Source organism: Salvelinus namaycush, chromosome 35 (assembly GCF_016432855.1).
Source record: "Salvelinus namaycush isolate Seneca chromosome 35, SaNama_1.0, whole genome shotgun sequence".
NCBI lineage: Eukaryota > Metazoa > Chordata > Actinopteri > Salmoniformes > Salmonidae > Salvelinus > Salvelinus namaycush.
Window position 1 is genome coordinate 25,339,752 of NC_052341.1, and position 72,089 is coordinate 25,411,840.

A 72,089-nucleotide genomic window follows, 5' to 3' on the forward strand; every position below is an offset into this window, starting at 1 on the left:
AACGTCATCTTTTACTTTTGAGGGTAACAATGGAAGTTTGAAATCTCTTTTCCATGGGACGTAGTGTGTTCCGCAACAAATTTGCCAGCTTTTCCTTCTTTGGCGAGACGTCTTAGTGTTTTCGAATTTCACCCAGAGTTTGGTATATTCCTTACAAAGCTTGCAGACAGGAGACTGAAAGGACAAAAAATCTCGGGCTCCCTCAAAACTCTTGGAAAATCTGTACCTCTTCACCCCACGGCTTCTCTACAACTTGCTGTAGAATAATTAGTTACCGGATCTGTCCCGTCCCAGCCTGTGGAGTCAAACGGCCGATTAATTTATGAACAGATTGTTTATCACACAAATAACTACAAAATCTCAGAAAAAAGGGATATTACCTATGTCGTGTTCAAAAATGGATGTTGTGCACAACTGCTGTTCTGTTTCTTTGTTAGACTGAATTGCATTTGTCAAACAAACTGCGTATGTCAACCTATTCCCATTGTTGTGGTTCAACCATATGTCATTCAAGCTGACAGTTTGTTCATCAATCGCAATCTAGGCATCTCATCAAAAGAAATGTGTGTGAAAGTTGAGAGGTCGAGACAAAAAAAAGCTTTTTCTTTGGAAGATATCAAGTGTAAATGTATTTATGGATGGCTGGCTTGTCCCTCTGCCAAACACTTATGAGAGAGATTAGTTTTGGTGTTTTTTAGAGAGCTGGTTGATGTTATTGAGCTGATTCATAATGAGAGCTGATTCTCATTTGCAATGGGGAACTGGCGAAGAAAAGCATCAACATACTTTAATTCAGGTCCGTCCAGTGTGAGGATATGTTAGGGACGTGCAGCTTCCAGTTAAAACGCATGCATTTAGTTTCACTGGAATTGAGCAATAGTTGGAGATCACAGAATGTGTGTTGTATGTCATTGAATCTGTGTGATTCTAATAGTATCACTCGTTGATAACTTATCAGGGACATACATCAGTGATGCAAGGGCCATCATTTGTATATTATATTGTACATGTGGTTACTTTAGTGATCCCTTCGCGCGCCAATCCCGTTAACGGGATTGATTTGACAACACCCAGTGAAATAGCAGCGTGCCAAATTCAAAAACAGAAATACTCATAATAATAATTCATAAATCATACAAGTGTTATACATCGGTTTAAAGATGAACTTCTTGTTAATCCAGCCACAGTGTCAGATTTCAAAAAGGCTTTACGGCGAAAGCAAACCATGCTATTATCTGAGGACAGCACCCCATCAAACAAACACATGAAAATCATATTTCAACCCGCCAGGCGCGACACAAAAGTCAGAAATAACGATATAATTCATGCCTTACCTTTGAAGATCTTCTTCTGTTGGCACTCCAATATTTCCATTAAACATCACAAATGGTCCTTTGGTTCAATAAATTCCGTCGTTATATCTCCAATGTCCATTTATTTGGCTCGTTTGATCCAGAAAACACACCGGTTCCAACTCGCACAACATGACTACAAAGTATCTAATAAGTTACCTGTAAACTTGATCCAAACATTTCAAACAACTTTCCTAATACGACTTTAGGTATTTTTAAACGTAAATAATCTATAAAATTTAAGACGGAATAAACTGTGTTCAATACCGGATGAAAACAAAGTGGAGCGAGCTTTCAGGTCACACGCCCCAACCACAACCGTACACTTGGCTATCCACCCAGATAGGAAATGGCTTCTCAAAGGAAAAACAACAAACCAATTTCTAAAGACTGTTGACATCTAGTGGAAGAGATAGGAACTGCAAGCAAGTGCCTTAGAAATCTAGATCCACATAGAAACCTAATTGAAAAGAGAGTGACCTCTAAAAAAGAAATTCTGGATGGTTTGTCCTCGGGGTTTCGCCTGCCAAATAAGTTCTGTTATACTCACAGACATAATTTTAATAGTTTTAGAAACTTTAGTGTTTTCTATCCAATTATCCTTTCTATCCAATTATATGCATATCCTAGCTTCTGGGCCTGAGTAGCAGGCAGTTTACTTTGGGCACACTTCATCCGGATGTGAAAATACTGCCCCCTAGCTTTAAGAAGTTTTAAATATATTTTTTTTTAAATAAAAATACATTAACCTGTCTAGCCCCCCCCCCCCCCCCCCCCCCCCCCACATTCCACTGAAAAGGCAGCGTGCGAAATTCAAAATATATGTTTTAGAAATATTTAACTTTCACACATTAACAAGTCCAATACAGCAAATGAAAGATAAACATCTTGTGAATCCAGCCAACATGTCCGATCTTTTAAATGTTTTACAGCGAAAACACCACGTATATTTATGTTAGCTCACCACCAAATACAAAAAAGCACAGACATTTCTTTCACAGCACAGGTAGCTTGCACAAAACCCCCAAATAGAGATAGAATTAGTCACTAACCAAGAAACAACTTCATCAGATGACAGCCTTATAACATGTTATACAATAAATCTATGTTTTGTTAAAAAATTTGCATATTTCAGGTATAAATCATAGTTTTACATTGCAGCTACAATCACAAATAGCACCGAAGCAGCTAGAACAATTACAGAGACCAACGTGAAATACCTAAATACTCATCATAAAACATTTATGAAAAATACATGGTGTACAGCAAATGAAAGAAACATCTTGTGAATCCAGCCAATATTTCAGATTTTTTAAGTGTTTTACAGGGAAAACACAATATAGCATTATATTAGCTTACCACAATAGCCAAACACACAACCGCATTCATTCACAGCAAAGGTAGCTATAGCGAAAAAAACAGCAAAATATATACATTTATTCACTAACCTTGACAAACTTCATCAGATGACAGTCCTATAACATCATATTACAAAATACAGATATGTTTTGTTCGAAAATGTGCATATTTAGCGGTACAAATTGTGGTTTTACAATGTGAATACGTAGCCAAACTGCACAAAATTATCCGGATATATTTCTGACACTCACCTAATCTAATCAAAGAACTCATCATAAACTTTACTAAAAAATACATGTTGTACAGCAAATGAAAGATACACTAGTTCTTAACCTCTAACACCTCCCAAACCCGGATCCGGGAGCACCCCCATCAGTAGAAAAGCTACTAGCATAGCCTAGCATAGCGTCACAAGTAAATACTAGCATCTAAATATCATTAAATCACAAGTCCAAGACACCAGATGAAAGATACACATCTTGTGAATCCAGCCATCATTTCTGATTTTTAAAATGTTTTACAGGGAAGACACTATGTAAATCTATTAGCTAACCACGTTAGCAAAAGACACCACTTTTTTTACTCCACCAGTTTTTTACTCCATCAGTAGCTATCACAAATTCGACCAAATAAAGATATAAATAGCCACTAACCAAGAAACAACTTCATCAGATGACAGTCTGATAACATATTTATTGTATAGCATATGTTTTGTTAGAAAAATTTGCATATTTCAGGTATAAATCATAGTTTACCATTGCAGCCACCATCACAACTCTCACCAAAGCGACTAGAATAACTACAGAGAGCAACGTGTATTACCTAATTACTCATCATAAAACATTTCTTAAAAATACACAGCGTACAGCAATTGAAAGACACAGATCTTGTGAATCCAGACAATATTTCAGATTTTCTAAGTGTTTTACAGCGAAAACACAATATAGCGTTATATTAGCATACCACAATAGCAAACATCACAACCGCATTGATTCAAGCCAAACATAGCGATTACATATAAACCACCAAAAGATATAAATTTTTTCACTAACCTTCTCAGAATTCTTCAGATGACAGTCCTATAACATCATATTACACAATGCATATAGAGTTTGTTCGAAAATGTGCATATTTAGCGGCACAAATCGTGGTTATACAATGAGAAAAGTAGCAAAGCTGCCCAGAAAATGTCAGGAGAAATCTTTGAAGAGGCACCTATTCTAATCAGTAACTATTCCAAAACTTGACTAAAAAATACAGGTTGGACAGCAATTGAAAGACAAATTAGTTCTTAATGCAATCGCTGGGTTACATTTTTAAAATTAACGTTACTTCAAGCATACAGCGTGCGCTAAAGCGAGACCGCACCATAATTCATGGCAGAATTATTATCTGACATTTGTCAACATTTGTCAACATAAGTACGAATTAACAGCATAAAGACTGCTTACTATTAGCTGAGCTTCCATCAGAATCTTGGGCAAGGTGTCCTTTCTCCAGAATCATCCTCCAGAATCGTCTTTGGGTTGAAAGATGTCCTCTTGTCCGGTCGAAATAGCCGCTAATGTTAGCCGCCAACTGGAGAGGTGTCCAACTCGTGAAAGCGCATGACAAAGAAATCCCAGAAAATCGCAATAAACTGCTATAAACTGCTAAGTCGGTTTAAATTAACTACCTTATGATGTCTTTAACACCTATAACGAATAAAAACATGACCGGAGATATAGAACTACTAAAACAAAAGCGTTTGCAGGACGCCATTGTGATGTCTTCATGCGTCAGGCGCACCGTTGAAAAGGACGGTACTTCCGTTCCACGGTCTTATAAAGGGCCCCAGATTGCGCAATCCACTCCATTCAAATTCTCCCCGCTTACTGACATCTAGAGGAAGACGTATGCAGTGCATGTAGCCCGATGGCTTACATGGGGACTTATAAACTGACCTCAGAACAGGGACCTCGATTTCTGAAATCTCACTCCCTGACAGGAAATGTGCTGCAGAATGAGTTCTGTTTCACTCAGAGAAATAATTCAAACGGTTTTAGAAACTAGAGAGTGTTTTCTATCCAATAGTAATAATAATATGCATATTGTACGAGCAAGAATTGAGTACGAGGCAGTTTAATTTGGGAACTCATTTTAACCTGTCTAGGATGAGTGTGCCGCTAGCGGCACTCCCCCCCCACCCCCACTGAAAAACCAGTGCCGCGAAATTCAAAAAAAATATATTTTTTAAAATATTTAACTTTCACACATTAAAGTCCAATACAGCTAATGAAAGACACAGATCTTGTGAATCCAGTCAACATGTCCGATTTTTAAAATGTTTTACAGGGAAGACACAATATGTAAAGATGTACATCTATTACCTAAAAACACATTAGCATAATCCACCATCTTTTATTTGTCCACCAACACCAGTAGCTATCACCAATTCGGCTAAACTAAGATATTTATAGCCCCTAACCAAGAAAAAAACTCATTAGATGACAGTCTGATAACATATTTATGGTATGGGATAGGTTTTGTTAGAAAAAAGTGCATATTTCAGGTAGATGGCATAGGTTACAATTGCACCCACCGTCACAAATGGAATAGAAAAACTACTTAGAGCAACGTGTTTACCTACTTACTAATCATCAAACATTTCGTAAAAATACACAGCATACACGAATCGAAAGACACAGATCCTGTGAATACAGACAATATTTCAGATTTTCTAAGTGTCTTACAGCGAAAACACAATAAATCGTTATATTAGCATAGCACATAGCACATAGCAGCCCAGCATTGATTCTAGCCAAAGTGAGTGATAAAAGTCAACATCGCCAAAATATATTAATTTTTTCACTAACCTTCTCAGAATTCTTCAGATGACACTCCTGTAACATCATATTACACAATCCATATAGAGTTTGATCGAAAATGTTTATATTTAGCCACCAAAATCATGGTTAGACAATGTGAAATGTAGCTCAGCTGGTCAGAAAATGTCCTTGCGCCACTTAGACAGTGATCTACTCTTATACATAAATACTCATAAACGTGACTAAAAAATATAGGGTGGACAGGGATTGATAGACAATTTAATTCTTAATACAATTGCGGAATTACATTTTTTAATTTATCCTTACTTTTCAATACAGTTTGCGCCAAGCGAAGCTACGTCAAAAAACATGGCGTCCTAAGCCACTAAAATTTTTCGACAGAAACACGATTTATCATAATAAAAATGTCCTACTTTGAGCTGTTCTTCCATCAGTATCTTGGGCAAAGGATCCTTTCTTGGGAGTAATCGTCTTTTGGTGGAAAGCTGTCCTCTTGCCATGTGGAAATGCCAACTGCGTTCGGGATGAACTGGAAGCGTGCCCAGCTATTCACAGCGTTAAAGAAATAAATGTCCCAAAATCGCACTAAACGGATATAAATTGCTATAAAACGCTTTAAATTAACTACCTTATGATGTTTTTAACTCCTATAACGAGTAAAAACATGACCGGAAAAATATAACAGGCTAAACTAACGCTTGGAAAAATAGCAGGTCGATGTCCTCCACGCGCATGACGCAGCTGCAAAGGAGCTCCTACCTACAGGGTTTTTTTATTTATAGGGCCTGTGAACGCGCAATCGACCCCATTCAAATCGTCATCACGTAAAGGCATCCAGGGGAAGACGTAAGCAGTGTCCGTATAGTCATAGCAATAACAGTGCCCTTTTAACTGACTCCAGAACAGTGGCCAAAATTTCTGAAATCTGACTCCATGTCAGGGAAATTGCTGTAGAATGGGCTCTGTTCCACTTAGAGACAAAATTTCAACTCCTATAGAAACTATAGACTGTTTTCTATCCAATAATAATAATAATATGCATATTGTACGATCAAGGATTTTGTGGGAAGCCGTTTCAAAAATTACACGATTAGCATAAATAGTCACAACAGCGCCCCCATCCTCAACAGGTTAACAAAGTCGAAATGGCGCCCCCATAGGCTCAAGAAGTTAATGCAATCGCCGTGTTAGAAGTCTAAAAATAACTTTAGTACGACATACAGCTTACGTTATAGCGAGACAGCGCCTGCAATGAGGGCGGAAAATAGTACTAAACATTTTCCACAGAAATCCGAAATAACATCATAAATGGTTCCTACTTTTGCTGAGCTTCCATCAGAATCTTGTACAGGGGGTCCTTTGTCCAGAACAATCGTTGTTTGGTTTTAGAATGTCCTTTTCTCCTGTCGAATTAGCAACCAAAGCTAGCCAAGTGGCACGAAGCTGTCCATCTTCACCAAACGCAGAGAACGGAAACCGCCAAAACTCCCGATAAACTTTCAATAATCTGATAAAACTATATTGAAAAAACAGACTTTACGATGATATTATCACATTTATCAAATAAAATCAAAGCCGGAGATATTAGCCGTCTATAACGAAAGCTTTTCAGAACGCAATCCAGGGTTCCTTTCCGCGCCTTGCTGAACAAAGGAAATAGTGGTCACGTCATTCCAAGAACTCTTGTTCGACCTCAGATCAAGCTAGACACCCCATTCCACCTCTCACTGCCTCTTGACATCTAGTGGAAGGCGTATGAAGTGCATGTATATCCATAGATTTCAAGCAAATGAATAGGAAGGCCCTGGATCAGAGCCTCGATTTCAGATTTTTCACTTCCTGACAGGAAGTTTGCTGCAAAATGAGTTCTGTTTTACTCACAGATATAATTCAAACGGTTTTAGAAACTTGAGTGTTTTCTATCCAATAGTAATACTAATATGCATATTGTACGAGCAAGAATTGAGTACGAGGGAGTTTAATTTGGGAACGATTTTTTACAAAGTGAAAACAGCGCCCCCCTATCCCAAAGAAGTTTTAACATTAATATTATTGGTCTGTTTTTACTAAGATGCAACATGTTTTTAACCTTTTCTCAATATAAGGGGTGCTGTTTCAACTTTGGAAAATATCATCTCCAAATTAAACTGCCTCATACTCAATTCTTGCTCGTACAATATGCATATTATTATTACTATTGGATAGAAAACAATCTCTAGTTTCTAAAACCGTTTGAATTATGTCTGTGGGTGAACCAGAACTCTTTCTGCAGCGAAATCCATGACAGGAACTGCGAAGGTCTGAAAACGAGGCTCTGTTCTCAGATCAGTTTAAAGCTCTGTATGTATCCTATGGGTCGACATGAACTGCACCCGCCTTCCCCTGGATGTCAGTAACCAATGAGAAGTGGAATGGAGTTTCTACGTAGTTCTCAGAGCTTATAAAAGGCCAAGGAACGAGGGGAGCTCTCTTTTCGACGTTCGTCACTGCGCAAAGCAGGACCTCAGGATGGCATTTTGAAACGCTCAGTTATCGACCTTAGATATATCCGTCTGTAATTTAATTCGATATAGGTGTTAGAAACATCATAACGAAGTTATTTTAAACCGAGTTATATCAGTTTATGCGAGTATATTGCTATTTTCGGAATTTCCTTAGTATTGCGTTTTGAGGATTTGGGCATGTTGTGGCCACATAGCTATTGTTAGCGGCTAATTCCGAAGTTGAAGACGACGTTTTACAACCAAGCAACGATTATTTTGGACAAAGGACCACTTGCCCAAGATTCTGATGGAAGCTCGTCCAAAAGTAAGAGCTATTTATGATGTTATTCCGTATTTATGTGGAAAAATGTAAACGGATTTGTCCGCCATTATTGCGGCACTAGTCTGGCTGTAACGCACACTGTATGTCTAGTAACGTTATTTTTAAAAATCTAACTCAGCGGTTGCATTAATAACTAATGCATCTTTCATTTGATGTCCAACCTGTATTTTTTAGTCAAGTTTACGATTATTTATTGATTAGATTAGGTGCCTTTCCAAGATGGCGCCGGCCAGAATGCATGACCTGTTGCCACTGATCACATTGTATAACCACGATTTGTGCTGCTAAATATGCACATTTTCGAACAAAACCTGTATGCATTGTGTAATATGATGTTACAGGACTGTCATCTGAAGAATTCTGAGAAGGTTAGTGAAAAATTAATTTATTTTGGTGGTGAATACGTTATCGCTATGTTTGGCTGGAATCAATGCTGTTGTCTGGTTTGCTATTGTGGTAAGCTAATATAACGATATATTGTGTTTTCGCTGTAAAACACTTAGAAAATCTGAAATATTGTCTGGATTCACAAGATCTGTGTCTTTCAATTGCTGTACGCTGTGTATTTTTAAGAAATGTTTTATGATGAGTAATTAGGTAATACACGTTGCTCTCTGTAGTTATTCTAGTCGCTTTGGGGAGATTTGTGATGGTGGCTGCAATGGTAAACTATGATTTATACCTGAAATATGCACATTTTTCTAACAAAACAAATGCTATACAATAAATATGTTATCAGACTGTCATCTGATGAAGTTTTTTCTTGGTTAGTGGCTATTTATATCTTTATTTGGTCGAATTGGTGATAGCTACTGATGGAGTGAAAAAATGGTGGAGTAAGAAAAATTGTGTCTTTTGCTAACGTAGTTAGCTAATAGATTTACATATTGTGTCTTCCCTGTAAAACATTTTAAAAATCAGAAATGGTGACTGGATTCACAAGAAGTGTATCTTTCATCTGGTGTCTTGGACTTGTGATTTAATGATATTTAGATGCTAGTATTTACTTGTGACGCTATGCTAGGCTATGCTAGTCAGCTTTTTTACTGGTGGGGGTGCTCCCGGATCCGGGTTTGGGAGGAACTAGAAGTTAATGGATTTAATGTATTGAAAGTATCCATTCCAAAAATGCACACTACTTCAAAAGTAACCTGGCTATACCCATGTTGGCATACAAAATAAATATTGGTTGGCTTTCTTTTTTTTCTTGGATAATTTTCATCACCTCAATTAGAATACTATTACAAACCCGACAGGAATAGCCTATAGGAATGCTGTAGGGGGTGCGTACTGGCGGCAGAGAAGTCAGGCGCAGGAGAGCAAAAAACTGATTTACAACGGCGCAATTTAATAAACAAAACCACCGTAAACAGAACAATAACTCAATGGGAAAACAAAACCTGTTACACACCAGTATAACGTGCACAAGCACTACAAATAAACAATTCCGGACAAGGATATGGGGGGGAACAGAGGGTTAAATACACAAAATGTAATGATGGAATAAAAACCAGGTGTGTGGGAAGACAAGACAAAACAAATGGAAAATGAAAGGTGGATCAGCGATGGCTAGAAGAACGGTGACGTCGACCGCTGAACGCTGCCCGAACAAGGAGAGGGACCGACTTTGGCGGAAGTCGTGACAAATAACTTCAGGGGAATACTATAGAAAATAATACAGGAACTCTATTTAAATTCATAAGAATACTATAGAGATGCTGCATAATATTTATACTATTGAAATCTTATTGGATATTATTATAGGTAAAAAAAATACATACTATAGTGACTCCTATAATCATTCTATAGTATTATCATAGCATACTATAAGCTAGCTATAGGGTTTTATAAAAAACATACAGTTTCTTATAGGAATTTTATAGGAATGCTATAGAGCTTTTTCGTAAGGGCAGTTCTGGGGAAGGGTCCCAAAACATTTCTGCAGCATTGAAGGTCCCCAAGAACACATTGGCCTCCATCATTCTTATATGGAAGAAGTTTGGATCCACTAACTCTTCCTAGAGTTGGCCGTCCGGCCAAATTGAGCAATCAGGGGAGATGGGCCTTGGTCAGGGGAGAAGGGCCTTGGTCAGGGAATCTTTCTCTGCTGCACAATACAGGTGTGCCAAGCTTGTAGCGTCATACCCAAGAAGACTCAAGGCTGTAATCGCTGCCAAAGGTGCTACAACAAAGTACTGAGTAAAGGGTCTGAATACTTATGTAAATGTGATATTTCCATTTTTGCTTTGTCATTATGGGGAATTGTGTGTAGATTGATAAGGAAAAAAATACAATTTAATCCATTTTAGAATAACTCTGAATACTTTCTGAGCGCTATGTATATCCAATGGAATGTTATGCCACACAGGCCTCCTAGGGAGAGAATGCTATGCCCCACAGCAGGCCTATAGAGGAAGCCATTTGGATGGAGAGAATCGATGGATATGGAAAACCATGTACAGTTCAAGTCGGAAGTTTACATACACTTAGGTTGGAGTCATTAAAACTCGTTTTTCAACCACTCCACAAATTTCTTGTTAACAAACTATAGTTTTGGCAAGTCAGTTAGGACATATTCTTTGTGCATGACACAAGTTATTTTTCCAACAATTGTTTACAGACAGATTATTTCACTTATAATTCACTGTATCACAATTCCAGTGGGTCAGCAGTTGACTGTGCCTTTAAACAGCTTGGAAAATTCCAGAAAATGATGTCATGGCTTTAGAAGCTTCTGAGAGGCTAATTGACATCATTTGAGTCAATTGGAGGTGTACCTGTAGATGTATTTCAGGGCCTAACTTCAAACTCAGTGCTTCTTTGCTTGACATCATGAGAAAATCAAAAGAAAATCAGCAAAGACCTAAAAAAAAATGTTTTTTAATTTTTTTAACCAAATTGTAAACCTCCAAAAGTCTGATTCATCCTTGGGAGCAATTTCCAAATGCCTGATGGAGCCACGTTATCTGTACAAACAATAGTATCCAAGTATAAACACCATGGGACCACGCAGCCGTCATACTGGTCAAGAAGGAGACGCGTTCTGTCTCCTAGAGATGAACATACTTTGGTGCGAAAAGTGCAAATCAATCCCAGAACAACAGCAAAGGACCTTGTGAAGATGCTGGAGGAAACAGGTACAAACGTATCTATATCCACAGTAAAACAATTCCTATATCGACATAACCTGAAAGGCCGCTCAGCAAGGAAGAAGCAACTGCTCCAAAACTGCCATAAAAAAGCCAGACTACAGTTTGCAACTGGCCATAATGGCCATCGTTATGTTTGGAGGAAAAAGGAGGAGGCTTGCAAGCCGAAGAATACCATCCCAACCGTGAAGCACGGGGGTGGCAGCATCATGTTGTGGGAGTGCTTTGCTGCAGGAGGTTCTGGTGCACTTCACAAAATAAATGCCATCATGAGGATGGAAAATTGTGGAAATATTGAAGCAACATCTCAAGACATCAGTCAGGAAGTTAAAGCTTGGTCGCAATTGGGTCTTCCAAATGGACAATGACCCCAAGCATACTTCCAAAGTGGAGCAAAATGGCTTAAGGACAACAAAGTGAAGGTATTGGAGTGGCCATCACAAAGCCATGACCTCAATCATATAGAACATTTTTGGGCAGAACTGAAAAGCGTATGTGAGCAAGGAGGCCAACAAACCTGACTTTGTTAAATAAAAGCTGAAAAAAAATATTCTCTCTACTATTATTCTGACATTCCACATTCTTAAAATAAAGTGGTGATCCTAACTGACCTAAGACAGGGAATTTTTACTAGGATTAAATGTAAGGAATTGTGAAAAACTGAGTTCAAATGTATTTCGCTAAGGTGTATGTATACTTGTAAGAAAATATAACATTGTGTGCAGTATTGCAGAGCCAAAAAATATTATTTCATCATCTAGATATCATTTCAAAAGGAAGGGATCACTGCCAATACCTCACTTTCCAAAATATCTGAAAGCCAAAACGTGTTAACTTTTTTAGTTACTTCTATTATTCTCCAAGAGTTGCTGAATTTCCTCTCTACATCATCCAGATATCAAGACAATCAAAGCTTGGCCCATAGAGGTGTATTCGTCAGGTGAATAGACTTTTGAGAGCAGCATGTGTGTGGAAGTTTTCCAGTTCATAATCCTTTCTTTCATCACCACACAGGCGGTGAGTAAACGGACAGAACACGTTTCCACCATATTGCTTTTTCTGCTACCACCTGCAGTTAAAATAATCTGTGCTTGTTAATTATTATAGCGAATACATTATTGAAGTGTATTTGGCCAGACAGAGGCATGGTGAGTCACTCTTTTAGCTTTCACCCCATCTTACAGAGTAGCTCTCTGCTTTAAGTTTCTCTCGTTCTCTCCTCTCTCTCTCTCTCTCTCTCTCTCTGTTAAAACGACTGCATAGGGCAGACAGTAGATTTGGGTAATACACTTCTTCTTCAGATCAAAAGAGAAGCAAAACAACTTCTGAACAGCTTTTTTGGATGAGAGAGAGAGGGGGGGTGAAATTGTCTACGTGAGAGAGAGTACATTTTTCAAATTAAACTTAGAGGTTGTGGTGGTACACAGCCTTGTGGATCAACATATATTCCATCTATATATTCATATCAATAACATCCTCTGTCTCCCTCACTTTCACCTCCTCTTCTCCCCCTAGTCTCCCCCTTTCCTCCAGCAAATGGAGATCCACATAAACAGCTTTGGCTGTATCCAAGCCTGTTATACGATCCTCAATTTTCAGTTGATGTTACTCCATGCTTCCGACGCATTCAAGTGACTACAGAATGGCACCGTGAAGTGTAAAATTGCTTTGGGTACGAAGCAAAGACTGGAGAAAATAGGGCACAGTGTTTGCGTGTGGTCCAATATGTTTTATTCAACCATGTGGCTGTGTGCTTTTGAAATGTGACAGGTTGTGTTTACAAATCTTTGTCAATTTGTTAAGCTTGACGGCAGCATGTCAACATGTTTTTTGGCCTTACTGAATGCACTACTTTTATGGGCTGTGGTTTTGATAGGAATTTGAAGTGACTGATTCGCAAAAAAAACTGCTCCTGACAAAATAAGATGCATATATCTTATGGATGAAGCTTTGGCAGGATAAAGATATTTTTTTCTGTTCGGTTTTTCATTCATTCTCATTAGCTGTAGCATTAGTTTTCTTTTTCTGATGAGTCACGTTAGCACAAGGAAAATCAACGATTAGGACACACTTAGAAACGATTGAAACGTTCATCGAATGTTCCTTAAAGGAATAACAGTCATGCGTAATTTCATGGTTACGGAATTACGCTGAGACTCAGATTGAGGCTAATCGTGTCTCACAGACGCTGTGGTATCATACCTGGAAAAGGAATTTGATGAAGTACCTTCTATAAACTACACACACACCTATGCAATACTGGAGTGTCTCTACCTTAGAACAGTGACTGACTATGAAGGAAGTCAAGCCCCAGACCTGTTGATACATTGCTGTAATAGTAGCACACTGTCAGTTTTTTTTTTAAAGCCTAAATTCTGCATTCTTACCACAAATATGAATAAATCAGCATGAGGTGGCAAAATGGATTGAGCTTAAAAACGAGTTATTTACTTATTCATGGGACTTAAAATTAGGCAGTAAAAATAGCAAAACAAATGATTAATCATGCTAATACGATCGTTGGATCCTGTGGAGTAATCAATAGCACATACAGTATTTCTGTCAGGGAATAATACTGCAGGGCCAAAATAGCTCTCAAGATACCTCATTCCCTCACTTTCTAGCCTAGGACCGCCATAAGACAGAGGAAAGAGGGAGGAGAGAGGGCGGTATTCTGATTTTTGCTAATAAGTGGCTGGTTAAAATGAATTGGCTTCTCCGATGGTTGCAACCAGAGGTTGTTGAGGCGACATCCCGTTCGAATAATATATAGCCCAAACCCAAGTGTGTGTAGGTGCGTGTATGTGTGGGTGCTTGCGTGCCTGTCTGAGTGTGTGTCGTGTGGTTGAACGGAGACTGTTTATCAACATTCTCTGTTTTCATGGCACCCAGCAACTTCATGCTTGACGTGGTGTGAGCTATTGGGCAAAATGTGCTTTTGATTTATTCTGGACATGATTGAATTAGCGAGTGTATGAATTTTCTGTTATGTGCTCCTTTTGTGTCCCTTGGCTAAAATAAAATATACTCTGTATATTGAGATCCCTGAGAATGTACTTTAGCTACTGTTGGTGGAGAATCATGATAGAATGCCTCATAGCAGAGAGAGGCTGGTAAACAGAGTGAATAATAATAGATAGAGGATGTTGGAGAACAGAGATATGGTGTGCCTGGTGAGCTCGCTACAGTACTGTACTGCCCTTAGAATATTTGCACCTGTTTGGCTAATGAATTGGTACTCGGGGATCTGCTGGAACAAACTATTTGCTTTAATACAAGTTCAAACTGTTATACCCTACACTGTTTCGTAATATGAATGTGCCTCCTGTAGTTTCTTCAAATAATTAATTCAAATCAATCCAAATACTGCTGAGAAGTATGTAAAACCACAGTCTTAACCACTTTTAGGCATCACTTAGGAATTTTAAGGTCAAATACCAGTCCAACATCAACCACTATCCTCACTGCTATTCCTATCCCTAGACCTTAGGTTGAAAAATAACAAAGGTGTAAACCTCATGTGGTTAGGTACAGCTGTTACTATATTGCCAATAGTTTACAATCTGCCTTATCATCTCAGCCCTACCAGAAGTGTGAAAAGATATGAGGTATGTGTTGATGAGTTGATTTCACACTTGGCAACATGGAGAACTGAATGAAGTGTGGCACAGTGGGTATCCATCCCTCCCTCCAGACTACAGGACTAAAATAGGACAGTGCCAAAGGATTACACTTATCCCTGTCTCTGTTTCTGGCAGACAGATATCTCATCCTCCCCTAAGCTAAGCATGCTACTGCTTTAAACCAGAATAGATAAGACAGTATACGTTTCCTCTGACAGCACCATGAGAAGTCTCACAAATAGGAGTCCCTTCTATCTTTGTCCACTGCATGTTTAAATGATTAATTAAGTAGGTACAGTTGAAGTCGGAAGTATACATTCACGTAGGTTGGAGTCAATTAAACTCCTTTTTCAACCACTCCACAAATTTCTTGTTAACAAACTATAGTTTTGGCAAGTCAGTTAGGACATCTACTTGGATCATGACACAAGTAATTTTTCCAACAAATGTTTACAGACAGATTAGTTCACTGTCTCACAATTCCAGTGGGTCAGCAGTTTACATACACTAAATTGACTATGCCTTTAAACAGCTTGGAAAATTCCAGAAAATGATGTCATGGCTTTAGAAGCTTCTGATAGGCTAATTTAAATCATTTGAGTCAACCAGCCAAGACCAAATTGTAAACCCCCAAAAGTCTTGTTCATCCTTGGGAGCAATTTCCAAACGCCTGATGGAACCACGTTTATCTGTAGAAACAATAGTACGCAAATATAAACACCATGGAACCACGCAGCCATCATACCGCTCAGGAAGGAGACGGGTTCTGTCTCCTAGAGATGAACGTACTTTGGTGCGAAAAGTGAGTGTATGTAATGTGAGTGTATGTATTGGAGTGGCCATCACAAAGCCCTGACCTCAACTCCTATTGAAAATTTGTGGGCAGAACTGAAAAAGCGTGTGCGAACAAGGAGGCCTAACAACCTGACTCAGTTACACCAGCTCTGTCAGGAGAAATGTGCCAAAATTCACCCAACTTATTGTTGGAAGTTTGTCGAAGGCTACCTGAAACGTTTGACCCAAGTTAAACAATTTAAAGGCAATGCTACCAAATACTAATTGAGTGTATGTAAACTTCTGACCCACTGGCAATGTGATGAAAGAATTAAAAGCTTAACCTGTTTGGCGTGCAAGCCCGACGTCGGTACACTTATGACAACAGCCAGCTCAAAGTGCAGGGCGCGAAATTCAAAAGATATTTTTTTAAAATATTTAACTTTCACACATTAACAAGTCCAAGACACCAGATGAAAGGTACACATCTTGTGAATCAAGCCAACATGTCCAGGGAAGTTTTACAGGGAACATGTTTTACAGGGAAGACACAATATGTAAATCTATTAGCTAACCACGTTAGCAAAAGACACCACTTTTCTTACTCCATCAGTTTTTTACTCCATCAGTAGCTATCACAAATTCGACCAAATAAAGATATAAATAGCCACTAACCAAGAAACAACTTCATCAGATGACAGTCTGATAACATATTTATTGTATAGCATATGTTTTGTTCGAAAAATTAGCATATTTCAGGTATAAATCATAGTTTACATTTCAGCTACAATCAGAAATTGCACCGAAAGCAGCCATAATATTTACAGACACCAACGTCAAATACCTAATTACTCATCATAAAACATTTCTGAAAAATACATAGTGTACAGCAATTGAAAGACAGGCATCTTGTGATTCCAGACAATATTTCCGATTTATTAAATGTTTTACAGCGAAAACAAAATGTAGCGTTATTTTAGCATAGCCACAATAGCCAGAAACACTTGGGCACCCACGACCAGTTCACATGCACGACAGATATTAGAAATAGCATCATAAAATGTTTCTTACTTTTGGTGATCTTCCGTCAGAATGTTGGACAAGGTGTCCTTTGTCCAGAACAGTCGTTGTTTGGATCTGGAACGGCAAATTTCCCTCTTCATTTAGCATGGGCACTTGCCAAGTGCTACAGATCTCTCCAACGTCAACAAAGTCAGAGAACGGAAAACGGCAAAACTCCCGAAAAAATTTCAATAATCTGATTAAACTATATTGAAAAAACATACGTTACGATGATATGGTCACATGTATCAAATAAAATCTAAGACGGAGATGTTAGTCGTCCATAACGAGAACAAAACAGAAGGCAAATCCATGTCCTCTTTCGCGCGCTCCAGAAACAGGAAATGGACGGTCACGTCAAACAAAGAGCTTTAATTCCACCTCAGACCAAGATAAACACGAATTTTTTTCTCTCACCGCCTCTTGACAACCAGGGGAAGGTGTATGAAGTGTATGTAGACTCTTACGTATCACGCCCATGTATAGGCATGAAGTTGAACAGAGCATCGATTTCTGACATTCCACTTCCTGGTCAGGAAGTGTGCTGCAGAATGACTTCTGTTTCACTCAGAGAAATAATTCAGAGAGTGTTTTCTATCCAATAGTAATAATAATATGCATATTGTACGAGCAAGAATTGAGTACGAGGCCGTTTGAAATGGGCACGATTTAACTGGCTACTCAATACTGCCCCTTGCAGCCATAAGAAGTTTTTAAACATTCTCTCTTGTATTATTCTGACATTTCACATTCTCAAAATAAAGTGGTGATCCTAACTACCCTAAAACAGGGAATTCTTACTCGGATTAAATTGTCAGGAATTGTGAAAAACTGAGTTTAAATGTATTTGGCTAAAGTGTATGTAAACTTCCAACTTCAACTGTAGGTCTACAGTGCTGCACTGCATGGGGTATTTTGAGAGTCGGAGTGTATTGAAAACAACTTTGTTTGAAAAGGTAACAGGAGTCTAGTAACCTCTATTCAATAGAAAGCTTGTCAACATTCAAAAGGGCTCTGTTCAAGCATTCAGGCTTACTTCACCTTCTTTAACTGTACATTTACTACAAACTCGCTAACAAGGCGCTTGGTAGTTGTTTGTTGAAACACAACACACCCTTGTCGAACAGGAGTCTAATCTGTTTATCTCAACATTACCTGCCTGGTGTTCCATGTCAAGTTCTGTAAGGCAAATATCATCCTTCTCCTTCAAAGCTCCCTCCATGTACTGTATATACACACACACACACACACACACACACACACACACACACACACACACACACACACACACACACACACACACACACACACACACACACACACAGTACATAACAGGCGAGCATTGAAAACACACCCGTTTGATTTGTCATCCCGTCTCAATGCGTATTGATTGGAGCTGGGTGGTTTTACACCACACAAATAGAAAGGCAGAGATTGATTTTGTGCCTTGGGCTTGACAGAGCTGCCTTGCATTAGAGACAGCTGAGCCGAGTGGAGTGGAGAGAAGGAGAGAGGAGGCTGGGGCTGGGGCTGGTTGGACTGGAGGAAAAAACGTAATAGAAAGAAGGAGATAACATCGGAAATATTCAATATGATTAAAAGGGGAAGCATTGTGTGTGAATCAGATAAAGGAAAATACCAGTGTAGAGTTTATACTTGGAGGGCCGCTCATTACAAAGTTTGGCCTCTTCCTGACTACTTGTACCAGATACACACTTAAAACAAATGGTTCTATATAGTGCCAAATAAGGATTATTTTTCTTGTAACCATAGCGAAACCTTTTGGTGCTATATGGAACCTTTTTTTGAAGGTTCTATAAAGAACCATGCTCTTAGTTCTAAAGTTCTAAATGGAACCTGCATGGTGTATAAACCCATCTATCCAAATCAAAGGGACAGCGGTGGAGAAGATGGAAAGTTAAGTTCCTCGAAGTACACATCACAGACAAACTGAAATAGTCCACTCACACACAGTGTGGTGAAGAAGGTACAACAGCGCCTCTTCAAAATCAGGAGGCTGAAAAAATGTGGCTTGTCACCCAAAACCCTGACAAACTTTTACAGATGCACAATCGAGAGCATCCTGTCAGGCTGTATCACAGCCTGGTACGGCAACTGCACCGCCCTCAACCCCAAGGCTCTCAAGAGGGTAGTGCAGTCTGCACAACGGGGGCAAACTACCTGCCCTCCATGACACCTACAGCACTCGATGTCACAGGAAGGCCAAAAAGATATTCGAGGACATCAACCACCCGAGCCACTGTCTGTTCACACCGCTATCATCCAGAAGGTGAGGTCAGTACAGGTGCATCAAAGCTGGGACCGAGAGACTGAAAAACAGCTTCTGTCTCAAAGCCATCAGACTGCTAAACAGCAATTACTAACTCAGAGAGGCTGCTGCCTACATTGAGACCCAATCACTGGCCACTTTAACTTCACTAGGGTAGGGGCAGCATTCGGAATTTTGGATGTGAATATGCATAAAAATAGTAGATTTGGATAGAAAACAATCTGAAGTTTCTACAACTCTTTGAATGATGTCTGTGAGTATAACAGAACTCATATGGGCAGGCAAAAACCTGAGAAAAAATCCAACCAGGAAGTGGGAAATCTGAGGTTTGTAGGTTTTCAAGTCATTGCCTATCGAATATACAGTGTCTATGGGGTCATATTGCACTTCTTAAGGCTTCCACTAGATGTCAACAGTCTTTAGAACCTTGTTTGATGCTTCTACTGTGAAGGAGGGGGGAATGGGAGCTGAATGAGTCAGAGGTCTGCCAGAGTGGCATGAGCTGACCACGCGCGTTCACGTGAGAGATAGATTGCGCTCCATTGCATTTCTACAGACAAAGGAATTCTCCGGTTGGAACAATATTGAAGATTTATGTTAAAAACATCCTAAAGATTGATTCTATACTTCGTTTGACATGTTTCTACGAACTGTAATATGACTTTTCATCTGAACTTTTGCCTGGACCTGCCCTCGCGTCGTGAGTTTGGATTGTGAACTAAACGTGCAAACAAAAAGGAGGTATTTGGACATAAATGATGGACTTTATCGAACAAATCAAACATTTATTGTGGAACTGGGATTCCTGGGAGTGCATTCTGATGAAGATCATCAAAGGAAAGTGAATATTTATAATGCTATTTCTGGTTTCTATTGACTCCACAACATGGCGGATATCTGTATGGCTTGGTTTTGTGTCTGAGCGCTGTACTCAGATTATTGCAAGGTGTGCTTTTTCAGTAAAGTTTTTGGGAAATCTGACACAGCTGTTGCATTAAGGAGAAGGGGATCTAAAATTCAATGCATAACAGCTGTATCTTTTAGCAATGTTTATTATGAGTATTTCTGTAAATTGATGTGCCTCTGCAAAATCACCGGATGTTTGGAACTACTGAACATAACGCGCGAATGTAAACTGAGATTTGTGGATATAAATATGAACTTTATCGAACAAAACATACATGTATTGTTTAACATGAAGTCCTATGAGTGTCATCTGATGAAGATCATCAAAGGTTAGTGATTAATTCTATCTCTATTTCTGCTTTTTGTGACTCCTCTCTTTGGCTGGAAAAATGGCTGTGTTTTTCTGTGTCTTGGCTCTGACCTAACATAATCATATGGTATGCTTTCGTCGTAAAGCCTTTTTGAAATCGGACACTGTGGCTGGATTTACAACAAGTGTATCTTTAAAATGGTGTAAAATACTTGTATGTTTGAGGAATTTTAATTGTTATATTACTTGTTAGATATTACCGCACTGTCAGAACTAGAAACACAAGCATTTCACTACACTCACATTAACATCTGCTAACCATGTGTATGTGACAAATAAAATTTGATTTGATTTGAAATCAAATCAATTCAAAGTTTATTTGTCAAGTGCGCCGAATACAACAGCTGTAGACCTTACAGTGAAATTGTCACGCCCTGACCGTAGATTGCTTTGTATGTTTCTATTTTTAGTTTGGTCAGGGTGTGATGTGGGTGGGTATTCTATGTCTGGGTATTCTATGTTGTAGGTCTAGGTTTTCTCTTTCTGTGTGTTTGGCCTGGTGTGGTTCCCAATCAGAGGCAGCTGTCTATCGTCTCTGATTGGGAGCCACATTTAGGTAGCCTGTTTTCCCACTTTTGTTTGTGGGTGGTTGTTTCCTGTTTAGTGTTTTGTTTCACCTTTCAGGACTGTTCGTTTGTCGTTTTTGTTGTTTGTCAAGTGTTTTTGTATTTTATAAAAAAAATATGACCACTTACCACACTGCACCTTGGTCCTCCTCTCCTTCTTCAGATGACAATCGTTACAGAAATGCTTACTTACAGGCTCTAACCAATAGTGCAAAAAAAGGTATTAGGTGAACAATAGGTAAGTAAAGAAATAAAACAACAGTAAAAAGACAGGCTATATACAGTAGCGAGGCCATAAAAGTAGCGAGGCTACATACAGACACCGGTTAGTCAGGCTGATTGAGGTAGTATGTACATGTAGATATGTTTAAAGTGACTATGCATATATGATGAATAGAGAGTAGCAGTAGCGTAAAAGAGGTGTTGGAGGGTGGTGGGTGGGACACAATGTAGATAGCCCGGTTAGCCAATGTGCGGGAGCAGTGGTTGGTCGGCCCAATTGAGGTAGTTTGTACATGAGTGTATAGTTATAGTGACTATGCATATATGATAAACAGAGAGTAGCAGCAGCGTAAAAAGAGGGGTTGGGGGTGGGGTTCTACCTTCTACTCGGCTGCTACTTTCTGTTATCATCAATGCATAGTCACTTTAATAACTCTACCTACATGTACATATTACCTCAATTACCTTGACTAACCGGTACCCCCGCACATTGACTCTGTAAAAACCATCAACTGCTATAATGAAACTGGCTGTCATGAGGACCGCCACAGGAAAGGAAGACCCAGAGATTGCAGCCCAAATAAATGCTTCACAGAGTTCAAGTACCAGACACATCTCAACCTGAACTGTTCAGAGGAGACTGTGTGAATCAGGCCGTCATGGTCAAATTGCTGCTGAAAAAAAACACTACTAAAGGACAGCAATAAGAAGAAGAGACTTGCTTGGGCCAAGAAACACAAGCAGTGGACATTAGACCGGTGGAAATCTGTCCCTTTGTCTGATGAGTCCAAAAAGATTTTAGGTTCTAACCGCCGTGTCTTTGTAAGACGCAGAGTAGGTGAACGGATGATCTATGCATGTGTGATTCCCACCGTGAAGAATGGAGGAAGAGGTGTGATGGTGTGGGGGTGCTTTACTGGCGACAATGTCACTGATTTATTTACAATTCAAGGCACACTTAACCAGCATGGCTACCGCAGCATTCTGCAGCTATACGCCATCCCATCTGGTTTGCACTTAGTGTTACTATCATTTGATTTTCAACAGAACAATGACCCAAAATACACCTCCAGGCTGTGATGACCTGGCCTCCACAATCACCCGACCTCAACCCAATTGAGATGGTTTGGGATGAGTTGGACCGCAGAGTGAAGGAAAAGCAGCCAACAAGTGCTCAGCATATGTGGGAACTCTTTCAAGACTGTTGGAAAAGCATTCCCCATGAAGCTGGTTAAGAGAATGCCAAGAGTGTGCAAAGCTGCCATCAAGGCAAAGGGTGGCTACATTGAAGAATCTAAAATATATTTTGGATTGTTTAACACTTTTTTGGTTACACATGATACCTTGTGTGTTATGTCATAGTGTTGATGCCTTCTGTATTATTCTACAATGTAGAACATAGTAATAATAAAGAAAAACCCTTGAATTAAAACGTTTTAAACTTTTGACTGGTTCTGTATAAAATATAATAGCATAAAACAAGACATTAGATCAACTGGAATGACACTCTGACTCAAGGTTGCAGAAAAAGAGCTGTGAGCAAACCACGCCCTAAAATATTATATTAAGCCGCTGCCTCTACATTTTAATCATCACTAAAAGAGAACCATTATTCCCTTGCCAAAAACCCTTGAGGAGCCGTCATTTTTTAGTGTAGATTTTATATCGTCTCTCTACTATGTTTTATTATAGATGCTCTGTTCTACCTAGAGCTCAAGTCTCCAGTAGCAATCTGAGTGGTTTTCAGAATGTTTCTCAGATATGGAGTGCAAATAATGTAATTTGGTTTTGACTCAACAAATATGGCAGCATCTAAAACGACTTAGTCATATTTCATAAGGTGGATGCTTACATTTGTTCTTTTTCACACATGTACAAGTGTGTATTCTGTGTGAATTGGAAATTCGTTTTTTGCATTTCCCACTCCCGTTGAGACACGGGCCAGGGATCAGCCATTATTGACAGTGACCCTTGCGTAATTACGGTTAAGTGCCCTGCTCAAGGGCACGTCAACAGATTTTTCACCAGGTCGGCTCTGGGATTCGAACCAGTAACCCAACACCCCAAAATGCTAGGCTACCAGCCACCCCGTACAATGCCGAGTAAAAGTCTAAACATTAATTGCACAGTCATTACATCTAAAAAGAGATTCCATTGGACTTTTTCCGGTACAGATCTACACAACCTACTCCACATTTTCAGAGAGAAAGAAAATTATAGAACATTTCCCCCTCAAGTGTTTTTAATAAAAAACATGTCCTGTAGTCAAATGACCAAATCACCCTCTAGTGGCCTCATGGGTGGAATGTTATTCCTAACATTATTTCATAATAATAGACATTCATTTTAAATTAACGATAAAAATCTGGTGTTCTATGTCAAACGGTTTTGTTATATTTCAGTCTTCTGTGATGTACACTGGAAGTTGGATGTTTACATATACTTAGGTTGGACTCATTTTCAACCACTCCACAAATTCTTGTTAACAAACTATAGTTTTGGCAAGTTGGTTAGGGCATCTACTTTCTGCATGACACAAGTAATTTTTCCAACAATTGTTTACAGACAGATTATTTCACTTATGTATTACAATTCCAGTGGGTCGGAAGTTTACATAAACTAAGTTGACTGTGCCTTTAAACAGCATGGAAAATTCCAGAAAATGATGTCATGGCTTTAGAAGCTTCTGACGGGCTATTGACATAATTTGAGTCAATTGGAGGTGTACCTGTGGATGTATTTCAAGGCCTGCCTTCAAACTCAGTGCCTCTTTGCTTGAAAAAATGGGAAAATCAAAAGAAATCAGCCAAGACCTCAGGAAAAAAATTGTAGACCTCCACAAGTCTGGTTCATCCTTGGGAGCAATTTCCAAATGCCTGAAGGTACCACGTTCATCTGTACAAACAATAGTACGCAAGTATAAACACCATGGGACCACGCAGCCATCATACCGCTCAGGAAAGAGACACGTTCTGTCTCCTAGAGATGAACGTACTTTGGTGTGAAAAGTGCAAATCCATCGCAGAACAACAGCAAAGACCTTTGTGAAGATGCTGGAGGAAACAGGTACAAAAGTATCTATATCCACAGTAAAACAAGTCCTATATCGACATAACCTGAAAGGCCGCTCAGCAAGGAAGAAGCCACTGCTCCAAAACTGCCATAAAAAAGCCAGACTACGGTTTGCAACTGCACATGGGGACAAAGATTGTACTTTTTGGAGAAATGTCCTCTGGTCTGATGAAACAAAAATAGAACTGTTTGGCCATAATGACCATCATTATGTTTGGAGGGAAAAGGGGGAGGCTTGCAAGCCGAAGAACACAATCCCAACCGCGAAGCACGGGGGTGGCAGCATCATGTTGTGGGGGTGCTTTGCTGCAGAAGGGACTGCTGCACTTCACAAAATAGATGGCATCGTGAGGAACGAAAATTGTGTGGATATATTGAAGCAACATCAAGACATCAGTCAGGAAGTTAAAGCTTGGTCGCAAATGGGTCTTCCAAATGGACAATGACCCCAAGCATGCTTCCAAAGTTGTAGCAAAATGGCTTAAGGACAACAAAGTCAAGGTATTGGAGTGGCCATCACAAAGTCCTGACCTCAATCCTATAGAAAATTTGTGGGCAGAACTGAAAAAGTGTGTGTGAGCAAGGAGGCCTACAAACCTGACTCAGTTACACCAGCTCTGTCAGGAGGAATGGGCCAAAATTCACCCAATTTATTGTGGGAAGGTTGTGGAAGGCTTCCTGGAGCATTTGACCCAAGTTAAACAATTTAAAGGCAATGCTACCAAATACTAATTGAGTGTATGTGAACTTCAGACCCACTGGGAATGTGATGAAAGAAATAAAAGCTGAAAGAAATAATTCTCTCTACTATTCTACTCTCTTATTCTCACATTTCACATTCTTAAAATAAGGTGATAATCTTAACTGGCCTAAAACAGGGAATTTTTAGTCTGATTAAATGTCAGGAATTGTGAAACTGAGTTTCAATGTATTTCACTAAGGTGTATGTAAACTTCTGACTTCAAATGTATATGCTTGTATTTGTATTTGATATTTATTATGGATCCTCATTCTTCCTGGGGTCTGGCAAAATTAAGGAAGTTATACAATTCTATAAACATTACAATACATTCATAACATTCATACCTGAGGCCTAGGACCATGCGTCAGGACTACCGGGCATGATGACTCCTTGCTGTCCCCAGTCCACCTGGCCTTGCTGCTGTTCCAGTTTCAACTGTTCTGCCTGCGGTTATGGAACCCTGACCTGTCCACTGGACGTGCTACCTGTCCCAGACGTGCTGTTTTCAACTCTTAATGATCGGCTATGAAAAGCCAACTGACATTTATTCCTGATTATTATTTGACCATGCTGGTCATTTATGAACATTTTGAACATCTTGGCCATGTTCTGTTATAATCTCAACCCGCCACAGCCAGAAGAGGACTGGCCACCCCTCATAGCCTGGTTCCTCTCTAGGTTTCTTCCTAGGTTTTGGCCTTTCTAGGGAGTTTTTCCTAGCCGCCGTGCTTCTACAACTGCATTGCTTGCTGTTTGGGGTTTTAGGCTGGGTTTCTGTACAGCACTTCGAGATATTAGCTGATGTACGAAGGGCTATATAAAATAAACTTGATTTGATTTGATAACAAATTTCACAACACACTAAGTGTGTGTCCTGCACTTCTCCACTACCACACATCTACAACACAAAATCTGTGCCTATGTTTGTTGCTTCACAGTCCCAGCTATTCCACAAGGTGTATGTTTTTTACATTTGATTGTACTGCTTGCGTCAGTTACCTGATGTGGAATAGAGTTCCATGTGGTCATGGCTCTATGTAGTACTGTTCGCCTCCAATAGTCTGTTCTGGACTGTGAAGAGACCTCTGGTGGCATGTTTTGTGGGGTATGCATGGGTGTCTGATCTGTATGCTAGTAATTTAAACAGACAGCTCGGTGCTTTCAACATGTCAGTACCTCTCACAAATACAAGTAGTGATGAAGTCAATCTATCCTCCACTTTGAGCCAGGAGAGATTGACATGCATATTATTAATGTTGGCTCTCTGTGTACATCCAAGGGCCAGCCGTGCTGCCTTGTTCTGAACCAATTGCAAAAGTCCCTCTGTGTCACCTGACCACATGACTTAACAGTAGTCCAGGTGCGACAAAACTAGGGCCTGTAGGACCTGCCTTGATAATAGTCCTATTAAGAAGGTAGAGTGGCGCTTTATTATGGACAGACTTCTCCCCATCTTAGCTACTGTTGTATCAATATGTTTTGACCATGACAGTTTACAATCCAGGGTTACTCCAAGTAGTTCAGTCATTTCAACTTGCTCAATTTCTCAATAATTTATTACAAGATTTCATTTAGGTTTTAGTGAATGATTTGTCCCAAATACAATGCTTTTAGTTTTTTTTAATTTTTTAGGACTAAGCTATTCCTTGCCACCCATTCTGAAACTAACTGCAGCTCTTTAAGTCATTTCAGTCGCTGTAGTAGCTGACATGTATAGTGTTGAGTCATCCGCACACATAGACACACTGGCATTACACAAAGCCAGTGACCACAATCTTTTTATCATCAATTTCTCTCAGCCAATCAATCATTTGTGTAAGTGCTGTGCTTGTTGAATGTCCTTCAATATAAATGTGCTGAAAGTCTATTGTCAATTTGTTTACTGTAAAATAGCCTTGTATCTGGTCAAACACATTTTTCCCCAAAACTTGACTAAGGAATGGTAAAAGGCTGATTGGTCGGCTATTTGAGCCAGTAAAGGGGGCTTTACAATTCTTCGGTAGCGGAATGACTTTTGATTCCATCCAGGCCTGAGTGAAGACACTTTCTAGTAATATAGGCTTAAATTTAAGATATGGCAAATAGGAGTGGCAATATCGTCCACTATTATCTTCAGTAATTTTCTATCCAAGTTGTCAGACTCCGGTGGCTTGCCATTGTTGATAGACAACACTTTTTTCACCTCTTCCATGCTCACTTTACGGAAGTCAAAATACTATTCTTGTCTTTATTCTTGTCATAATTTGGTCATATATACTTGGATGTGTAGTCATGCCTACGTTTGCTAATCTTGCCCGTGAAATAATCATTAAAGTGGGTTTCGTGATAAATGAGCCATCTGATTCAACGAATGATGGAGATGAGTTTGCAATTCTTACCAAAATATTATTGAAGTTACTCCAAAGCTTTTTACTATCATTCTTTTTGTCATTTATATTTGTTTCATAGTATAGTTTAGTCACATGATTTCTCAATTTGCAGTATGTTTGCCAATCGGTTGTGCAGCCAGACTTTTGCCTCCCTCATACAATTTTTAAATTCCTCATCAATCCACAGGGATTTAACAGTTTTGACAATTTTTAATGGGTGCATGCTTATTAGTAACTGGGATAAGCAATTTCATGTGTCAAGTGCAACGTCTGTTTGCTCCTCATTACACACCACGGACCGACAAATATTCTTTACATCAAAAACATAGAAATCACTACAAAACTTATGGTATGACCTGTTATACACTATATTAGGCCCAACCATTAAAACTTTGGTTTTCCTAGATATGGCTACTAAACTCATCAAAAAAAGATACGACCCTTTTTCAGGACCCTGTCTTTCAAAGATAATTTGTAAAAATCCAAATAACTTCACAGATCTTCAATGTAAAGGAATTTACCACTGTTTCCCATGCTTGTTCAATGAACCATAAACAAGTAATGAACATGGACCTGTGGAACGGTCGTTAAGACACTAACAGCTTACAGACAGTAGGCAATAAAAGGTCACAGTTATGAAAAATTATGACACTAAAGAGGCCTTTCTACTGACTCTGAAAAACACCAAAAGAAAGATGCCCAGGGTCCCTGCTCATCTGCGTGAACATGCCTTAGGCATGCTGCACGGAGGCATGAGGACTGCAGATGTTGCCAGGGCAATACATTGCAATGTCCGTACTATGAGAAGCCTAAGACAGCACTACAGGGAGACAGGACGGACAGCTGATTGTCCTCGCAGTGGCAGACCATATGTAACAACACCTGCACAGGATCGGTACATCCAAACATCACACCTGCGGTACAGGTACAGGATGGCAACAACAACTGCCCGAGTTACACCAGGAATGCACAATCCCTCCATCAGTGCTCAGACTGTCCACAATAGGCTGAGAGAGGCTGGCCTGAGGGCTTGTATGCCTGTTGTAAGGCAGGTCCTCACCAGACCACACCGGCAACAACGTCGCCTATGGGCACAAAGCCACTGTCGCTGGACCAGACAGGACTGGCAAAAAGTGCTCTACACTGACGAGTCGCGGTTTTGTCTCACCAGGGGTGATGGTCGGATTCGAAATTTATCATCGAAGGAATGAGCATTACACCGAGGCCTGTACTCTGGAGCGGGATCGATTTGGAGGTGGAGGGTCCGTGCGGTGTGTCACAGCATCATCGGACTGAGCTTGTTGTCATTGCAGTCAATCTCAACGCTTGTTTCATTGCTTTAGTGGGAAGCTTAGCAGAAGTAGATATTGATGTTATTTATGTTAGTGCAGGGTGAGCTGCACGCAGTGGACTTCCTACTAGAGCCCATCGCCTCAGTGCTAAAAGCATGAATCTGGTTCATAGGCACGATTACTGCATAAAATAGCTGTAGGATCAGCAGGGCAGTTAGAGGGACATAAATTAGGTTACTTATATTGTGTCTACCAATGCCCCTGGTATAATGTACATTTGCTAAAGCATTATGATGACTCAGCGACACAAATGGTAGGAATTAACTGAGCTGGGCTTAGGTCATTGATAAGTCATTGTCTCAACGCAGCCTTATAATGCTGTGAAAGGATCCAGGAACCCGAATGAGTGGATCCCATCCTCCTTATAAAACCTTTTGGAAACAAAACACGTATCAACATTTTCAACAATTTTCAATTGAGCTGTATTAATCAGGTAACCAGTTTTGAGGAGAAAGAATCCTGCTAAAGCGTTCAATGCCACGATTGTAACGATATGCGCTGAGAGTCGGGAAGCAAGTTCAGGGAGTGAGTGTTTTTATAAATAAACACAACATAATACGAAACACGAACAACGCACAGACATGAAACTGAAACAGAAACAATGACTCCTGGGGAAGGAACCAAAGGGAGTGACATATATAAGGAAGGTAATCAGGGAGGTGATGGAGTCCAGGTGAGTCTGATGACGTGCAGGTGCGCGTAACGATGGTGACAGGTGTGCGCCATAACGAGCAGCCTGGTGACCTAGAGGCCGAAGAGGGAGCACACGTGACAACGATTCATAGAGGGCACAGGGCCAGATATTATGTTATTTTTTATTAGTGTCTAGCAGAGAGTCAATTAGCTCTTTGAAATCCAGTATCAACTGTTCAGAGCTGCCGTTCATAATAAAACCCACATGGATTACGATAGGACATGGACATCAATTCATAGTACAGTCGGGAGCAGCTTAGTAATGTAATTTACTCAAGCTCTGGGATACGACATTGTTTTTGCACAAGGAACATTCACATTTCTTACCATGGAGCTGCCTGAAATCACAGCTGGCGAGAAGGACAAGGAAATCCGCCCACTCCCAGGCTTCACAGGATTCGAATAACCTTTTAAGGACAGGAGAGAGGCAGGATAACTTTAGCCTGTAGCTCCCTGCACCTGGTGCAGTCCTCCGACAGATAGAGAAGCCCCGCTTGATCCAGAGCAGCAACCGAAGGTTGCGACTACAAAATCATAGGGGAAGGAGTAGGAGTAAGCACAGCGGCCTTAGACACAGATGCCCCCAGCGACGAAGGTGCAGGAAGATCAGGCTCCAGGGTGGCGAAACTATTCGTTGTTTGTATCCGCTCCGGGCCTCTCGTTGGGAGTATAAACTGCTTTGCGGGATGCCGCTGTTTTTGGCTTCCACGGCTCGGGACATGCGACCATCGTTGAATGCTATGCTCCTCTTGCTGTGCTCCTTCAACTACACTATCAGATGGGGGAGGAGAGGCAGGAGACAGCTCCCCTGGCGAACAAACTCCGGGCAACAACGGCCAGTCGGATAACGACAAACGACAAGGCGGAGATGCAAGCCAACAAGCGAGAATGCCTTCCAGCCACCGTTGTAGAAAAGGTAAACATTCCACCCCAGTTTCCTGCATGATCAAGGAAGCCACCTCAAGCCTATAATCCTTGGAAAGCAAACAATTGCCGCATTGGAACTCTGAGTGATCCAGTTTGTCCCGAAACAAAGTGTAATACAGCTCCTACAGCGCTGGAACCGTTCATTTACTTCTCCAGACAAAGAGGGCTCCATTGGAAAACTCATCTTGGACTAACTTCGTTAGCTTGATGGCTAGCAGCTTAGCTAGGTTAGCGGCTCTTTCAAGCAGATTTTAACTTGTCAGTTAAGCAGGATTCCGGGACAAGAAATAGTTGTTAAAAGCCAACCGTGTCCGGAATCCATGCAAAAACCAGTTCTGTATTTAGAGTTAGCAAAAGCTGGTTATGTTTTAGTTAAAAATAACAAACCGAGTGTTTCCAGCATACAGTGTTCAGCTGCACACTGATGATGGCTTGTGTGACTTGTGCATTGTGTCTGCAGCTAAAGCACCCAGTGGGTTTTAGAGACTTGGTTTGAGCTTCTTCTAGTTGTCCATTAATTTTTACTCTGTTAGTTCAGAACCTATCACTACCAAGTAATAACACTCTGGGATGTGAAGTCATGCACAATCAATATATCTTCATTTAAAAAACAAATATTAATTTGGGAGATTTTCTATAATTTTTCTTTAACTTTCAAATCGGTAGGGAAGAAAATCGAATGTAATCCCTTTTTATATAAAATTTTAAACAGCTACATGTGCAAAGGGTGTGTAGACTTTCACTAGCGAATGTCTAATTTATAATGGACCTATATATTTTCAAATATCTGCCCTTTTTCTGTGCCACAAATTGATTTTGATAAACAAAAAAAAGCTTTGCCACCCTCCTTTGAATACCAAAATCAGGATATGGCCCTCAAGCCCAAAAGTTTGCCCATCCCTGTTCTAGTCATTGAATCAGAGTTTTTGATAAGATAGTCATTAGTTATTGCTGACTGATTTAACCCACTTGGCACAACTGCCTTGTTCTGGTTCATGCTGAAGGGAGCTTTTAGCGAGTGTGAAAGGAGGTGATTGTATTCTTCATTGAGTTAAAACCATAAGTCTAAGATAGTGTCTGCTTATCGTTCAAATCACTCTTAATTGTTTTGTGCTCCCTCATGTGTTAGCTACAGTGCAATCTATACTGTATGTCAATTTATATTATTTTGTCATTTTCTATCCCCATTCACTCCAGAATAAAATAGTTTGATCAATCCCTTGAATCCTTTGTGTATGTCTTTCCAGGCGGTCTTACAAACCAAAGATATGGTCAAGTCATTGAAAAGAGAGGGCCATAATATTACATAATCATAACATGATACAATTTGCTTACATCCACATGACTTATGATATAACATTTATCTTCCTCACACTCTCCCTATCTCCTTCTCTCTAGTTGACTAGTCTTGATCAGTCAAACTACACATGGAGTTCTCCCTCATGGGAGGGATACAGATATACATGTGCTTGACATTTTTTCAGCTATCGATTACGGAAGCCAAGAGCAGGCAGGATGGAGAGTGAGTCGTGGTGAGAGGTCTACAGTGGTGCTATGTGGAAGGGCAAGGTGAGAGCCTCTCAAGAGACAGGATATGACGTCAGAGTGCTTTTACAGGCACAGGATACTATGCCAGTGTGCCACCAGAGTGTGGTGATCCAACTAGAGTGTCAGAGATAGGGTGAAACAAAAATGTAATGCAGCAACGGAGATGAAAGATCTTGGCCTTTCTGTACAGGCCTCAACCAGTATGCCTGATTCAATATAATTCCAGCAGAGTAGACTCTCAACCTGTTGCCAGATTCTGATGCATTCACCGCTGCTTTCACACAGTCAGAGAAAACGACCACGAACACAATGCAAATTATGACCAACTCTAGAATACATTATACTAATCAGACTGTTTCGCTTCAGGGGAAAGAGAACAAAAAAAAATTCTGAGACAATTGAAGCTGGGTTTGGGTTCGAAAAATGACTCCATTGTAGCAGTTCTGAACCCCTTTAAGCCAGATGCACCCTGACTTGTTCAGTCTTATCAGCGAGTGCAGTTGCCGGTTCTCCCCCATTTGTATCTGAGCTGCTATTTATTTATTTTTTTATCTCGGCTCCATTTTTAGGGACATCTTTTATCGGGGTGGTTACCAGACTAATTGAGTCTTGGAGCAACATGTTAGCAGTATTTACAGTCATTATCTGCTCTGCTTGACATCTGATACCAAGGCAGCCAAGCTAGTCTTAAAACAGGCCTGTTTTTTTATTATACACCAGCAGCTGGGAGAACATAGAAAACACACATTTTCCTCTTTGCCTTTTCTTTTCATATCTCTCCATCTTACCGACTCCAATATGGATATGTGTGGCAATTTCACTTAACACGATGTAGGGTTTTGATGTGGCTTAATTGAAGCCGATGTATGGAATTTCATAATTACTAGAATGGCCAGATGGTCATTCTGATCATTGATATTTAAACATTTTGTAAATATTTCATAATAAATAACAAATTGCTAAATGAATGCATTTGTTTAAACAGGTCATAAGAAACCTCAGGACACCAAATTTAAATCAGTCCAAAAAGGTATTGATTGATCCAGAAGCGCATAGACTGTAAACACTAAAATAAGTATTTTCTGACTGTAAGAAAACAGTTGCCTGCCCAGCTACTGGCCCATCCAAACTACACTTAAACTATATTGAAACTCATTTCACACATAAGAGATGTGGCCTAAACACAAGTTTAAAATGACAATAGTCTGATAGGTGAGAATATTATCAATTGTCAAATAGAGAATGAGGAGACTAATGACTAACGCAGGGTGCATTGACAAAGAAACAGAGCTTAACAAATGTCACTTCTTCCATATCATTCTACAGAGGTCCATGTTGACCAGATGTTTTGATTGCTATACCCTATCAAAATGAGCAGATTCTAAGGTTTCTAACAAGTATGTTTCATTAATCTTCTCTAGGCCTACTTGGAGTAGGCTGCACAGTAAGAATGTGCATCATTTATAATGTCTAGACCAAGATGAATGGCACTTATATTCATTATAATGCCATTATTGCCTTTGTGCTGATTTCACTATTCACAAGCACGCTTGGTGCTTATACTGTGGTTTGAGTATTTTTATTTGTTTTGTCGTTATAACAATGAACTTTTACTGTGTTCCAACTCGCATTAGTTTTTTTTCATAATTGTTAGAAAATAGTTTATTTTTTATTTTTATCCTTTTATCAAAAAGCTTACTATTGAGTCCACATTTTCGGGTTAGTATACCACTAGTTAGAAATAAAGTTAATGAAATCAATAACTTGCTAACTAACATCCAATAACATTCATATATGAGCTCCCTTGGTGGCACTGCATCTGTGCAAGAGGCGTCACTACAGTCCCTGGTTTGAATCCAGGCTGTATCACATCCGGCCGTGATTGGGAGTGCCCATAGGGCGGCGCACTACTGGCCCAGTTTCATAAAATAAATTGTTCCTTTGTTTAGTTGATGTTACTGTAGGCTATATGAAAAAACAACAAGCCACTAAAAAAACAGCATTTGAAGTCTAAAATAAATTGTATGCCTTTGTTACAAATTGCATTCCTTTGCTGTAGCTGGATAAAAACAGAGCAGGATGACTTTCCCTTAATGCACATACAGAACTAACATCAACAACATGTATGCCAGTCTTTCCTTGTTGAGGGTTGACGAAAGATGAACTGCTTATCTTGTAGTTTTACTGTAATGAAAATTCCAGATAATCAGCATAACCAAATAACATTCAGCTCAGACACACATATATACCCCACAAGACATGCCACCAGGGGTCTCTTCACAGTCCCCAAGTCCAAAACAAATTCAATGCAACGTACGGTGTTATACAGGCCATGACAGCATGGAACTCCCTTCCATCTCCAATTACTCAAGCAAACAGCAAAATTACCTTTTAAAAAAAGATTTCATGGAATGGTGGAGACTGTGAGAGGACACACGCACAAACAAATGCGCACAGACACTAACACACACACACCATTTTTTGTTTGTACTATCGTTATATTTTAAATTTGTGTGACTGTCCTTGTCTATCAGTGTTTTGTTAATTGTCATGTGTTTTGTTGATCACAGAAAGAATAGCTGCTGCTTTGGCAAAAATGAATGGGGATCCAAATAAACCAATAATGTTCAAAAGAGACTTAAATTCCTCCATATTAACACAGAAATCATGGTAAATAGTTTTTTTTGTCAGTAACTATTAACACACGCTGTATGTCGTAGTAACGTTAATTTTAAAAATCTAACACAGCGGTTGCATTAAGAACTAATGTATCTTTCATTTGCTGTCCAACCTGTATTTTTTAGTCAAGTTTATGATTAGTTACTGATTAGATTAGGTGCCTCTCCCAAGATTTCTCCCGACATATTGTTGGCAGCTTGGCTACTATTCTCATTGTATAACCACGATTTGTGCCGCTAAATATGCACATTTTCGAACAAACTCTATATGTATTGTGTAATATGATGTTATAGGACTATCATCTGAAGAAGTTTGAGAAGGTTAGTGAAAAAATTAATATCTTTTGCTGGTTTATTCGTTATCGCTATTGTTGGCTTGAATCAATGCTGTTGTGTGGTTGGCTATTGTAGTAAGCTAATATAATGCTATATTGTGTTTTCGCTCTAAAACACTTAAAAAATCAGAAATATTGGCTGGATTCACAAGATCTTTGTCTTTCATTTGCTGTACGCTGTGTATTTTGAGTTGTATTGTATGAGTATTTAGGTAATTCACGTTGGTCTCTGTAGTTATTCTAGTTGCTTTGGTGAGAGTTGTGATGGTGGCTGCAATGGTAAACTATGATTTATACCTGAAATATGCACATTTTTCTAACAAAACATATGCTATACAATAAATATGTTATCAGACTGTCATCTGATGAAGTTGTTTCTTGGTTAGTGGCTATTTATATCTTTATTTGGTCGAAATTGTGATAGCTACCTATGCAGGAAAAAAATGGTGGGAAAAAAAAGTTGTGTCTTTTGCTATCGTGGTTAGCTAATAGATTTACATATTGTGTCTTCCCTGTAAAACATTTTAAAAATCAGAAATGATGGCTGGATTCACAAGATGTGTATCTTTCATCTGGTGTCTTGGACTTGTGATTTAATGATATTTAGATGCTAGTATTTACTTGTGACGCTATGCTAGGCTATGCTCGTCAGCTTTTTTACTGATGGGGGTGCTCCCGGATCCGGGATTGTGATGAAGTAGAAGTTAACGTTATCTCAGCCGTAAGAAGTTAAACTCTCCTTCCAGACTCCCATTAAGCATCTCTAATCCAAAATTTAATTTAGAATCCGCTTCTTATTTTGCAACAAAGCCTCCTTCACTCATGCTACTACACATACCCTTGTAAAACTGACTATCCTACCGATCCTTGACTTTGGCAATGTCATTTACAAAATAGCCTCCAACACTCTACTCAGCAAATTAGTTGTAGTCACAGTGCCATTCGTTTTGTCACCAAAGCCCCATATACTACTGTCACGCCCTGACCATAGAGAGCCTTTTTTCCCTCTATTTTGGTTAGGTCGGGGTGTGACTAGGGTGGGTAATCTAGGTTGTTTATTTCTAGGTTGGCCTGGTATGGTTCCCAATCAGAGGCAGCTGTTTATCGTTGTCTCTGATTGGGGATCATATTTAGGCAGCCATTTCCCCACTGTGTTTTGTGGGATCTTGTTTTGTGTTGTTGCCTGTGAGCACTCCAGAACGTCACGTTTCGTTTGTTCTTTATTGGTTTTGTGCGTTTCATTGAATAAACATGTGGAACCCATATCTCGCTGCACTTTGGACCGAGTATGCTTACAACAATCGTGACAACTACCCACCACTGGGACCTATATGCTCTCTTTAGCTGGCCCTCGCTTCATATTCGTCGCTAAACCCACTGGCTCCAGGTCATCTATAAGTCTTTGCTAGGTAAAGCCCCGCCTTATCTCAGCTCAATGGTCACCATAGCAACAACCACCCGTAGCACGCGCTCCAGCAGGTATATTTCACTGGTCATCCCCAAAGCCATCTCCTCGTTTGGCCGCCTTTCCTTCCAGTTCTCTGCTGCCAATGACTGGAACGAATTGCAAAAATCACTGAAGCTGGAGACTTATTCTCCCTCTCTAACTTTAAGCATCAGCTGTCAGAGCAGCTTACCGATCACGGTACCTGTACACAGACAATCTGTAAATAGCACACCCAACTACCTCATCCCCATATTGTTATTTATCTTTTTGCTCTTTTGCACCCCAGCATCTCTACTTGCACATCACTCCAGTGTTAACTTCTTTCGCATACTGGTTATTGTTCGGAATTTTGGATGACTGACTTTCCCAAAGCACTCAAGGCCAATGCTTATTATTTAGTACTATGGCCTGTGTATTGCCTTACCTCCCTAATCTTACTACATTTGCACACACTGTACATAGACTTTTTTCTATTGTGTTTTTGACTGTATGTTTGTTTTTCCCATATGTAACTCTGTTTTTGTCCCACTGCTTTGCTTTATCTTGGCCAGGTCGCAGTTGTAAACAAGAACTTGTTCTCAACTGGCCTACCTGGTTAAATAAAGTTGAAATAAATAAACAAATTCTCTCCAACATCGACTGCTAGTCATACCCCTTCTCAAGAAACTACCTCTTCTCAGACAGGTATCCTTTCTTTTCTATCTAAAACTTAGTATAAAACTATCAGTTAGAACAGCACTGAACAAATCAGACTCAGTTAACTAAACGTACAATCCATTGTGCTATATCTTGAATATTACTTAGCCCATCTTCTAGACTGAGATTTTGTATCTTGGTCTAGCAGTGTAACACTAACCAGCAGACCGGAAGTAGAATGGAGCGTGTGTCACGCCCTGGCCTTAGTATTCTTTGTTTTCTTTATTATTTTAGTTAGGTCAGGGTGTGACATGGGGAATGTATGTGTTTTTGTATTGTCTAGGTGTTTGTATGTCTATGGCTGCCTAGATTGGTTCTCAATTAGAGGCAGCTGTGGTTCATTGTCTCTAGTTGAGAGCCATATTTAAGGCAGTCATAGGCATTGGGGTTTTGTGGGTAATTGTCTATGTTGTACGTTTGTAGCTTGTGTGTGCACTTACGTTTATAGCTTCATGATCGTTTGTTGTTTTGTTTCGTTTTGTTATAGTGTTCGTTGCGTGTTTTTCCCTTCTCTAAATAAAAGAGAATGTATTTTGCACACGCTGCGCCTTGGTCCTCTCTCTCACCCATAGACGATCGTGACAGCGTGTGCTCACAAACATTGACATCCATGTAAAGTTATGATTTGAAGGGGGGTGATGGCATCTAACAATTGTATTTAATTATTTCCTGCCCACCGCTCACTGATGCAAACAATGCATTTCTTTTCAGAACTGTCCACTGACCACGATATACCCTCCGACGTGGTAAAAGCGTAGCAAAACTGCCACAGATACAGGTCGGTATATGAGTCACATGGTGGGTTTGTACAAAAGGTTGCCTCTCTCTCTCTCTCTCTCTCTCTCTCTCTCTCTCTCTCTCAGTGGGTTTATAACGTGCGGCCTGTCTGTGGTATTAATTTATTAGTGGATGACAGTTTGCGGTAACACCAGTCATTTCGGTTAGAAGGGAGCTCTTACACTGAAAACCCTTTTGAGTCTTAGTGTGCCTTTTCAGTGTTTTTGGTCAGTTAAGAGTTAGTAATTATTAGTTGGTCAAGCCGAAGATGGCGCCGGACCATCTTACTTTGGAAATTGTATTAGGGCCCACTCTTTCCGGGGTCCTTATAGGAATTAGTCTTATTCCATCCATTCAGTCATTTTTCATGGCCTAATCATTAATGTGTTACTACTGTCACCTAGTGGCGCTTTAGTTTAAGCCCTTTACATGTAGTAACATGGTTATAGTGATGCGTTTTATAGTTTATATTGTAAGTAGTGTCATATAATGTCATTGTATTTCTATGTATGTTATCCTGATGTTAATGGAACTTTGTATTCTGCTCTCTCCTAAAGAAACCATACGTTCACTCTTCTACACCCATAGTTATGGATCAGTGGTACACGCTGCCTGTTATATACTGTATTTCTCCAAGTAACCTACAAGTCAACCGTTCACTGTGCCTTTCCATCATTACGTTCTGACTGACGCCCTGGAGGCGAACACGCCCAAACCAGCAACCAGCAATATTGCAGTCTTTAGCCCTTACAGGTGATGAATCTCAGATTTTTCTCCTCCAATACGTTTAAAAAACAAAAATGTTTAAAACATATTTCTTGCCATTTTTTTTACAATTTAACAATCATCAGCAAAATATGACACTGATAATACCCCATTATTCCTTCCACCTACACAAAACAGCATGCTACATGGGAGCACATCGTGCAAAACCCTTCCCTCCCCAACACATGAACACCCCCCTCCCTCACATCTACCGGTATTGGCTTCAATGATTAACAGGGGGAAAAAACGAAACAGAATGACTTTCACATCCAATGCTAGCAAAAAGAATATTCAATGGAAAAACTAATAATAACACATTTGTAATGAGTGCGTGCTGGTGGCAGGGAAGTCAGGCGCAGGAGAGTGAAACGGAGCAGTTTAATAAATGCTAAAAAAACAATATATACAAAAAGAATAATAAAGGGTACAAACCCGTCGCACACCAGAACATGACTTGCACAAAACATACAACAAACAATCACCGACAAAGACATGAGGAGAAACAGAGGGTTAAATACACAACATGTAATTGATGGGATTGAAACCAGGTGTGATAGAAGACAAGACAAACCCAATGGAAAATGAAAAGTGGATCAGCGATGGCTAGAAGGTTGGTGACGTCGACCGCCGAACACCGCCCGAACAAAGAGAGGGACCAACTTCAGCGGAAGTCGTGACAACATTAATGAAGAAAATTATAAGGCAGCTAAGGTGACAACTCTAGAAACTGCTGAAAGTCCTCGCCAGTAAATTCAAAGTGTTTATTATGTAAATTGTACGTCATTTTTCTCCCAGATGGACTATAGGATGTTAGTTATTTTAGCCACATCTGCTTGCTTGGCAGAGTGTCACTCTTCCATATAATATCTGTGCATTTAATGGCTGAAATTAATGCCAATTTAATGAATCTCGTTTTGCTACCAATATTAACAAGTAGAACAGAGTCATCCACAGTAAGGAAAAGGATCTAGTGGTACAGCCATATTAGTGACCTGTAACATCTGAATAAAATCTTCCCAATAATTACCTAGTTCAGGGCAGGACAAAAAGATATGCATAAGTGTGTCCACACCCGTGTTACACCTTGGGCAAAATGTTTAATATTTATAATTGATCTTATAGAGTCTCTCTGGTGTAAAGTAGACCCTATGTAAAATATTGAATTGCATCAACTTGTGCCTTGTGTCAAATGAAAGACGCTGAGAATCTAAAAAGAGCATTTCCAATTTCTCATCCTCAGAAATAAGACCAAGGTCATCATGTCACTTCATGCTAGCCTTCAGAGCTTCATCGTTCCCCAACTGAGCTTGAAGACTAGAGTACATGTAAGAAATGAAACATTTTACCCTTTTCCTCTCCAGCCACAGTTTATAGGTTTACTCATGGGCTGAATCCTACCTCCCTGCTGAGTGGCAATATAAAGCCTCACCTGTAGGTACTTGAAGAAATGAGTTTGAGGTAACTGAACATGAGATGCCAGTTGTTGAAAGGATAGTAGTTCACTTTCTCTATACAGATGACCAAGTGTTTTAATTCCTTTGTTGAACCAAGAAAATGTAACACCATCTCTCATGGGATTGGCTAAGATGGGGTTATTATAGAAAGGTTTTTGTTCATATATAGATCTATGCCCTTCTGTTTGTTTAGACTTCAATCAATATATGTAAAGTGTTTTTAATTAAAGGGTTGTTTATGAGACCTAGCAAAGCTTTAGGTGGGCTAATATAAGGTATAGATGCCAACGAAACAGCGGAAAGACACTCTTCCTCTGTCTCCAAGAGGGTGAACTTGTTGTATTTTGCCATACCCACACGGCCTTTATGGTCAACGGCATCATGAGCGTTACCCAAAACCAGGACTTTTTAGCCAAAAATCTGGTTGGCTCTGCCAGGAGGCGGAAACTTGGCTGCAAGTGGATCTTCCAGCAAAGCAATAACCCCACACACACATCAGAATCCACAAAGAATTTGTTAATTGGCCACAAAATAAAACAATTACTTGAAACAAATTGTAAACATGATATTTGAATTGAAGAGGACAATCCATAAGTGCAGACAAAGGATAACAAGGATCTGGAATGATTCTGTAAAAAATGGTCTAAGATCCTTCCCAATGTGTTCACCAACGCATAATACATTTCAGAAAAAGGCCCCTACCTTTTTGAGAAGAAAATATTACTTGTTAAACAAAATCTCCTTCTCTGAGCAATTGTATTAGTATAAACTAATATATTAACATAAAATAGCATACAAGTATTCACACTTTTTCCACAATATATTACAAAGTGGGATTAAAATTGATTGTAACGGCAGTCTAAGTCTTCCTCCTCCTCGGACGAGGAGAGGCGAGAAGGATCGGAGGACCAATGTGCAGCGTGGTAAGTTTCCATAATTTAATAACATGAAAACAAGACACTATACAAAATAACAAACGTACTAACCGTCACAGTCCCGTGTGGCACAAACACTGACACAGAAAACAACCACCCACAAATCCCCAACACAAAACAAGCCACCTATATATGATTCTCAAAACACATAAGCACTATGGTCAGGACGTGACATTGATTGAATTGTCCTTTTTTGTCAATCTACACAAAATACTCTATCAAAGTTGCAGACAAATTATAATATTTGTAAATAATTTTCGAAAATTAAACACATATCTTGATTAGATAAGTATTCAACCCCCTGAGTCAATACATGTTAGAATCACCTTTGGCAGCGATTAGTGATTAGAGCTGTAAGTCTTTCTGGATAAGTCTCTAAGAGCTTTGCAAACCTGGATTGTACAATATTTGCAATTTTTTTTGTAATTCTTCAAGCTCTGTCAAGTTGGTTGTTGATCCCTGCTAGACAGCCATTTTCAAGTCTTGCCATAGATTTTCAAGCTGATTTAAGTCAAAACTGTAACTAAGCCACTCAGGAACATTCAATGTCGTCTTGGTAAGCAACTCCAGTGTATATTTGGCCTTGTTTTTAGGCTATTGTCCTGCTGAAAGGTGAATTTGTCTCCCAGTGTCTGTTGGTAAGCAGACTGAACCAAATTTTCCTGTAGGATTTGCCATATTTAGGCTTGCCATAACAAAGGGATTGAATCCTTATTGACCTAAGACATTCTAGCTTTTCATCTTTCATTAATTTGTAACAATTTCAAAAAACATAATTCCACTTTGACATTATGGGGTATTGTGTGTAGGCCAGTGACACATCTCAATTGAATCAATTTTAAATGAAGGCTGTAACACAACAAAATGTGGAACAAGTCTAGGGGTTTGAATACTTTCTGAAGGCAATGTAGCTCAGAATTTGAGCTATTTATGTCACGCCTGCTCCCGCTCTCCCTCCCTGGCGCTCCAGGGCACCAGGCTGCCCAGCATTACGCACTCGTACCACTATCATTATGCACACCTGCTTCCCTCTTCACGTGCATCAGCAATTCATTGGACTCAATCACCTGTGTTGTTACCTCCCCTATATCTGCCTGTTCCCCAGCTCTGTTTCCCGCTTCTGCATTAAATGTCGAATGTCGTTGTGTTACCCGGTTCTGACACTGTTCCTGTCCTTTTCCACGTCTTTGCAATATTAAATGTTCACTCTCCGCACATGCTTCTCTACTCCAGCGTCAGTTCTTACAATTTATTTATACAGTAATTTTTGCTAATCTTTATTAAGGGTGTCAATATTTTCTATACATGATGTACAGGCCCAGTGCAGCGACAATGTAATCAGCCTTTGTGTATCTGGTGTGGAGGAGCCAGGCGCAGGACAGCAGATATTAGTAATGAACGTACTTTACTCAAGAAATCAAATATATACAACACAATAAACTAGCCAACAATAACGGACCGTATACTTACAAACAATTACTCACAAACAGACATGGGGGAACAGAGGGTTAAATAATGAACAAGTAATTGGGGAATTGAAACCAGTTGTGTAAGACAAAACAAATGGAAAATGAAAAGTGGATCGGCGATGGCTAGAAGGCCGGTGACGTCGACCGCCGAATGCAGCCCGAACAAGGAGAGGGACCGACTTCGGCGGACGTCGTGACAGACACATCATCATCTGAAGTTGGCCAATGTTGACAATTTAATTCAAACCTACCTGAGCACGTATGGCTTGACAACAAGAAAATTATAACTTGCTTCAATGCCACATACTATGTGGAAAAAGTAAGTGCTAATAAGTGCTGCTCTATTTAAGACATAGGCTTTGTGTGTCTCAAATTAATTAACCCTGTCTGTGTGTACATACACATAATCTCCGAAAGCATCTGAGATTATGTCCCACGGGACCAGAGTCAATAAGGAACTCTGCTCTTCAGGACGGTCTGTTTGATAACTCATGAACTTGAATTTATCTCTCAGATAGATAACTGAGGAAATACTGGTGTCATTTCAACTGGAATTCTCATCTGTCTATCCTTTTGTGATTCGGGTCTGGAAAGGAGGAAGAAGCCTTTTATCAGCAAAAATGTTATTTCTCTTTTTTCTTCCTTCTTCTTTAACTCCCTACTATTGCCGTTGTTAGTTTATACAACTATAAGATATGGACCACTGGCTGTGCTGGATGTGATATTTGAGAAAGTGCTCCTCTCTGACAACATAATGATTGATCGCAGTTAGCGGACTGTAAGATGCAACGGTAATTACAGAGTCAAACGATTCAATTTGAAAAGAAAATGTCAACCTGATAACTGCCATGCTGTGTTGATGTGCTGACCAAGCAATGCGCTGCCTTAGAGTATGAATACAATCAGATGGTTTCAATTTTGAAATAGAATTTCCTCAATGTAGTTTAAACGTAACTGCTGAAAGGCTCCACAGGGAACTATGAATGCAGCAAACATGTATCAAGGGAACAGAGAAATAAAAGCTTCATTTCACATTAGTTTCACTTCCGATGTAATAAGGGATACAGGGTAACTTTTGCACTATTGGTGGTCTCAATTATTACTGGTAAATGAATTTGAATGCAATCAATCACATTTTCTTAATTCCGTTAAGAACAAATGTGTGCTTTTGTTCATAGCATTTCATGTCAGATCTATTGCTGTAACTATTGAAGAAGTCTAAAAAATGTGGTTGTTAACCGACTTGCATAGGCTACACAAGGCAGGCCTGTAAATGGGTGTTACCTTGAGCGTTTTGAGTTCCGTATGGTTCAGAAAGCGAGTTCTGCAATAAGAGAATGCAGAGGGCTCAGACTTTGCTCGGGGATCTGCTCGACAAATATCACACCTCAGTGTCGTGTTTGCTCTGAGATTTGCCTCTGATTAAACTCCATAAACCCCACTGCCTGTCTGGGCTCTCTTTAATATGAAAGACGATGCATTCAATAATGTCTGAGCTGTCGTCAAAGAAAAGCACCGGCACATTCAGTACTGTACCGAGCAAACAGATAAAAGGACCGTGGAAGACATATCCAAGACATATCCATAGTTCTGTTAAAGCCTAGCTACCCGCTTTTAAATCTATTCTGACAAGTGTGGTATGGTCCTGTTTGACAGATTAAAGTATAATGTATGCATAAGACAAGCAATTTAACGTGCCGAGCCTGATATCTCGAGGAGATCAGTGTTGATTTACAGCAGTATTACTGTGGTGGGAGTGAGAGGAATCCTGAAGATGCTGTCAGATGTCTTAGAGAAGAGAAAACAGTGGTGTATGAGAGAGAGAACACGACTCGTAAGGCTTCTAAAGAGTAAGCTTAGAGAAGAGCCAGGTAATAGATTTGCCTGTGTCATCTGGTGTCACACAAGCAGCTACAGTTGAAGTCAGAAGTTTACATGCACTTAGGTTGGAGTCATTAAAACTCGTTTTTCAACCACTCCACAAATTTCTTGTTCACAAACTATAGTTTTGGAAAGTCAGTTAGGACATCTACTTTGTGCATGACACAAGTAATTTCTCCAACAATTGTTTACAGACAGATTATTTCCTTTATAATTCACTGTATCACAATTCCAGTGGGTCAGAAGTTGACATGCACGAAGTTGACTGTGCCTTTAAACGGCTTGGAAAATTGCAGAAAATTATGTCATGGCTTTAGAAGCTTCTGATAGGCTAATTGACATAATTTGAGTCAATTGGAGGTGTACCTATGAATGTATTTCAAGGCCTACCTTCAAACTCAGTGCCTCTTTGCTTGACATCAAGGGAAAATCAAAAGAAATCCGACAAGACCTCCACAAAATTGTAGACCTCCACAAGTCTGATTCATCCTTGGGACCAATTTCCAAACGCCTGAAGGTATCACGTTCATCTGTACAAACAATAGTACGCAAGTGTAAACACCATGGAACCACGCAGCCATCATACCGTTGAGGAAGGAGACGTGTTCTGTCTCCTAGAGATGAATGTACTTTGGTGCAAAAAGTGCAAATCAATCCCAGAACAACAGCAAAGGACCTTGTGAAGATGCTGGAGGAAACAGGTACAAAAGTATCTATATCCACAATAAAACGAGTCCTATATCGACATAACCTGAAAAGCCGCTCAGCAATGAAGAAGCAACTGCTCCAAAACCACCATAAAACAGCCACACTACGGATTGCAACTGCACATGGGGACAAAGATGGTACTTTTTGGAGAAATGTCCTTGGGTCTGATGAAACAAAAATGGAACTGTTTGGCCATAATGACCATCGTTATGTTTGGAGGAAAAAGGGGGAGGCTTGCAAGCCGAAGAACACCATCCCAACCGTGAAGCATGGGGGTGGCAGTATCATGTTTTGGGGTTGCTTTGCTGCAGGAGGGGGTGGTGCACATCACAAAATAGATGGCATCATAAGGTAGGAATATTATGTGGATATATTGAAGCAACATCTCAAGACATCAGACAGGAAGTTAAAGCTTGGTCGCAAATGGGTCTTCCAAATGAACAATGACTCCAAGCATAGTTTCAAAGTTGTGGCAAAATGGCCTAAGCACAACAAAGTCAAGGTACTGGAGTGGCCATCACAAAGCCCTGACCTCAATCCCATAGAAAATGTGTGGGCAGAACTGAAAAAGCGTGTGCGAGCAAGGAAGCCTACGAACCTTACCCAGTTACACCAGATCTGTCAGGAGGAATGGGCCAAAATTCACCCAAATTATTGTGGGAAGCTTGTGGAAGGCTACCCGAAACATTTGACCCAAGTTAAAAAATGTAAAGGCAATGCTACCAAATACTAATTGAGTGTACCCACTGGGAATGTGATGAAAGAAATAAAAGCTGAAAAAAATCATTCTCTACTATTATTATTATTTCACATTCATAAAATAAAGTGGTGATCCTAACTGACCTAAGACAGGGCGGCAGGTTGCCTAGTGGTGTTGGACTAGTAAACGACAGGTTGCAAGATCGAATCCCAGAGCTGACAAGGTAAACATCTGTTGTTCTGCCCCAGAACAAGGCAGTTAACCCACTGTTCCTAGGCCGTCATAGAAAATAAGAATTTATTTTTAACTGACTTGCCTAGTTAAATATAGGTAAAAAACGACAGGGAATTTTTACTTTGAATAAATGTCAGGAATTGTGAAAAACTGAATTTAAATGTATTTGGCTAAGGTGTATGTAAACTTCCGACTTCAACTATATATAGTTCATTCTGTGGTCTTGGGTGATTTTGGGAAGCTCTGTAATATTTCGAAACACGTTGATTTATTTTATGTTTTTCTTTAGATCTGATTAGGTGTACTAGCTTTCACAGCACTATTCCATGGGTTCTTCATCTGAGCGGCATGAACAAACACAGGCGGCATGTAATTGGATGATACATCTCCTAGTAATGATCTTCCTAGAAAATGAAGAATGTATTTGAACTTCTCTACTTTCCCTTGGAAGTGTTGGCAAGGCCTTGGATTGAACAAGGCCTTGGATAAGTTCCACGTCTAATGCAGTCTTTTAAAACTGTGAACATCCATATACGGTGGCAAGAAAAAGTATGTGAACCCTTTTGGAATTACCTGGATTTCTGCATAAATTGGTCATCAAATTTGATCTGATCTTCATCTAAGTCACAACAATAGGCAAACATAGTGTGCTTAATTAAACTAATAACACACAAATGATTGTATTTTTCTTGTCTATATTGAATACATCATTTAAACTTTCACAGTGTAGGTTGGGAAAAGAATGTGAACCCCGAGGCTAATGACTTCTCCAACAGCTAATCGGAGTCAGGAGTCAGCTAACCTGGACTCCAATCAATGAGACGAGATTGGAGATGTTGGTTAGAGCTGCTTTGCCTATAAAAAACACAACGAAAAAAACTATTTGAATTTGCTATTCACAAGAAGCATTGCCTGATGTGAACCATGCCTCGAACGAAAGAGATCTCAGAAGACCTAAGATTAAGAATTGTTGACTTGCATATAGCTGGAAAGGTTTACAAAAGTATCTCTAAAAGTCTTGATGCCCATCAGTCCACGGTAAGACAAATTGTCCGTAAATCGAGAAAGTTCAGCACTGTTGCTCCTCTCCCAAGGAGTGGCCGTCCTGCAAAGATGACTGCAATAGCACAGCGCAGAATGCTCAATGAGGTTAAGAAGTTAAGAAGAATCATAGTGTCAGCTAAAGACTTACAGAGATCTCTGGAACATGCTAACATCTCTGTTGACAAGTCTACAATACGTAAAACACTAAACAAGAATGGTGTTCATGGGAGGGCACGATGGAAGAATCCACTGCTGTCCAAAAAAAACATTGCTGCATGTCTTAAGTTTGCAAAAGTGCACTTGGATGTTCCACAGTGCTACTAGCAACATATTCTGTGGACAGATGAAACTACAGTTGAGTTGTTTTGGAAGGAACACACACCACTGTGTGTGGAGGGAAAAAAGGCACAGCACACCAACATCAAAACCTCATCCCAACTGTAAAGTATGGTGGAGGGAGCATCGTGGCTTGGAGCTGCTTTGCTGCCTCAGGGCCTGGACTGCTTGCTATCATTGACGTAAAAATGAATTCCAAGTTTATCAAGACATTTTGCAGGAGAATGTCAGGCTATTGTCTGCCTATTGAAGCTCAACAGAAGTTAGGTGATGCAATAGGACAACGACCCAAAATACAGAAGTAAATTAACAACAGAATGGCTTCAACAGAAGAAAATACGCCTTCTGGAGTGGCCCAGTCAGAGTTCTAACCTCATTCCGATGGAAATGCTGTGGCCTGACCTCGAGAGCAGTTCACACAAGACATCCCAAGAATATTGCTGAACTGAAACAGTTTTGTAAATAGGAATGGTCCAAAATTCCTCCTGACTGTTGTGCAGGTCTGATCCGCAACTACAAAAAATGTTTGGTTGAGGTTATTGCTGCCAAAGAAGGGTCAACCAGTTATTAAATCCAAGGGTTCACATACTTTTTCCACCCTGCACTGTGAATGTTTACACGGTGTGTTCAGTAAAGACATGAAAACGTATAATTGTTTGTGTGTTATTACTTTAAGCAGACTGTGTTTGTCAAATTTCATGACCAATTTATGCAGAAATCCAGAAATGCCACTGTATTATTTGAGACCAGGTAGGTGTAATCCACTTCACAGTGAGTATGTAAAACTCCAAGGTCTAACCCTATTCTCCACTGTCCCTGAGACTATACCTAGAGAGGGTGGTTGTCGTAATGCCATAATGCGTCTGTCTGCTGAACAACAGCCAACCTTGAGAGGGTGAGGTCAATGGAGCTCACCTCCCCCTTTACCTCCTGTTGACGCTGGACCAGTCAGCGAGGTCAGAGGTCAGACACCAGCGGAGTTGCTTCCTGTGTGCACACGGGAACAGGGTTACCATGTAAGAAGCAGGAATACCTATTATATTTATGCCATTGATGAGACTGAGGAGCAGGAGAGGCCATGGTGTTGTTATTGAATGTGAGCAGTTATTGAAAAACCAATGGATATGAGTCATTGAGCAATTTTAAAGGGAGTGAGAGAGCTTGTAAGAGTAAGACAGGCACATGTTGTTCCGGTACAAAAGGTGATGTGTCAGGGATCAAATATATAGTCTGTGTTTCAGCAATGAGTAGGCTACCTGGTATTTTGACATTTTAAAATGTTGGTTTATTATTTGTTCATTTCACATATTTTCTACATTTGAAGATACAGTAAAAACATGATATTAGTATAGGACACTATCTTTAACCATGAGGGGCAACATTATTGTGATTTAACAACTTGTGGAGCAGGGTTAACTTTCGTCCATGTTGCTTTATCTGCAGTATGCAACCTTAACCGTGAAGGGAGATGGAGATCTCTACATCACTGCAGAATGTATGGCTTCATAATTCTATAGGCAGTTGATGGAGGGAGGAAAGGAGCGAGGAAAGAAGGAAGGGAGGAGCGAGGGTGACATCTACAGCACTCGGTGTCACAGGAAGGCTAAGAAGATCATCAAGGATCATCAAGGACCTCAGCCACCTGAGTCACGGCCTGTTCACCTCGCTACCATCTAGAAGGAGAAGGAACAGGTGCATCAAAGCTGGGCACCGAGAGACAGAATCTGTTTATCAATCTCCAGGCCATCAAACTGTTTAACATATTACCTCAATTACCTCAACTAACCTGTACGCCCACACATTGACTCGGTACCGGTACCCCCTGTATATAGCTTTGTAATTGTTATTTTTATTGTATTGTTATTCTTTAATTTTTTACTTTAGTTTATTTAGTAAATATTTTTCTTGACTCTATTTTCCTTAGAACTGCATTGTTGGTTAAGGGCTTGTAAGTACGCATTTCACAGTAAGGTTGTATTCGGCTTACGGGACAAATAGAATTAAAAAAAAATTGGACCATTAGCCGGCCTCCGCCCAGTACCCTGCCCTGAACCTTATTTTAGTTAATTAATGGTCGCTTTAATAATGTTTACATACTGTTTTACCCACTTTATATGTACAGTATATACTGTATTGTAGTCAAGACTCATCCTATATATCTACAGCTGTACACACCTTTTAAATTCATATGAATTCATCCATAATGTCTATACACACAATTCTACAGTTAAAGTCGGAAGTTTACATACACCTTACAAATACATTGAAACTCAGTTTTTCACAATTCCTGACATTTAATCCTGGTAAAAATTCCCTGTTTTAGGTCAGTTAGGATTACCACTTTATTATAAGAATGTGAAATGTCAGAATAATAGTAGAGAGAATAATTTATTTCAGCTTTTATTTCTTTCATCACATTCCCAGTGGGTCAGAAGTTTACATACACTCAATTAGTATTTGGCAGCATTGCCTTTAAATTGTTTAACTTGGGTCAAACGTTTCGGGTAGCCTTCCACAAGCTTCCCACAATAAGTTGGGTGAATTTTGGCCCATTCCTCCTGACAGAGCTGGTGTAACTGAGTCAGGTTTGTAGGCCACCTTGTTTGCACACACTTTTTCAGTTCTGCCAACAAATGTACTATGGGATTGAGGTCAGGGCTTTGTGATGGCCACTCTAATACCTTGACTTTGTTGTCCTTAAGCCATTTTGCCACAACTTTGGAAGTATGATTGGGATCATTGTCCATTTGGAAGACACATTTGTGACCAAGCTTTAACATCCTGACTAATGTCTTGAGATGTTGCTTCAATATATCCACATAATTTACCTGCCTCATGATGCCATCTATTTTGTGAAGGGCACCAGTCCCTCCTGCAGCAAAGCACCCCCACAACATTATGCTGCCACCCCCGTGCTTCACGGTTGGGATGGTGTTCTTCGGCTTGCAAGCCTCCCCCTTTTTCCGCCAACTATAACGATGGTCATTATGGCCAAACAGTTCTATTTTTGTTTCATCAGACCAGAGGACATTTCTCCAAAAAGTACCATATTTTTCCCCATGTGCAGTTAAAATCCGTAGTCTGGCTTTTTTATGGTGGTTAAAGAGCAGTATAGCGGCCTTTCAGATTGTGTCGATATATGAATTGTTTTACTGTGGATTTAGATACTTTTGTACCCGTTTGTCACGTTCCTGACCTGTTTTCTGTTGTTTTGTATGTGTTTAGTTGGTCAGGACGTGAGCTGGGTGGGAATTCTATGTTGTGTGTCTAGTTTGTCTGTTTCTATGTCCAGCCTAATATGGTTCTCAATCAGAGGCAGATGGTAATCGTTGTCCCTGATTGAGAATCATATATAGGAGGCTTGTTTTGTGTTGGGATTTTGTGGGTGTTTATTACCTGTCTCTGTGTTTGTGTTCTGCACCAGATAGGTCTGTATCGGTTTTGCACATTTGTTATTTTGTATGTTGTTTGTAGTGTTTCACTTGTTCTTGTATTAAACATGTTGAACACTAGCCGCGCTGCACTTTGGTCCTCTCCTTCACCTATGGAAGAAAGCCGTTACAGAAACACCCACCAAACCCGGACCAAGCAGCGTGGCAACGGGCAGCAGCAACAGCAGCAGCGGTACCAGGAGGAATGGTCATGGGAGGAAATCATGAACGGAAAAGGACCCTGGGCAAAGGTTGGAGAGAATCGCCGCTCTCGGGAGGAGAAGGAGGCAGCCACAGCCCAGGAGCGGTGGATTGAGGAGGCAGCACGTAAGAGAGGCTGGAAGCCCGAGAGGCTCACCCAAAAATTTCTTGGGGGGGGGGGGGGGGGGCTAAAGGGGAGTGTGGCGAAGCCGGGTTGGATACCTGAGCCAACTCCCCGGGCTTACCGTGGAGTGAGAGGGCGTCGTACTGGTCAGACACCGTGTTATGCGGTAAAGCGCACGGTGTCCCCAGTACGCGTGCTTAGCCCAGTGCGGGCTATTCCACCTTGCCGCACTGGGAGGGCTAGGTTGGGCATCGAGCCGGATGTCATGAAGCCGGCCCAACGTATCTGGCCTCCAGTACGTCTCCTCGGGCCGGCGTACATGGCACCAGCCTTATAGGTGGTGTCCCCGGTTCGCCTGCATAGCCCAGTGCGGGTTATTCCACCTCGCCGCACTGGCAGGGCTACGGGGACCATTCAACCTGGTAAGGTTGGAGAGGCTCGGCGCTCAAGAGCGCGTGTCCTCCTTCACGGTCCGGTATATCCGGCGCCACCTTCCCGCCCCAGCCCAGTACCACCAGTGCCTACACCACGCACCAGGCTTCCAGTGCATCTCCAGATCCCTGTTCCTCCTCCCCGCACTCGCCCTGAGGTGCGTGCCCTCAGCCCGGTACCTCCAGTTCCGGCACCACGCATCAGGCCTATAGTGCGTCTCAGCCGGCCAGAGTCTGCCGTCTGCCCAGCGGTGCCTGAACTGCCCGTCTGCCCAACGCCGCCTGCACTGCTCGTCTGCCCAGCGCCGTCTGAGCCATCCGTCTGCCCAGCGCCGTCTGAGTCATCCGTCTGCCCAGCGCCATCTGAGCCATCTGTCTGCCTAGCGCCATCTGAGTCATCCGTCTGCCACGAGCCATTAGAGCCGCCCGTCTGTCCCGAGCCATTAGAGCCGTCCGTCAGTCAGGAGCCGCTAGAGCCGTCCGTCAGTCAGGAGCTGCCAGAGACGCCAGCCAGTCAGGAGCTGCCAGAGACGCCAGCCAGTCAGGAGCTGCCAGAGACGCCAGCCAGTCAGGAGCTGCCAGAGACGCCAGCCAGTCAGGAGCTGCCAGAGACGCCAGCCAGTCAGGAGCTGCCAGAGACGCCAGCCGGTCAGGAGCTGCCAGAGCCGCCAGCCAGTCAGGAGCTGCCAGAGCTGCCCTACAGTCATGAGCTGCCCTACAGTCATGAGCTGTCCTACAGTCATGAGCTGCCCTACAGTCATGAGCTGCCCTACAGTCATGAGCTGCCCTACAGTCATGAGCTGCCCTACAGTCATGAGCTGCCCTCCAGTCATGAGCTGCCCTCCAGTCATGAGCTGCCCTCCAGTCATGAGCTGCCCTCCAGTCATGAGCTGCCCTCCAGTCATGAGCTGCCCTCCAGTCCGGAGCTGCCACTCAGTCCGGAGCTGCCACTCAGTCCGGAGCTGCCACTCAGTCCGGAGCTGCCATTAGTCCGGAGTTGCCCCTCTGTCCTGAGCTACCTCTCTGTCCTGAGCTACCTCTCTGTCCTGAGCTACCTCTCTGTCCTGAGCTACCTCCTAAATCATGTGGGGGCCTTGGGGAGGATTCTTAGGCCAAGGTCGTGGGCGAGGGTCGCCACTCAAAGGACGCTAAGGAGGGGGACAAAGACAGTGGTGGAGTGGTGTCCTCGTCCTGCGCCGGAGCCGCCACCGCGGACAGATGCCCACCCAGACCCGCCCCTTGAGTTTTAGGGGTGTGCCCGGAGTTCGCACCTTGAGGGGGGGGTTCTGTCACGTTCCTGACCTGTTTTCTGTTGTTTTGTATGTGTTTAGTTGGTCAGGACGTGAGCTGGGTGGGAATTCTATGTTGTGTGTCTAGTTTGTCTGTTTCTATGTCCAGCCTAATATGGTTCTCAATCAGAGGCAGATGGTAATCGTTGTCCCTGATTGAGAATCATATATAGGAGGCTTGTTTTGTGTTGGGATTTTGTGGGTGTTTGTTACCTGTCTCTGTGTTTGTGTTCTGCACCAGATAGGTCTGTATCGGTTTTGCACATTTGTTATTTTGTATGTTTGTAGTGTTTCACTTGTTCTTGTATTAAACATGTTGAACACTAGCCGCGCTGCACTTTGGTCCTCTCCTTCACCTATGGAAGAAAGCCGTTACACCGTTTCCTCCAGCATCTTCACAAGGTCCTTTACTATTGTTTCTACAGATAAACGTGGTTCCATCAGGCGTTTGGAAATTGCTCCCAAGGATGAACCAGACTTTTGGAGGTTTACAATTTGGTCTTGGCTGATTTCTCTTGATTTTCCCATGATTTCAAGCAAAGAGGCACTGAGTTTGAAGGTAGGCCTTGAAATGCACCCACAGGTACACCTCCAATTGACTCAAATGATGTCAATTAGCCTATCAGAAGCTTCTAAAACCATTACATAATTTTCTGGAATTTTCCAAGCTGTTTAAAGGCACAGTCAACTTCTGACCCACTGGAATTGTGATACAGTGAATTATATGTGAAATAATCTGTCTGTAAACAATTGTTGGAAAATGACTTGTGTCATGCACAAAGTAGTCCTAACTGACTTGCCAAAACTATAGTTTGTTCACAAGAAATTTGTGGAGTGGTTGAAAAACAAGTTTTAAGTGTATGTAAACTTCCGACTTCAACTTTGTATATATATGTATATGTGTATATATATATATATATATATATATATATATATATACATATATATATATATATTAGTATACCAAACATTAGGAACACCTTCCTAATATTAAGTTGAACACCCCCCTTTGCCCTCAGAACAGCCTCAATATGTTTGAGCATTGACTCGGCAAGAAGTTGAAAGCGTTCCACAGGCATGCTGGCTCATGTTGGCTCCAATGCTTCCCACAGTTGTGTCAAATTGGCTGGATGTTCTGTGGGTGGTGGACCATTCTTCTTACACACGGGACACTGTTGAGCGTGAAAAACGCAGCAGGGTTTCAAACTGGTACCCCTGGCACCTACTACCATACCCCGTTCAAAGGTACTTAAATATTTTGTTTTGTCCATTCACCCTCTGAATGTCACACATACACAATCCATGTCTCAATTCTCTCAAGTATTTAAAATCCTTATTCAACCCTTTATCAACAAAAATGTAAGTGGAATTAACAAATGACATCAACAAGGGATCATAGCTTTCACCAGGATTCACCAGGTCAGTTTATGTCATGGAAAGAGCAGGCGTTCTTAATGTTTGTATACTGCGTTTATACACTGAACAAGAACACATTCGGTGCAATCCCACAGTTTCATCAGCTGTCCGGGTGGCTGTTTGCAGACGGCCCTGCAGGTGAAGAAGCCGGATGTAGAGGTCCTGGGCTGGCGTGGTTACACATGGTCTGCAGTTGTTAGGCTAGTTGGACGTACTGCCTAATTCTCTAAAATGATGTTGGAGGCGGTTTATTCTCTGGCAACATCTCTGGTGGACACTCCTGTAGTCAGCTTGCCAATTGCACGCTCCCTCAAAACTGGAGACATCTGTGGCATTGTGTTGTGTGACAAAACTGCACATTTTAGAGTGGCTTTTATTGTCCCAAGCAGAAGGTGCACCTGTGTAATGATCATGCTGTTTATTCAGCTTCTTGATATGCCACACCTGTCAGGTTGATGGCAAAGGAAAAATGCTCACTAACAGAAAATTGAGAGAAATTAGCTTTTTGTGTGTATGGAACATTTCTGGGATCTTTTATTTTAGCACATAAAACATGGAACCAACACTTGACATGTTGCATTTATATTTTGGTTAAGTGTATATACAGTATTTTCCAGACTTTGACATTGCACGTTCTGATATTTTTAAATTTCTTTCTTGTTGCTTTTTGAATTATGAGCATGTTGTATAAATCAAATAGAATTGTATCAGTCACATACACATGTTATTGCTAGTGTAGCAAAATGCTTGTGTTTCTAGCTCCAACAGTGCAGTAGTATCTAACAATTCACAACAATACACACAAATCTCAAAGTAAAATAACGGAATTAAGAAATATATAAATATTAGGACGAGTAATGTCGGAGTGGCATTGACTAAAATACAGTAGAATAGAACACAATATATACATATTAGAGGAGTAAAGCAATATGAAAACATTGTTAAAACCTCTTATGGCTGCAAGCCCGAGGTCGGTACACCTATGACAACATCCCCCACCCCCCCCACACTGATTAGCATCGCTAGCATAGCGTCACAATTAAATAGTAGCATCTAAATATCATTAAATCACAAGTCCAAGACACCAAATGAAAGATACAGATCTTGTGAATAAAGCCACCATTTCCGATTTTTTAAATGTTTTACAGGGAAGACAAAATATGTAAATCTATTAGCTAACCATGTTAGCAAAAGACACCATTTTTCTTTGTCCACCATTTTTTCTCAACACCAGTAGCTATCACCAATTCGGCTAAACTAAGATATTGATAGCCACTAACCAAGAAAAAACCTCATCAGATGACAGTCTGATAACATATTTATTGTATAGGATAGGTTTTGTTAGAAAAATGTGCATATTTCAGGTATAAATCATAGTTTACAATTGCACCCACCATCACAAATCGACTAGAATAAATACACAGAGCAACGTGTATTACCAATTTACTCATCATAAAACATTTCTTAAAAATACACAGCACATAGCAATGGAAAGACACAGATCTTGTGAATTCAGACAATATTTCAGATGTTCTAAGTGTTTTACAGCGAAAACACAATAAATCGTTATATTAGCATACCACATATGCAAACGTTACCAGAGCATTGATTCAAGCCAAAGAGAGCGATAACGTAATCATCGCCAAAATATATTAATTTTTTCACTAACCTTCTCAGAATTCTTCCGATGACACTCCTGTAACATCATATTACAACATACATATAGAGTTTGTTCGAAAATGTGCATATTTAGCCACCAAAATCATGGTTAGACAATGACAAAAGTAGCCCAGCTGGTCAGAAAATGTCGTGCGCCATATTAGACAGTGATCTAGTCTTATACATAAATACTCATAAACGTGACTAAAAAAATATAGGGTGGACAGCGATTGATAGACAATTTAATTCTTAATACAATCGCTGAATTACATTTTTTAAATTATCCTTACTTTTCAATACAGGTTGCGCCAAGCGAAGCTACATCTAACAAAATGGCGGCATAAGCGATTAACATTTTTCGACAGAAACACGATTTATCATAATAAATTGTTCTTACTTTGAGCTGTTCTTCCATCAGAATCTTGGGCAAAGAATCCTTTCTTGGGTCTAATCGTCTTTTGGTCGAAAGCTGTCCTCTTGCCATGTGGAAATGCCCACTGCGTTCGGCATGAACTGGAAACGTGCCCAGAGGTTCAAAGTGTCTCAGAAAGCAATGCCTCAAAATCGCACTAAACGGATATAAATTGCTATAAAACGGTTTAAATTAACTACCTTATGATGTTTTTAACACCTATAACGAGCAAAAACATGAACGGAGAAATATTACTGGCTAAACTAAAGCTTGGAAAAAGAGCAGGTCCGTGTCCACCTTGCATCAGACGCAGCTGGAAAAGGGACACTACCTACACGTTGTGCTGTTTTATAGAGGCTCTGATTGCGCAATCGACTCCATTCAAAGCGTCACCACGTAATGACATCCAGGGGAAGACGTAAGCAGTGTTTGTATCCTCATAGCATTCACAGGGACCTTTAAACTGACTCCAGATCAGGGGCCAAGATGTCTGAAATCTGACTCCATGTCAGGGAAAGTGCTGTAGAATGAGTTCTGTTCCACTCAGAGACAAAATTTCAACGGCTATAGAAACTAGAGAGTGTTTTCTATCCAATAATAACAATAATATGCATATTGTACGAGCAAGAATTGAGTACGAGGCCGTTTGAAATGGGCACCTATTATCTGGCTACTCAATACTGCCCCTGCAGCCATAAAAAGTTAAAGTGACTAGTGTTCCATTATTTAAGTGGCCAGTGATTCCATGTCAATGTATATAGGGTAGAAGCCTCTTAGGTGCATGGTTGAGTAACCAGGTGGTAGCCGGCTAGTGATGGCTATTTTAACGGTGTGATGGCCTTGAGATAGAAGCTGTATTTCAGTCTCTCGGTCCCAGCTTTGATGCACTTGTACTGACCTCGGCTTCTGGAGGATAGTGGGGTGAACAAGCCGTGGCTCGGGTGGTTAATGTCCTTGATGATCTTTTTGGCCTTCCTGTTACATCGGGTGCTGTAGGTGTCCTGGAGGGCAGGCAGTGTGCCGTACCAGGTGGTGATACAGCCCGACAGGATGCTCTCAATTGTGCATCTGTAAAAGTTTCTGAGGGTCTTAGGGGCCAAGCCAAATTTCTCCAGCCTCCGGAGGTTGAAAAGGCGCCTGATAATTGAGTTGGAGGCGTGCGTGGCCATGCAGTCATGTGTGAACAGGGAGTACAGGAGGGGACTGAGCACGCACCCTTGTTGGTCCCCAGTGTTGAGGATCAGCAAACTGGAGGTGTTGTTTCCTACCTTCACCACCTGGGGGCAGCCCGTCAGGAAGTCCAGGACCCAGTTGCACAGGGCAGGGTTCAGACCCAGGGCTCCAAGCTTAATGATGAGCTTTGAGGGTATTATGGTGTTGAAGGCTGAGCTGTAGTCAATGAACAGCATTCTGCCGTTGGTATTTATCTTGTAAAGATTGGAAAGGGAGGTGTGCATTGCGATGGCGATTGCATCATCTGTGGATCTATTAGGGTGATACGCAAATTGAAGTGGGTCTAGGGTGTTAGGTAAGGAAGAGGTGATATGATCCTTAACTAGACTGTTAAAGCACTTCATGATGACAGAAGTGAGTGCTACGGGGAGATAATCATTTAGTTCCATTACCTTTGCTTTCTTGGGTACAGGAACAATGGTGGACATCTTGAAGCAAGTGGGGACAGCAGACTGGGATAGGGAGAGATTGAATATGTCCGTAAACACTTCAGTCAGCTGGTCTGCGCATGCTCTGAGGACGCGGATAGGGATGCCATCTGGGCCGGCAGCCTTGCGAGGGTTAACACGCTTAAATGTCTTACTGACATCGGCCACGGAGAACGAGAGCCCACTGTCCTTGGGAGCGGCCTGTGTTAACCTCAAAGCGGCTGGTTTTCCCCTTGTAATCCGTGATTGTCTGTAGACCCTGCCACATGTATCTTGTGTCTGATACATTGAATTGCGACTCCACTTTGTCTCTGTACTGACGTTTTGCCTGTTTGATTGCTTTATGGAGGGAAAAACTACACTGTTTGTATTTTGCCATATTCCCAGTCACATTGCCATGGTTAAATGCGGTAGTTCGCAATTTCAGGTTTGCGAGAATGCTGCCATCTATCCACGGTTTCTGGTTTGGGAAGGTTTCAATAATCACCATGGGAACACAATCCCTTATACACTTCCTGATGAACCCAGTCACCGTGTCCGCGTAAACGTCAATGTTATTCTGAGGCTACCCAGAACATATCCCTGTCCGCATAATCAAAACATCTTGAAGCATGGATACCGATTGGTCAGACCAGCGTTGAATAGACCTTAGCATGATTAATTCCTGTTTGAGTTTCTGCCTATAAGAAAGGAGGAGCAAAACGGAGTTGTGATCTGATTTCCAGAAGGGAGGGCGGGGGAGGGCCTTGTAGGCATTTCGAAAAGGCAAGTTGCAGTGGTCTAGTGTTTTTCCTAAGTGAGTACTACAGTCAATGTGTTGATAGATCTTTGGTAGCGTTTTCCTCAAATTTGCTTTGTTAAAATCCCCAGCTACAATAAATGCAGACTTGAGGTTCTGTATGTTATCACAATCACATCATGAGTAGGTAATCATGAAACATACACCACCGTCTTTCTTCTTCCCAGAGAGTTCTTTATTCCTGTCTGCGCAATGAACTGAGAACCCAGGTGGCTGTATGGACCGGGACAGTATATCCCGAGAGAGCCATGATTCTGTAAAACAGAGTATGTTACAGTCTCTGATGTCTCTGTGGAAGGAGATCCTCGCCCTGAGCTCGTCTACTTTATTGTCCAGAGACTGAACATTAGCAAGTAATATACTCGGAAGTGGTGGATGGTGTGCCCGCCTCCTGAGTCAGATAAGAACACTCCGAATACCTTGTATTCTTTGTATTCCTGGTGGTAATGCTCGTGAGTTATCGCCGCTCTGAATTCCAAAAGGTATTTCCGGCTGTATGTAATAACACAAAAAATGTTCTGGGATAATAATGTAAGAAATAACACAAAAACAAATACTGTAAATAATGCTTAGGAGCTATAAGCAGAGCTGCCATGTCTGTCGGCGCCATCTTGCCATCTTGTATTGCTAGGTATTATTACTGCACTTTTGGAGCTAGAAACACAAGCATTTCGTTGCACCTGCTATAACATCTCAAGTCTGTATACTGGACACATTGAAGAGGGAGAGGGAATACGTAGTGATTGAAACAGAAGGTCTCTCCAGGGAGTAACACTCACTGCAACAGTGCGGAAAGCTCATAGACACACATGAATAATTTGAAGCAGATCTTTTAAAAACAGAAGTGAAAACCAATTTCCCTTTTTGTACATATGGAGCAGAGGGGAGGGGATAAGGGAAAGTCTCTGTGTCCGTTGTTATTAAAAGTGGATCTGCCCTCATTCAGACTAGGGCTGAACCGTAGGACGGGAGGGAGATGGACTATTATCGGTTGTTGTCATTCACCACGGCTCTGTGTATCACTGGGGGGAAATTGGGGTTGAGAAGTTCTATGCTACACTGTCATAACAACATCCATGTAAACGCTGCTAGGTGAGTTGTTGATGTCGATGTGACATTTCTGCATAGATATTGCATTTTACTAGGACTACACCAATGACTACTCCTATTGATAACTATTTTGTTTGTTTTGATACAGTGATTATACAGTCAGAAAAAAACACACAAAAAACGGTGTGCATTAGGCTGAAAATAACGCACCTTGTATACAGTTGCTACTGATTGTAAATGACAATTCAAAGTATACAGGTGTAGGATCTTAATTTGATCACACTTTTGTGGCTGATTTACATAAATTCACTGAAAACCCACACTACCACATGGTTATATTAACAGTATTGCACTTTTCATGTAGCCTACTTTTGTCCAGCTAATAGCTTAAACACTAATCAAACACCATTATGAAATAATCCAGGGATGGGCAACTCCAGTCCTCGGGTGCCGGAGTGGTGTCCCACTTTTTTCCCCGTTCCTAGCTAACACACCTGATTAAAGTGATTGCATTCTAAATTGCATTCTAAACTGAATGAAAACATGATTATAAGAGTCAGGTGTGTTGGCTGGGGCTGGGGCAAAACTATGACAGCAATTAACATCCTTTATCTGTAGCTAGTTGTTGGCACAGAAAAAATCCCTTGGCTCTTTGGCTCATAAATAGCTTCTTTGATAAGAGGTTCCTGCCAACGTTTGTTGCTACACCCCGGCGAACTCACTGACCGATGCCAAACCAAAACGCACAACTTTGAGGCAAGGTCATTGATCCTTGCCCATTGAAATATTGAATAAACATTATGGGGAAAGAACTGCTGTGCCGTCGGTTGCCATAGTAACTGGCTAACTGTGCTTTGACTGAGTTATTTTCAGTATGAACTCTCCTGTATCACAAGCAAGTCACAGTAACGTACTATATGGTAAACCCTGTAATTGTTGAACCTATGTCATGGTTCATGTTTGATTCATTCATCAATGTGTCAGTCAGTCACGTATTGGAGGACACATTCAATAGCTTGGTTTATTTATGATGAATAAATGAAAAAAAACATCAGATTTCAAGGCCGAGAATCAAGTACAAGTAATGCATCAATCCAGATGAAGCATGTTTAACTTTATCATACAACTTTTAGATGCAGAGAAAATTCTACACAACTGGTTGTACCAAATGTCAGTGTAGTTCTATGCACCGTACACAGTGACTTCTCAATTCATTCAGACCAGTCAGTCAGGGTTCAAAGGGAATGGATGATCACCCTCAGCAGGCCTGGATATGTTATGGCTGCTGCTTCACACTCACAGGATAAACAGGTCAAGGTATAGCAGCCCAGAAATCGACACAGGGAAACGACTAAATCATCGACTGGCACTCAGCTAAAGGGGAAACTCTATTGATTTGTATCTTGTTTTTTCTCAAGATGATGGACGTCTCGAGGACATGCAATGAGCAGTCGGTTCCTTTCCTTTTCCCCACGTTTTGATTTACAGAACACTGACGTTGATGGTGGAATGTGTGTGTGTGTGTGTGTGTGTGAGAGTACGTGGGTGATGGGGGTCGGTGGGTGGTTGTGGGGGGTGAGAGAGTGAGTTACTGGTTGTTTCTCTTCTTCTTTCCAAGTGAAGCGAGTGAATACATTATTCTGTTCATTGTGCTATTGATTCATAGAATTCTTGAGCAACACAATATACTTCCCACCTCCGTTGAAGAGTATCCCAACCAATGCACAGCACTGCATCATACTGTACACACCAACCTGCAAGGAAGGGAAGCCTACTATCAAAACTTCTGAATAATTCCTTATAGATATAGAGTGCAGCTTTAAAAAAGGTGTGATGCAGGAGCCTATGCCATAAAAGTGTCAATATACATAGGTTCAGCTTGCTTCTAGCAGAACTCGGCTAGGTGAAGTGAACATCTGTTCTCACATACTTCAGGAACTTCAGGAATGGACCCTTTTTTTTTAAATTTTTGCCTAAAATGACATACCCAAATCTAACTCAGGCCCTGAAGCAAGGATATGCATATTCTTGGTACCATTTGAAAGGAAACACTTTGAACTGTGTGGAAATGTGAAAGGAATGTAGGAGAATATAAGACAATAGATCTGGTAAAAGATAATACAAAGAAAAAAACAACCGTTCTTATGTATTTTTTTTGTACCATCATCTTTGAAATGCAAAAGAAAGGCCATCATGTATTATTCCATCCCAACTGCAATTTAGATTTTGACCACCAGATGGCAGCAGTGTATGTACAACGTTTTAGACTGATCCAATGAACCATTGAATTTCTGTTCAAAATGTTGTATCAAGACTGCCTAAATATGCCTAATTGGTTTATTAATAACTTTTCATGTTCAAAATGGTGCACTCTCAGTCAATAGCATGGTATTCTTTAACTGTAATAGCTACTATAATTTGGACATTGCAGTTAGATTAACAAGAATTTAAGCTTTCTGCCAATATCAGATATGTCTATGTCCTGGGAAATGTTCTTGTTACTTACAACCTCATGCTAATCGCATTAGCTTAAGTTAGCTCAACGTCCCGCAGGGGACCCACCGATCCAAAAGAAGTCAATAAGAGACAAAATGACTGTTTGTTCCTCTTGAGACACCGTAGCAACAGGTACACTTCCTCAAAATTGTCTAAATTAATCTAAGATACTGTAACTCAAGAAATCTGTAAAAGAATTACGCTTTTGCAGCGAGAGTATTAGTCGTGCAATTTTACATCTATCTAAGATGTGTGGTGTAGTATTTCTCAAGAGATAAAATGTGCATGAAAACTAGTCGGCTGTTGTTGAATGTCAACAAACACTTAATGGAATCATCCTTACTCTTGACCAATCACCGGCGAAGGGGCGTAGACTTCGGCAACAGAATTTCGACAAGCCTCAAGAAAAAAATGGTGTGCTCTAACAGACATAAAATAAACTGCCGAATGCTGCCAAACCCCAAAATTAACAAAAATGTCACAAAATGTTGTCATAATATATGTACAAACTGTACAGTAAGTTTAAGCAGGGCTCTGAGAAATACTTTTGCAAAATTGTATGACTACTTGACAGCCCATAGCCCAGCAGAAAAGTCACTCTATCCTTGATTCCCATGAACTTGTCAGAATGACAAGCGTATGCCTAGTTGATGTGTAGTTGCCATACTTTGTGGGATCTCTTCAACATTGATGACGCAGCTCCACTTCATGTGTCGGAGGTGTCCAACCTGTTGTCATAGTCTGCCATTACTTGGGACAGGTATGTTGTTCTTCGTGGCAGCCTCACCCTCTTGTCAATAGCCATTAACTGTTGGACATGTATGAGATGATGTAGGAAGTGTGAGATTGACAGGTATCTCTAAAGGAGAGCCGGTCAATCTTCATTTGATGTAGGCCCACTTCTCCATCTTTCCCACTCTCTATTGCTCTCCCTCTCTCTACCATACCCTCACTCCTGCTTTCGCTTCATGCACTCACTTGCTACCTCCCTCCCTCAATCCCTCCCTCCTCTCCCCTTGTACTTGTTTCTCATCTGTCTGTCTTCAACAGCTTAAATCTAAGGCTGCAGTGTGCCCCAATTGGGAGATCAGTATGCAAAACCGTCTCCCTCAGCTGATGATCTGGCAGTGGGATGTGATTTGATACTCATGTATAAATGCGGGCATACCCTTACATTCATAGGTTACTCTTCTGCAATCACTCTTCTCCAATATATTTTCATCTGCGTTAAAAAATGATGATATACCTTAACTTTGATTCTTGGTTGAGATGAAGACGTGAACGCAACATATCAATTATACATTTGTATTCAAATTGGAATTAAATCCAGACTAAGTCAGTGGCACAAAATATATATCTCCTTCAAATATTGATATTTGGTTGCGTTGTCAATTAAACACTATTCAATAATACTTCTGTAATACAGTAATGGGGAATGGAATGGCGCCAGAGGGGATGGCTGCCGTAACCAACTGTCCTGTTTTGTTTGTTTTTTCACATTGTTTGTAACTTATTTTGTAAATAATGTTGCTGCTACCGTCTCTTATGATCGAAAAGAGCTTCTGGACATCCGAACAGCGATTACTCACCTTGAACTGGACAAATCATTTTTCTTTAATAAGTCAGACGAGAGGGATTTACTCCAGACACCCTACAAGGCCCTCATCCCCATCAATCGCAGGAGAAAAAAACGGAGATATTGCGGAAGGAGATCCGGCAACGAGTGGCTAATCTGCCTTTGCAATCGGTACTATTGGCCAACGTACAATTGCTGGATAATAAAGTGGACGAACTACAAGCATGTATATCCTACCGATGGGACATAAAAACGTTCATATCTTATGTTTCACTGAGTCGTGGCTAAAAGACATGAATAACATACAGCTGGCGGGTTATACACTGTATCGGCAGGATAGAACAGCAGCCTCTGGTAAGACAAGGGGTGGCGGTCTATGTATATTTATGAACAACAGCTGGTGCACGATACCTAAGGAAGTCTTGAGGTTTTGATCGCCAGAGATAAGCTGTAAACTGATCACCGACAACGATGAGACAGCCTATAGGGAGGAGGTCAGAGACCTGGCCGCGTGGTGCCAGGATAACAACCTCTGCCTCAACGTGATCAAGACAAAGGAGATGATTGTGGACTACAGGAAAAGGAGAACCAAGCATGCCCCCATTCTCATCGACAGGACTGTAGTGGAGCAGGTTGAGAGTTTCAAGTTCCTTGGTGTCCACATCACCAACATCACCAACAAACTAACATTGTCCAAGCACATCATGACAGATGTGAGGGCACGACAAAAACCTATTCCCCTCAGGAGACTGAAAAGATTTGGCATGGGTCCTCAATTCCTCAAAAGGTTCTACAGCTGCACCATCGAGCATCCTGACTGGTTGCATCACTGCCTGGTATGGCAACTGCTCGGCCTCCGACCGCAAGGCACCACAGAGGGTAGTGCGTACGGCCCAATACATCACTGGGGTCAAGCTTCCTGACATCCAGGACCTCTATACCAGGCGGTGTCAGAAGAAGGCCCTAAAAATGGTCAAATACTTCAGCCACCCTAGTCATAGACTGTTCTCTCTGCTACCGCACGGCAAGCTGTACCGGAGTGCCAAGTCTAGGTCCAAGAGACTTCTAAACAGCTTCTACCTCCAAGCCATAAGACTCCTGAACATCTAATCAAATGGCTATCCAGACTATTTGCATTGCCCCCCCCCCTCTCTTTTACGCTGCTGCTACTCTCTGTTTATTATCTATGCATAGTCACTTTAATAACTCTACCTTCATGTATATATTACTTCAATTACCCCAACTAACCTGTGCCCCTTCACAATTACTCTGTACCGGTACCCGCTGTATATAGCCTCGCTATTGTTATTTTACTGCTGCTCTTTAATTATTTGTTACTTTTATTTGTTATTTTGTCATTTTTGTTAGTTTTTTTTCTTAAAACTCCATTGTTGGTTAAGGGATTGTAAGTAAGCATTTCACTGTAAGGTTGTATTCGGTGCATGTGACAAATAACATTTTATTTGATATAGCCTAAAGTTAAGGCCATCTTTCAAACTGATGTAAAAGTATTTATTAATTCTTAAAGGGTGACTGCACTTCCTTGTTTGGCCTAGTTATTCATCAATGCTCATTAAGAAATGCTAGCGGCAACGACTGAAGGAAAACGGGAGTTGTCTTGGGGGTGTAGTTTTATGTGGTTGTTTATTGGGTGTGTCTTTGCCATTCGATCACAACCACCAAGGGCAGTAGTGAGTACAGCGAGGTAAGGTAAGCTATGGCGAGAACAACGTTTTGAACTTATTAAGGACTTCTCCCCTCCCGACTGACTCGCTATCTAAAGATGGTCAGCTAATTCAGTTCTATGTGTAGGCTAAAGCCTGCGCTGACCTTGTGTTTAGCAAAGCTGACAGCAGCAAGCTACCATAGCTTGGTGATAGATAGGATATCCAGCTGCAGCTATCTGATATTTCTCTGATAAATCTGTTATGGCAAGATAGCAAGTGCCAGTGTATGGAATGTGTTTCGTAAGACACTCCTTCTACAACACCTTGCGATGAAAGTAGCGTGCAATTAGTTTCAACGTTTCATCAGATCTTATAAAATACATGTTACCGTGGAAACGGTATTACCTGCGAGTTGTATGCCCAGTCCTGAGTCAGCTCAGCTGTCCTACAGTACAATGTTCTATAACTGGCTAGTGCTGTCTCATCTCTCCTTATGTCCACTGTTAAGTCTTAGACAAATCCCAGAACTACTATTATCCATACTACAGGTGTAGGCTACATGTGGACATTGCACAAACATCACCCAGCTTGAGTGTGGATACATTTATAAACTACAAATCAATGAGTGTTTTCCTGTTACAAAGACAAAACAGTGTATGTGTAAATATATGTATGTGCTTATAAAGACAGTATTCCTACACTTACCTAGCAAAGGACATAAGTAGTGTACAACTTCAGCTGTCTAACAAAAATTAGCATGGCGTTCTATTGGTCTATTTGGTCAAATCTAAGGATTTGGCTGTCCACCACACACTGAAATGCACAGCTCTCTGGGTGAAGTTCTTTCTTCAAGTCTCCAGTGGGCGATGATGTCCCTTCTATCTATGTTATGTATTACAGGTTATGGACAGTTACAGTCACGTTGCAGGAGGGGAGGAGTCTACGACACTCCATCCTGGAGTGAAATTGCTGAACTTATGTTGATACTGTATTTGAAACAAAGTGTTTTGTTAACTTTCATTTATAACAGTTCATTGCTATGCTAATTTAGCTAGCCAGTTTGAGTTGAAACATTATTGAAAGCAAGCTGGCTATATCAAATGATTAGCTAGCTAGCAAGCTAGTATCCAAGTGCATACCCTGTACTGATCCTAAATGCCAATGGGCTACAGTAGCTAACTTCCTCTGACATGCTACATCTACCCGTCAGTGTAACGGTTGTCCTCCTCCTCTTCGTCTGAAGAGGAGGAATAGGGATTGGACCAAAGCGCAGCGTATGTTGAATCCATAATAACGTTTATTAAAGAAAAGACGAAACACGAAAACTCTGTAACACACTACAAAACAAATAAACGATGTAGACAGACCTGGACCTGAGAATTTACAAAAATGACGAAGAACGCACGAACAGGAACAGACTACATACACGAACGACAAAACGAAACAGTCCCGTGTGGTGCACATACACAGACACGGAAGACAACCACCCACAAACAAACAGTGTGAACAGCCTACCTTTATATGGTTCTCAATCAGAGGAAACGTCAAACACCTGTCCCTGATTGAGAACCATATAAGGCTAATTACCAACAACCTAAACATAGAAACACATAACATAGAATGCCCACCCCAACTCACGCCCTGACCAACTAAACACATACAAAAACAAGAGAAAACAGGTCAGGAACGTGACAGTCAGCTTGTATTTAGCTTGCTACAGTATCATTCCCCTTTCATCTGTGGTATCATAGCTTGCATGGCATGCTAGCTTTATCAAATAAAGTTGTATAACCAAAAGTAGCTACTAGCTAGCTAGTACCAAATATCTACTTAGCTAATGTACTCACCAGAGATGGGACCAAGTCATTGTTTTACAAGTCACAAGTAAGTCTCAAGTCTTAGCACTGAAGTCCCAAGTCAAGACAGGCAAGTCCGAGTCAAGTCTCAAGTCAAGACCGTCAAGTATCAAGTCGAGTTTCAAGTCCTAAACAAGTCATAATGTGCTCTTCACCAAATGTAAGATCATTTCATATTTTTAACAAGAGTAATAGTTAGTATATTAGATTTACGTAAATCATGAATGCTTTTAAAAATATCTATTAATTTATTACTTTCCAAATAAACGTTATATTTCCATGGAAATACATGGGTAGCCATGAGAAAGACCCCCCCCCCCCTCCCCCAATAGTGATCGACTATCAAGGATCGCTATGGGGCGCAATCGGGTGATGTAGGCTTGTACACAATCGCCCAATCTTAACACACACACACTCTCTCTCTCTCTGTGTGGTTACAGTAGGCTAACGTATGTCAATGGTTTTAGGAACAGCAGTAACATCAGGCAGGATTTAGGCTACCAACTGCCTAGCCAGTTGTAGCTCAATCTTGGGTGCAATGATCACGTTCCCCCACTGACTGACTGTGTGGAGGCTAATTGATTTAACGTTACGTACTACTATTAAAGTAATAAAATATATAGCTGTCGGCTATATTAGCCACGACTTACCTTTCTTTGTGCAGCTTCAAATGTCGAACAAAGTTGGAAATTGTTGCATTTCCGTCTGTAATTTTCTTCCCGCATGTTTTGCAAGTTGCAATCCTTTTTTTGTTGATACAGTGTCGTCTTTATATCCGAAAATAATAATTTTGTGTATCATCTTTCCAAGGGCTCCATCTGAATTCACCTGCCGACGTTCCTCTGCACTGCTACGCAACACTTTTTCTCAGCTGGCACAATTTGATTGGCTGTCCGACTCAAACTGTAATCCATTAAATGAAGAGTTAATGTGCTGCACACATCTTTTAATAGCATCATTTTTAATATTTGGGCTTGGGGAGGGTATCAAGTCAGGTCGAGTCATAAGGCTCAAGTCCAAGTCAAGTCACGAGTCATTGGTGTTAAAGTCAAAGTTGAGTTGCAAATCATAATATTTGTGACTCGAGTCCAAGTCATGTGACTCGAGTCCACACCTCTGGTACTCACCAACACCAGTGGTTTGACGGTTGACAGGTAGGTGAAGTGACCATGTCGGATCTAATCCATTCCTGGCCATCTGGCAGTATTCTTGAAATGAATTGGAAGTTTACACTAACTTTATGGAAGCCGATTTTCACTCCTATTTGCCGAGCGATATGTTCGTGCGTCTGCTATGCAGACTTGACAACAAATGTCCACATGGCAGCTGGGGGGGGGGGGACCACAACGTGTTGTCTCTGGGCATTTGAGCATCATTGGAAAAAGTGGGCATGTAAGTAATCCATACCCAACCCTTCAAGAAGTCGTGACGAACACACTTACCTAACTCTGAATTGGACGAGACTGACCTAATGAACACAACTATCCTATTTACACTCAGCATTACATTTTGACACTAGAATAAATGTTTCTGACTCATATCTATGCCACATAGGCTGTTTTCAAAAGGAGAAGTGGGTTTTCAAGGGCAGTTGACCTTTAAAATGAGTAACACATCCATGACCGCATTTTGAGGTTAGCGTACTATAAATGACTGCTTATGTAACCATAGAAAGCGTGCATTTTTCAAGATAACCTGTCCCAGGTCTTTGGAGATCTTCATAGAATCTTGAACCGCATTGATTACTTGCACAATGTAATGTAATCTCAACCGCAATCCAGGTCATTTGGTTGTGCTATTAGATGAAGCACAGAGATAACACATTTGGTTGTTGTATAAATACAACATGTCTGACATTGTATTCCCATTTGAACTTTGTTGTGCTTTTAAATGGTTGAAAGTACAGTGATAACACATTTAGACGACAACCAAAAATCGGACATATTTTTTTATTTGGAATTTGGTTGTTTTTAGATGGTTGAAAGCATACTGTAGCGTTAATACGTTGGAAATTCCACAAACTTATGGCTGTCTTTTTGAGTGGGTGATGAATGCGGTTGAAATCTCATTGATCAACATCTCAACCAAATATTACCCACATTTCCACGTTGAAATGACGTGGTGTGCCCATTGGGATATTGGTCTTCAGGAGACCTTACTGAGGCTGTGGTTCGAGATCCTCAGGTAGGAAAGCCTTACATTGGCGTGTTGCTGTCACGGCTGTTAAAAGCAGAGGACCAAGGTGCAGCGTGGTGAGCGTACATTTTCATTATTAACTCAAAATGACGCCAAACAAAACAATAAACACTACAAAACCAAACCGTGAAGCTCAAAGGCTATGTGCCCTAAACAAAGTCAACTTCCCACCAGCACAGGTGGAAAAAAGATCTACCTAAGTATGGTTCCCAATCAGAGACAACGATAGACAGTTGTCCCTGATTGAGAACCATACCCGGCCAAAACATAGAAATAGAAAATCATAGAAACACAAAACATAGAATGCCCACCCCAACTCACGCCCTAACCAAACCAAAATAGAGACATAAAAATGATCTCTAAGGTCAGGGTGTGACAGTTGCCTGTTATTGCGTCACTGTTTCTTCTCTGTGCTCAGGCTCATCACACTTTAATCCATAGATCAATGGGATGTTATGGTCTCGTTTATAAGCTCGGTCAGATATTAGCACAAGAGGAAGCTATAGGCGGGATAACGCAGTGGGAATATACAGAGCATGTATGTTGAAGTGAATATCAGGAGCATTAAACAGTCTTCGTTGATATGGTGATGCACATGTCTGGGACCTTAAGGCACAGGGTGTAGTGCACTTGCCTCATAACCATGGGATTTTTGGTTCAAGGCCCTGATATCAGATAACCCTTTGCTGACTCCTCCAAGTAAGTATCCCAAGTACTTGCATCTGCTGCAGCCCATCCATAACTGTCCAACAAGGACAAATAAAGTGGTATTTTATTCAAAGTATGTCGCTCAATGAGAGACTGTATTCCACTCATAGTCTGAATAAGGTGTGTGCTGCGTAGCGTGCAGTGCCCCCGAGTAGCCGTACTTTATTGACAAGATTTGTCATAATTCTTGTACGGAATGGGATGTTTTTGAAATTTAAGAGGTGATCCTGGTGTTGAGCAGTGGTGACGATACAGTAAATCATAAACTTGAAAATCCTTAATCCTACCTGCCAGCCAACCTGGAGGTTCTTCTCATTATAAAGATAACCAGATTAGAGAAACCAGCAGCACATAGGCCTATAGCTCTGACAGATCAGGACATTTTCCATTTTCTCTGCATAACACCCAGTGATCCTCTTATGTAGTTTTGCTCAATGTTCTTATTAGGCTTGTCTGCCTTTGTCTATTTCTGTATGCCTCTGTCTCCCTGTCTCTCTCTGTCTACTGACATCATTTTACATCAGAGGAGACTAGTACTTGTACTGACGTTAGTCCGTGTCTTTAAACATTGAAAAGCTAAGTAATAATGAAGTTATACAGGGACACAGATTTGTTTAAGCATATTCAAGAAAGCTTCTCAGTTGAGATAATAGATACCAGATAACAAGGGCTGTCTGGACTGGGGAGCTTCAGAAAGACAACATAACTGTTTTGATTTCTCTGTGATCAACTGCTTTGGTCTCATTGTTCATTCACATCAGCCACCCTGTCTGAATCACAACACAGCTCATCCATTCACATGACAGGGAAACACTTAGTGGCATCTCCATTATGGACTGGGGAATGGAGGATGAATCGTTTGTGTGTGTGTGTGTGTGTAAAGTGTGTGCGTGCATGCGTGTGCGTGCATGCTGGAGACTGCATCTGCTTTCTGCTATTTACAGGGCTATGAAAAAGTATTTGCACCCTGTCAGATTTTCTCTATTTTGGCATATTTTTGATACTGAATGTTATCAGATCTTCAACAAAAACCAAATATTAGATCAAGGGAACCTGAGTTTACAAAAAAATATATATACTTATTTTGTTTATTTACTTAATAATAAAGTTATGCAACACCTAATTCCACTGTGTGAAAAAGCAATTGCCCCCTTACACTCAATAATTGGTCATGTAGACTTGATTGTGTGTGCTGGATCATTGTCTTGCTTCATGACCCAGTCAAAGTCCAGACCTAATCCCAATTCAGATGTTGTGGCAGGACTTGAAACGAGCAGTTCATGCTTGAAAACCCTGTTCTGAATGGGAGAGTGGTGCGAAAATCCTCCACAGTGACATGAGAGACTGATCAACAAATAAAGGAAGTGTTATTGAGTGTACGGGGGCAATTACTTTTCACACAGGGGCATTGGGTATTGTATAACTTTTTATTAAAACTTCTTGACGCTAGGGGTCAGATTATTATGATTTTTTTTTAAATAACGTTCCCAAGGTAAACGGACTATTTCTCAGGTCCAGATCGTAGAATATGCATATAATTTACAGATTAGGATAGAAAACACTCCAAAGTTTCCAAAACTGTCAAAATATTGTCTGTGAGTATAACAAAACTGATTCTGCAGGCGAAA